The sequence below is a fragment of the Leucopleurus acutus genome, assembly GCF_964270905.1.
Source record: "Leucopleurus acutus genome assembly, chromosome: 4".
Lineage (NCBI taxonomy): Eukaryota > Metazoa > Chordata > Mammalia > Artiodactyla > Delphinidae > Leucopleurus > Leucopleurus acutus.
In genome coordinates, this window is record NC_139146.1 from 154,982,073 (window position 1) to 155,054,161 (window position 72,089).

General features: G+C 40.2%; 1 protein-coding gene across 1 annotated transcript; it reads left to right on the top strand.

Annotated features, from left to right (window-relative positions):
- Positions 1-4,097: 4,097 nt before the first annotated feature.
- Positions 4,098-45,731, top strand: GASK1B (golgi associated kinase 1B). The gene is made up of 4 exons (XM_082837566.1): positions 4,098-5,228; positions 24,850-25,064; positions 41,183-41,409; positions 44,320-45,731. The coding sequence occupies exons 1-4, from the start codon at positions 4,319-4,321 to the stop codon at positions 44,525-44,527; spliced, it is 1,560 nt and encodes a 519-aa protein (XP_082693692.1). The 5' UTR covers positions 4,098-4,318; the 3' UTR covers positions 44,528-45,731.
- The last annotated feature ends 26,358 nt before the right edge of the window (positions 45,732-72,089 follow it).

A 72,089-nucleotide genomic window follows, 5' to 3' on the forward strand; every position in this document is an offset into this window, starting at 1 on the left:
ACACCTTGTTTTGCTCATAGATCTATTTTTTAATGGAGAGAGAATACTTCAGGTATGAGGTAAGATTATCATATCAGTCTCTCTGAGCTAATAATATTCAGAGCAGTAACAAATATTTTGAGTGCTCCATGTGTCCTCACGTGGTGTATGTGAATATTATATCGTGACAACAAATTTTCAAACCGTGACTCACTCAAGGAATTCAGGCTTATTTTTCTAAAACTGAATGGAACTTCGCTCTGGAGCCCCATGATACCTGACGGGAGAAAATACCTTTCTGTTCAGTTTCAGCCGTGACCTTGAGCAACAGATGGGAATGGTTGCACATTCCAAAGTGTGGTGTGAGATCCCTGTGCCTGGGAAGGCGGCTGCTGTCTTGGGGAGCCTGAGTTTGCTGAGGCAGAGGATGTGACTGTGTCTGTTGGACCATTTGTCGGCGATACACACAGGCCCAAGTGAGAAAGCCAGCCTGCTGGTTATTTCAAATGCTTTCCAAGAAAAGGGCCTGAAGAAACAAGGTGATCTCCACAGAATAGTGGGCTGCCAGATTCCAAGGGGCTGAGCAGACATCGACAGCCAGCCAGAGAGGCCACGATCTTCAAAGTGACTGCACTTTCCCCCCTAGAGCGAACGCGCAGGCCCAGCGGCCATGGCTCACGGGCACAGCCGCTCTGCGGCATGTGGGATCCTCCCGGACCGGGGCGCGAACCCGTGTCCCCTGCATCGGCAGGCGGACTCTCAACCACTGCGCCACCAGGGAAGCCCTTGGCCATACTTTTTTGAGGAACAGCAAGCTGCCCGAGAGGGGAAATGCTGTAAACATAAAAGAAATGTGAACATCTCGACTACTACATAGAATCTAACTGTTGATTCGTTTCTGTGCGTGTATGTGTGTGTCTGCGGCTCAAAGGATGGAGAAATTTTAAAAAGTCGGACTACAGAAATTACGCCTGAATTTTTATCCAAAGCAGTTGAAAAGGGCTACTAGTGCCCAGAGTGGGTTTGAATAGGCAGTGGGAAGAATGATTCAAATTGTTTTCGATCTGCTGAGCCCCGTTTATCCAGTGTATTTGTAATATCAATATATTAGCTACACCCATGATTCCATAAGCTGGTTCCTAATTCTACCAGAGACCTTCCCCTTCGGCAGTGGTGACTCCCTGTCAGATGCCAGGGCTGGGAGAAGGGCCCCCAAGAAGTTCAGTGAGGTGTCAGGGGGCGAGAGGAGGAGTCCACCAAGTTTACTAAGCCAGACAACTCTTATCTACTTCCTAAGCATTTCGCCGCTAAAGAAACCTGCTCTGGAAACAGCTAGCAGAGTCTTCTGCTTAGTAGAACCTGGCCTCTGCCAAAGGATTACTTTTACTTTTTAAAGACTTCAGGTCAGTTACTCTTCTGAATACTGAAAATAGCAAGATAGTTTTACAAACTGGCTTGGTTATCGTTTCCTTTCAAAAAGTGAATATTTACTATCTAGAAGATAATTCTGGGCTCATGGAAGTGTGCTTTAAGAGTATTGCTACCATATGATCCAGCAATCCCACTCCTGGGCATATATCCGGAGGAAATCATGGTTTGAAAGGATACATGCACCCCAATGTTCATTGCAGTGCTGTTTACAAGAGCCAGGACATGGAAGCAACCTAAATGTCCATCAACAGTGAATGAATAAAGAAGATGTGGTACATATTTACAATGGAATACTATTCAGCCATAAAAAAGAATGAAATGATGCCATTTGCAGCAACATGGATGGACCTAGAGATTATCACACTAAGTGAAGTAAGTCAGAAAGAGGAAGACAAATATCATATGATATCACTTATGTGTGGCATCTAAAAAAAAATGATACAAATGAACTTATTTGCAAAACGGACTCACGGACTTAGAGAATGAATTTATGGTTACCAGGGAGGAAGGTGGTAGGGAGGGATAGATTGGGAGTTTGGAATTCACATATACACACTACGATATATAAAACAGACAACCAACAAGGACCTACTGTATAGCCCAGGGAACTCTACTCAATATTCTGTAATAACCTAAATGGGAAAAGAATTTGAAAAAGAATAGATACAGGTATATATATAACAATCACTTTGCTGTATACCTGAAACTAACACAACATTGTTAATCGTCTATTCTCCAATATAAAATAAAATTTAAAAAAAGAGTATTGGAGAACAAAGGAAATCAGTTTGATGCTTAAGTTCTCATGCAGTTTAGCCAGAATCTATGGGTGCTTCTGGGAAGAATGGTCTGAGTCTGAGAGCTACAGGAACAGTTCTAGTATAATTTTTGGTATTTGATCACTTGGAAGTTTATCCTTTCCTTCTACACGTATTCCAATGCCTTGATCTTTTCTGCATTGTTAAATATAGTCTTTTTACAAGTACACACCATACTCTAATTCCCACTCCCTGCCCCCACCCCCACATAACAACCTTCTCTTCCTGTGGGGAAAACATTCCCTGGCCCCTGCCTGCCTGCGTGCCTTCTAGACTCTATTTGCTGTGGAAGCAAAAACAATAAGTCTAAGTGAGACCCGGAGGTCATCAACCCCTGCCTTTGTGCCCGGACATGCAAGCCACCTAAAGCAATCACTAACCTGTTTTTAAAAGAAAGCTCCAATCAGGGAGAACCCACAACTTCTTTTTGTGAACCGTTGCACCGGGCAACGGCACACTATAAACGTCTCTTCCCACCGATGTGTGCTCTTATCGGCCTGTTCTTTTTTCTCCCTCATTTGCATTAACCCTTTCTTGCCTTTTTCTGAACTTCTGGGCCTTCTCTTCTCAGAAGCGGTGGGAGGCCAGTGTTACTCTGGACACAGCCAGGATGGAAAGGTAAGTCCCTGGCAACGTTGCTGCTCTAATCCCCGGTGGCTGGGATGGACAGAGAGGTGAATGCCTTCACCTCATGAGGTGTTTATTTCACTGCTGCTAAGCGAACACTCTCTAATGCTTTTTAACACCAAAAAGACTGACACTTCTGAGTCTGTTTCCATACAGGACACTAGAGGGCTCCCAGGAGTTAAAAATAAGTGGAAAAATACGGCATTTGCTTTTTTTTTTCCAGAATTTAAAATTAAAGTTTATTTTTTACAATATTAAAAAAAAAGAAACCCTTACACATCTTAAAAGTGGGTTGTCAGCAGCCAGTGAACAAGTACCCGTTTTGCTTTGCAATCAGGAGTTTTCAAGGGAGCTTTGAAAGCAGAGCTGAAATATTTGAAATGTGGAACACTCTTGACCATGAAATATGTTCTACTTACATGCCTCAGCCTTTAATAGTTCTTTGCATTAGAGTCAGGGATTGCATTCTTCCTGGGGCCAAGCACGGGGCCAGCTGTGTAAGTAAGGTTGCTTTTTACCAGTTCTTCTTTTTAATAATGTGAACAAGTAGAGCTAGAGGGCTTTTGGTTCTCTTCTTTCAGCTGACTTTGGTGAAAAGAAAAGGAATAAGAAACAGTTAGATGTGTGTTTTGTGTTTACGTGTGTGTGTGTTTCTATGTGTGTGTGTGTGTGTGACTGAATAAACGTAATTGCTTCCGAGATACATGGGCATGTATGCCTTTATATTATGAGAACCCTTAAAGTAAGATAATGGAATATATTATGAAGAAAAGACTGTACCATACGATTAAGAGAATATGTTTCTGAATTTGAATGTTAATACTTGGTGCTTCCGTCCAACTAGTTAAAGCAGGACTTTTAAAAATAAATAGAAGATAGCTACAGATTTCTATAACCTGTGGTTACTTTTCTTAAATTATTTCTGAATTTCAAAACGAAAAGCCTGGATTTGTCCAATTTTAATGCTTTTCCTTCAGGATCAAATTAAATGACTCTAGCTACAAGTTATAAAATAGTCTTGGATTTTGGTGGTTGGTTTTCACTAATTGAAACTGAATATCAAATCTATACATCTATCTTGTTTCTACTTCTTTTTAAACCTCACTTAAAAAATCATTTCGTGGTGATAGTGATGAAAGGAAAAGGTTCCGCGTTTTTCTTTCCTCTTGTGGAGGAACTGACCAAGTTTGAGACTGTGACTCAGTTCGCTCTGTTTCCATTCATTCCCAGGAACTAGCCAGACTTCTCCTCGGGGAGGCTGTCGGGGTTTAGAAGGTCTGTTGTGGCCAGTGTCAGAAGCCTGCCCGGCTCCATCACCGGCCCTTAACTTCCTCCTCGACCCACTGGAGACCACGTAGACACCCGAGTGGAGGCGACAGCTGCGTTCAGCAAACCATGCATCATGCCAGAAGGAGCCAACGGCAGACTTTAAACTCTGTGCAGCATGTGGACGAAGCTCAGAAATGAGCTGTCCGGACAAGCCAGGGCAACTCATAAACTGGTTCCTCTCCTCCCTGTGCGTCCCGAGGGTGCGGAAACTCTGGAGCAGCCGGCGACCCAGGACCAGGAGGAACCTCCTGCTGGGTACGGCCTGCGCCATCTACCTGGGCTTCCTGGTGAGCCAGGTGGGGCGCGCCTCTGCCCCGCACGGAGGGCGCGCGCGCAAGGGGCCGCACTGGAGCCGGGCCACCGCCGAGGCCCCCTTCCCTGAGATACCCCTGGACGGCACGCTGGCCCCTCCCGAGTCCCAGGGCAATGGGACCACGCTGCAGCCCAACGTGGTGTACATCACCTTGCGCTCCAAGCGCAGCAAGCCCGCCAGCATCCGTGGCACCGTGAAACCCAAGCGCAGGAAGAAGTATGCGGTGGCTTCTCAGGCCCCGGGACCCGGGACTTTGGTCGGACCGTCCCTTCGGCCTCAGGAAGCTGCCAGGGCAGCTGATGCTGAAGTGCCCGGGCACGTCCGGGGAGGAAACCTGGCCAAGGCTGGGGAGCGACCCTGGGGGTGGATGCAGGGTGTGGGAGCGCAAGGTGGGGACGCAGATGTGCAGCTGCCCCGGGCCGAGGGAAGCAACATCAGGATCTACAGCGAGAGCGCCCCGTCGTGGCTGAGCGGAGAAGACATCGGCCGGATGCGCCTGCTGGCCGACGGCACGGTGGCGGGTCTCCAGCCGGCCTGGCCCAGGAGCAGAGCGCGCCTGCTGGTGTTGCAGGGGACCGGCCGGCCCGCGGGGCCCGCCTGCGGCCCCAGGCCCTGCGGGCTGCTCAAGCAGCCTCTGGACATGAGCGAGGTGTTTGCCTTCCACCTGGACAGGATCCTGGGACTCAACCGGACCCTGCCTTCTGTGAGCAGGAAATCCGAGTTCATCCAAGGTAACCGTTTCCCGGGCTTCTTGTTTGCAGCTGTTGCATTGGGCTTGATTTTCTCTTTTCCCTCAGCCTCTTTTTCTAAATGATTTTCTCCACCCGCCTTTCCCATTTGGACAGCAGCAGCACGTCTTTCCATACGCTTGGCATCCTCGGTTTTCTCAGCTTTGGGAGGACACGAGAGTGCGCGGGCGATGCTGTGCTGCACACGCGAGAGAAGCCCCCCTGTGCAATCTGTGCTCTCCGTTTCCCTCGCCGCGCTTCCCGAAGGCTTATTACACCTGATGAAAGCCAGTGGCAACTGTGTGATCAGGAGAGAGAGCCGGGGTGGAGGCAGAGAGCTTGCTGACAGTCAGGCATATTAGTAACTGGGTTTGTATGGAAGTAAGTAGAATCCTGCGCACTGGAAGTTTTTAAAAATAAAGGCAAAGAGGGTTATTTTTCTTCGGCAGATGGAATCTTTTTAAGAGGCCCAGAGCCAGACCATGTTAGATTCAACCCCTTCATCTTTCACGATGGACGTAACCGCTTTAGTTTACAAAGAAAATGAGGCCAAAAGAGGTGATTTGTTCAGTGTATATACTGACCAGCCACGTGGTTTCTCCAAGTCCATGACTATGGTTTATTGAGCCTGAGTGCCGAGAGATGCCGTCAAGTGACAAACATCGTGGCAGGTTCCGGGGTGTGCAGCCTGCCGATTCAGCTGCAGGCGTCAGGGCTGGGGTGTGACAGTGCTCATGCCACAGAAAGGATTTTCTCTGAATCCTAAGGCTATTCCAGCGTTCCAACACAAAGTAGGGTGGGTCCTTGGCTGTGTTTGAAAGCAGAGTGATTCCAGAAGTTGCCACTCTGAACCCAGGCTGGTCCAAGAGGCTAAAATGGACCCCAAAGAGATTATAAGCTCAAAGGCTATTTCCTTACAAAACATAGCATTTCAGCCCAGTTCCCATGGAGTCTGGACTGGAATGGATTAAAGCCTTGGGAGTGGCCAAAAGCCAGACTGCATTTCAATGGCTTCAGGGGTATAATTTAGTCTTAGAATGGGTACTTCTTGAAGCACCACTGGTTTATTTAGAAAGACTTGGCATTCCCTACTCATCCTGGTTCATGGCTAAGTGCTGCAGATTCACAGGTGTGTTTCAATGCCTCAAATGCACAAAGTCTTCCACCAGTGTGATGCTGATGTGAGGAAGCCTCTCAGACATTCTATCAGATGGTGACACAAGTTCATTTCTAGAGGGTGCTCACTATTTGCTAAGCGCGATGCTGCCTGAGACGTAGAGTCTCTATACGTCTTGACTCCTGTGTTTCTCACAGCAGTACTAGGAGGTAGGTGCGATTCTTATCTCCACTTGGGAGATGAGAAAGCTGAGGCTTATTTAGGCAAAGTAACTGGCCTCATGTTAATGGTTAAGCTGGGTTTTGCGCCCAGGCCCAGTAAACTTCAAAACGTCAGCTCTTAGCCATTGGGCTTAGGTGACGCTACCACTTCTGTCCACCCTGGAGAGAGGGAGTATGCAGGTGGGCATGGAGAAGCAGGCACACACGGAGCCTCTCCTGGACCAAGCAGGGCAGAGGGTCCCCCTGGAAGGCTCTCTTGCCGTTCATTCATGTCATAAAGGCCCTGAGAAGAGGTGATGCGTGCTTGAATATATCCTGAGGCATGGTACTCTGATCTGTCCTTCCGGCTTCCCTGGGAGCTCCTGGACGGAAGTTGAGAGAGGAAAGTAGTGGTTAGGAGCCTGGGCTCTGGAGCTGGACCCCTGGGTTTGAATTTACCAACCTGTGACCCAGAAACGCTCATGTTCTCAGCTCTAAGTGACAACAGTACCCACCTCATGAGTTTGTCGCTAGTTAATACAGGGAACACACGTAGACCTGGTGCTTGACACACAGTAAATCTTCAATAAATACTGCTGTTGGTGTTACTACACGAAGCACATGAGGTTTCATGTTCACTGAGTTACTCATATAGCCTCCAAGCCTCACCTATCATTTCTTTTTTTTAATTGAAGTCTAGTTGATTTACAAGGCTGTGTTGTTTCAGGTGTACAGCAAAGTGATTCAGTTATACATATATATATTCTTTTACAGATTCTTTTCCATTATGGTTTATTACAAGATATTGAATATAGTTCCCTGTGCTACTCAGCAGGTCCTTGTTGTTTATCTATTTTATATATAGTAGTGTGAATCTGTTAATCCCAAATTCCTAATTCCTCCCCTTCCCCTTTGGTAACCAAGTTTGTTCTCTATGTCTGTGAGTCTGTTTCTGTTTTGTAAATAAATTCATTTGTACCATTTTTTTAGATTCCACATATAAGTGACATCATATGATATTTGTCTTTCTCTGTCTGACTTACTTCACTTAGTGTAGTAATCTCTAGGTCCATCCATATTGCTGCAAATGGCATTATTTCCTTCTTTTTTTGGCTGACTAATATTCCATTGTGTATATACCACATCTTCTTTATCCATTCATCTGTCAGTGGGCATTTAGGGTGCTCCCATGTCTGGGCTATTGTAAATAATGCTGCAATTAACACTGGGGTGCATGTATCTTTTCGAATTAGCGTTTTCTCTGGATACATATCATTTCTTCATGTGACAGGGCTAGGACTAAAACCTAGGTCTGCTGGCTTAAACTTTTTGGTGTCAGGATACCTCTTAGGTATTTAATTCTCTTCTCTGAATATCCAGCATCTTTGGGAATGAAGAAGGCAGTTGCATTAAATTTGAAGGAGGCCTTTATAATTCCAGTGTAGACTGGTGTTCCTCTCTCTTTGCAGAAGTAAGTGATGATGGAAAGAAGCCAACAAGGTTGTATTGACATGACTCTCAATATGATGAGTTAAATACCTAAGGCTGTATCTCAAGTAATACCAGAACTTTCTTTATTCTCTCTTCGATACTTTCTACTAGAATGTAGTTACTGAGAGTCATAAAATCAGACCAGTTTCCTCAGGAGGCTAGGACATGATTTATAGTCATGAGCACCCTACACAATATAATTCTACTCATGGAGACATTGTACTGATGCAAAGTACATAAATAGATCAGTTCTGGTCACGGTAGGGGATTAACAGTCTTAGGTTCTCGGTATCTCTCTTCACTCACCTACCTCTAGTCTTTTCCTGACTTGTGTCTTTCTTCCCTTGATTTCCACAGATGTGTGGATCTTCCCTCTAGGGTCCTCCTAGTCTTCTCTTGGTCCAAGCTTAGCTTTATTTGTGCCTCCCTAGGTACCTAAGGGGGTGATAGATCTTATCTTGTTACCCAGCATCTGTTTCTGGCTCATTCTATATCATTGCTGTATAATTATAATTGCTTATTTAATCATCTCTTCTTTCCCACTACGCTCTAGATCTGTGAAGGCAGAGACGTTTCCTGTCGTGTTCATCATTGAATGTCCAGATCCCAGTGGAGAGTCTGGCACATAGTAGTTGCTCAATAAATATTTTTGAATGAATGCAAGAATGCATTTTCGGTCTGTTTCACTGACTCCAAACAGTAAATCTGTACTTGCTTCTGGCTTCAAAAACTCAGGACAAGTGCTACCATTTTAGTCCCAAATCCAGGCTGGGATTTCTCCTTGAGATTCTTATAAATAACTCATTGAAAAGGTAAAGAAAAATATCCTTGGCAGCCTCTGTATTATGCAAATAATAAGGTTTATGGAGCTTATTCTTGTGAAGACCATCAACATATGGTCTGTGGCTTCACTCTGTAATGTAATTTGATAATGAATTTTCTATAGGAGGAAAAACAGAACTCAGCTTAGGTATGCATTTCTCTGATGATCTGGCTTGGTCTGGGAGGAGATCTTTTCATATTTGGGAGAGTGGATAGTCAGCCAGTCCTGTAAATAATCTGCCTTAAGTGTTGTTTCTGTTCTCTGACTTTTGATGAATGTTTGTGAAAATAAATTCATGCTTCGTACCAAGAACATCGCTCGTCTCTTGTGAGTCGAATATAGATGTTTGGCTTATCGCAGTTAATCTTTCAAAGAAACCTATGCAGGAGATACTTTCTTACCTCAATTTTGAGAAGAAAGAAAGATAAGAAGAAGGCAGCTCAAGGTCATACAATGAGTTAATTGTCCAGAAAGAATTCAAGCCCTTGTCTTGTAACTTCCAAGACTTTCCTCTTTATCAATCTGCTTTCCTCACCAAATCCTTTTGGGGGTCCTGAAGGTGTGTCTTCTTTCTCTATCACCACGACCTATTTGTATACCTGATTATCTAACACAACTAGACATTGATGACTTGTGTACTGCTGCACAGATATGGGCTATGGGAACCTCTTATTTCTCAAGGAGACAACAACCGTAACCATAGCAAGAGTAATATTGAATGTTACAATATACTGGCACTCTTTTAAGTACCATGCACCTATTATCTCAATAAATCCTCCTAAACTTTTATAAGGTGGGTACTCTACGAGAGGCCTTTTGTGGATGTGTAAGTAGAGCCCCAGTGTAATTAAATACCTCTGCTGAAAGTCATGTAAATTACCTGGCTGTAAAAAGGAGACACATGATGCAAAGGGAGATGTAAAAGAGTGTCAGAGGCTGTGACTGAATGATATGTCTGCCTCAGCCTCTCAGATGAACTTTCTGTTCATCCAGTCCAAAGACAAAAGGTCCCAATGATAAAGCTCATCTTCAGGTATTTATTTGTTTGTTTGTTTGTTTGTTTGTAAAACTGACACAGGTGATCCTATCGGCCCAGAGCCACTAGCTCAGCTTCCTCTGGGACAGGTTCTTGGTTGTATAACTTGAATTCTAGATGACTCCCCTTGAATCCAAAAATATATATATGAAATTAGCAGGTTTACTGGCCCTGAACTGTATCCTGGACCATTTTCTGACAGGTGTCACTCCAAAGATATCCCAGAAAATGGGAAGGTTGTACTTGGGGAAGGACAAGGTTGTAATTAGGTAGGGAGGGCCAGGAGGGTACCACCCTACAAAATCCAGCCATGACCACTAGACCAGAGTCTCATCCTATGCGTATCTGTGTGGGAAATACAAAAGTGAATTGAAATATAGCATCAAAGGCCTTGTAAAGAAATCCATGTTTGCAATAATGATGCATTTTTCAGTTGTAAACTTATAAAGAACCTAGTATTAGGCCTCACAGCGTGTCTATGCTGCATTTGTTGTCCTTTGACTATTGCATTACTTAACAATTCCACACAGCAGATAGTATTGATACTTAATATATGGGAATCCTGAGGCTCGGTGAGGTGTGAAATTTGCTCAAGGACGCATAGCTAGTGAGCAGTGGAAGTGGAATTTGTACGCAGTTCTGTCGGATACTAAAGTATTCTCACGTTGCTTCTCTTGGCCTACGTTACCTCTCAAATATAACTTGATGTAATCATGGGATAGTGACAACAATGTGCAAATTTTAACATGGTGATTTCTGATTTACCATTATGCCAACCTTTCTATTTAACTTCTTTTTTCAACTCAACCACTTAACATTGTTCATATTTTCACTCAAAGGAAGTATGGCCATACTACCCTGAACACGGCTACAAGGGCTGTTGTTGTTTAAATACAAGCCAATGCTTCCCAGATTTTCTCGTTTTACCGTAAACAATCGTGTATATGCAAATAAGACTGAATGTATTAGTATGTTTTCTGCCAAACCGTCATTACAAAAATCATCAATCATGATAGAGGTCACCAGATACTATGTGATACTGATACATTTAAATACTTTTTTAAACAAAATATTTAAAAATATGTATCTAAGACAAGACAAAGCAGACTATGTCTATGGAGAGAGCAGAAGAACCCCAGCCCCCCGTGATCTTCCACTGAGCACTTTGGCCAAGCTCCCCAGCAGTCTGCACAGAGATGCAAATGAATCCCAAGGGCTACCATTTTGGTAGCACTTAAGCATCGGACTGTTTTTCATGCCCAGCATGGGAGATGCATTACGTGTGCTTTATTTTTAGGATGCCGCTTTACGGCCATAGAGCTGTCAGACTGGATTAGGTAGCCTCGTTCCAGGAACGCTGTGTGTCAGGGCTGCTTGGATGACAAAGTGCAGGCCCCTCACCCACTTCCATTTAAATTCAGTGTAGATTCCAATGTGCTCACTGTTCTCTGACTTGTACTGCCTCGTCTCTTCAGAGCAGGAGAAATACAGTGGGTACTTTCCTCTCTCCTCTCGAGTCCATGCGAGCAGTGCTGTGAGCTGCACGCTGGTGGCATGGCTGCCAGAGCAGGGGAGTGGCAGCTGCACAATTCATGTTGTCCCAGGCTCTCAGGTAAGGACAGAGGCACTTTGCAGGGAGTTACGAGAATAACCCAGATGCCCTCACAACTTGGAAACACACTGACTTCAAAATCCTAGAAGCCCTGGACATGGGTGTAAACTTTCTTAAAATATTGACTCAGGAATATAGGAATCATGTCTTGTTTCTGAAAATTTGGATGGAGAGCACATTGTGTTCTTTATCAGAAAAGCCCTAAGGGTATTATTCTTTAGCGATCAAGTTGAGCTGGTCAACTAAATACATTCATAAGTGAACAAAAGTTTACTGAGCATGGGCTCCAAGCAGTGCTGGGCTTCACTCTTGTCTTGTTTGCTCACTACATACCTTCTTCGGTCAAGTGGGGGAACTGGGGAACCTTCTCTGCTGTGTCTCTGGAAGGTGTACCCAGATCTCACACGAGGCTGGGATAGAAGGGACAGTGGCTAGTAGTTGCCGCGGTGCTCACAGCCTGAGAGATGCATGTTCCTCAGCTCCATGCAATCTATTCCCTTCTACAGCACCATCTTTATCTTGTCTTCTTTTAAGAAATAGTTGTTGAGCACCTGCTCTGTGCCAGCCACGCTTCTAGTCCTTAGGGGCTACATCAGTGGACAAAAGAGTCAAGAATCCCTGTCCCCCTTGGAGCTGGTGCCGTAGGACCGTGTGACAGCTCAGTGGCCTGGAGGGACTCTTCTTATGGCCACTGATTTCAAGACTCGCTCAACACCAGCCTGAGCCCAAGGTCATGACCTTTCCATGGGGACTGAATCTGTTGCCATCTCTGGGTGGGTTTAAGGACAACACAGGTGCTGACCTCAGTTAATGGGCAAATACTGACGTTTCGGTCGAATTTGGTTGTCACTGACAGCATTTAGTTTCTACTTGTGACTCTAAACATGGGGAAGGAGCTGTATAGTTTCTAATTCAAAGAGCTTTGCAGTTCAGATTGTGGACTGGCATATCCGCTTGCTAGGGCTGCTATCACAAAATACCACAGATGGGCGGCTTAAACAGAAGACATTTATTTCTCACAGTTCTGGAGGCTGGAAGTCCAAGGTCAAGGTGTCGGCTGGTTTGGTTTCTTCCCAGGTCTCTCGCCTTGGCTTGACGATGGCCGCCTTCTCACTGTGTCCTCATAGGCTCCTTCCTCTGTGGTCCATCCCCCTCCTGTCTCTCAGTGTGTCCAAACTTCTTCTCATTAGGATACCAGTCAGATTGGATTAGGGCCACCGTAACAGCCTCATTTTAACTTAGTTGCCTCTTCAAAGGCCCTTTCTCCAAATGCAGTCACGTTCTGAGGTGCTGGGTGTGGGGTTTCAACGTATAAATTTGGGGGAATATAGTTTAGCTTCACAATGACTGTCAATCTAGACGCCCTGAATTTGAATCCTGGTTCTACTGTGTGACCTGGGTGAATTCACTTAATCTCTTTCTACCTTATTTCTTCGAGTGTAATGGTATTGATAACAGTACTGACCTCATCGAGTTGTGAGAATGCCGTGAGCCGGTACAGATAAAATATCTCCAACAGTGCCCCCCGCATAGGAACATGCAGTGATTGCTGTGTGTTATTTTCATTCAGTTTCTAAGCTGACTCAGCTCTTGGTGATCTATCGCCTTAGATTTCCTTAGTTTGTTTCTCTAGATTGATGTTCACGTGAGCTAAATACACAGGCACCTCAAATTGTCATGTAAAGAAAGCGCCTGGAGTGGGTGGTGGAGGGTCCCAGTCTCTCCCGTTTGTGGAGGGCGAATCGCTTTACATTCAGCATCTCACCAAACCGTGCAACAGCCCTGCACATCAGCTGTTCTCAGACAGGTTTCCTGTGGGGAAAGTGAGGCTTAGAGACTAGCATATGTCCAGGTCGTATGCAGTGGGACTGGGATGCATACGTGGGTGGCAGGGCCCGCCAGGCTCCCCTCATCACTGTCTGCACCATCATCATTATTCTCTCACATCACCTGGACCCTCGGTGGATGTGGCGGCGTAATCATGCGTCGCCATGGAAACCCACTGCCTCCGCGGCCTTTCCGTCTGATTCCCGAGTGCAGCCACGACGCCTTAACTGTCCCCCTTCTCATGACAGTGATTTGGCGTCAGGAGGAGCAAGGCAGTGGTGTCTCCACCACCCCTGTGCTCATCATTCCCGAGTCTCAGAGGATTATGGAGACGTGGTGGTGGATGGCAGAAGGAGGGTCTGGAAACCCCCCTGCCCCCACCTCTACCTCTCAAGTGTCTCAATCCTTCTTAACCCACTTAGAGTGAAGACAGTGACATCACTGCTTACGAGGAGGTCACACCAACCAAACGTTTGTTCAGGGCCCATTGACCATTGCTTAGAACCTAAGGGCTGAAGGTGAAAACTGGGGGGTTCTGAAAAATTCACTCATTCATTCCTCAACATTGTTGAATGCTTGCTTTGATGGGGACTTATGGCAGGAGCTGGAGAACCAAAGATGATTGGGAACCAGTCCCTGCTCTCACAGGGCTCCCAGCTTGAGGGCAAGAGACAGCTAACCAAACCTGTCCTACAAGAAGGGTAGGATCTGAAAGAGAAATTAAGGACACACTCCCATTTACCACTGCAACAAAAAGAAGAAATACCTAGAATAAACGTACCTAAGGAGACAAAAGACCTGTATGCAGAAAACTATAAGACACTGATGAAAGAAATTAAAGATGATACAAACAGATGGAGACATACACGATGTTCTTGGATTGGAAGCATCAACATTGTGAAAATGACTCTACCACCCAAAGCAATCTACAGATTCAATGCAATCCCTATCCAACTACCAATGGCATTTTTCACAGAACTAGAACAAAAAATTTCACAGTTTGTATGGAAACAAAAAAGACCCCGAATAGCCAAAGCAATCTTGAGAAAGAAAAATGGAGTTGGAGGAATTAGGCTCCAGGACTTCAGACTATATTACAAAGCTACAGTAATCAAGACAGTATGGTACTGGCACAAAAATAGAAATATAGATCAATGGAACAGGATAGAAAGCCCAGACATAAACCCACACACATATGGTCAGCTTATCTTTGACAAAGGAGGCAAGAATATACAATGGAGAAAAGACAGTCTCACCAATAAGTGGTGCTGGGAAAACTGGACAGCTACATATAAAAGAATGAAATTAGAACACTCCCTAACACCATACACGAAAATAAACTCAAAATGGATTAAAGACCTAAATGTAAGGCCAGACACTATAAAACTCTTAGAGGAAAACATAGGCAGAATACTCTTTGACATAAATCACAATAAGATCTTTTCTGACCCACCTCCTAGGATAATGAAAATAAAAACAGAAATAAACAAATGAGACCTAATTAAACTTAAAAGCTTTTGCACAGCAAAGGAAACCATAAACGAGACAAAAGCACAGCCCTCAGAATGGGAGAAAATATTTGCAAATGAAGCAACTAACAAGGGATTAATCTCAAAAATATACAAACAGCTCATGCAGCTCAGTATCAAAAAGAACAAGCAACCCAATCAAAAAATGGGCAGAAGACCTAAATAGACATTTCTCCAAAGAAGACATACAGGTGGCCACGAGTCACATGAAAAGGTGCTTGACATCACTAATTATTTGAGAAATGCAAATCAAAACTACAATGAGGTATCACCTCACACTGGTCAGAATGGCCATCAGAAAAATCTACAAACAGTAAATGCTGGAGAGGGTATGGAGAAAAGGGAACTCTGCTGCACTGCTGGTGGGAATGTAAATTGATACAGCCACTATGGGGAACAGTATGGAGGTTCCTTAAAAAACTAAAAATAGAATTACCATATGACCCAGCAATCCCACTACTGGGCATATACCCTGAGAAAACTATAATTCAAAAAGAGTCATGTACCCCAATGTTCACTGCAGCACTATTTCCAATAGCCAGGACATGGAAGCAACCTAAATGTCCATCAACAGATGAATGGATACAGAAGATGTGGCACATATATACAATGGAATATTACTCAGCCATAAAAAGAAATGAAATTGAGTTATTTGTAGTGAGGTGGATGGACCTATAGTCTGTCATACAGAGTGAAGTTAGTCAGAAAGATAGAAACAAATACCATATGCTAAAACATATATATGGAATCTAAAACAGAAGCAAAAAAAATGGTTCTGAAGAACCTAGGGGCAGGACAGGAATAAAGACACAGATGTAGAGAATGGACTTGAGGACATGGGGAGGGGGAAGGGTAAGCTGGGACGAAGTGAGAGAGTGGCATGGACATATATACACTACCAAATGTAAAATAGATAGCTAGTGGGAAGCAGCCGCATAGCACAGGGAGATCAGCTCGGTGCTTTGTGACCACATAGAGGGGTGGGATAGGGAGGGTGGGAGGGAGATGCAAGAGGGAGGGTATATGGGGATATATGTGTACGTATAGCTGATTCACTTTGTTATACAGCAGAAACTAACTCACCATTGTAAAGCAATTATACTCCAATAAAGATGTTTAAAAAAAAAAACAAAGACGGGTAGGGTAAAGACCTCCAGGAGATATGGTTAGGGAAGCCTGCAGGCACAGAGAGTGATGTGTGTGTATAGGGGGGTGGGTAGGGGGACTGCAGAAGGTTCTAGAAGCAGTAATGTCAGACTAGTTCTTCATAGTCACTGTGGGTGGGTACAGAAGGGTGGAGAGAACCCATGTGTGAGAAGCTTGTGAAGGGAGCGTGTGCGTGGAAACTGCAAACCGTTCTGGAAAAAGGAGAATAGGGGCTGGCGGTGGTGAGTGGAGAGTGGGTGGGATTATGTTATGGAAGGACATGGACTTCATCCCGCAGATAATGGGAAATCATTGAAGGGTCTGAAGAAGAGAGGTGATGTGATGAGCTTTCGACTGTAGGAAGCTCACTCCAGTCAGGAATTCATGGCTTCTTCATCTACCTTAATCAACATTAAATGGCCCAGGACCAGGTCCCCCTGACGTAACCAAGACTTTACTGGCAAAATGTTTGTGGAGTTTGGCAGTGACTCCATCATCACGACCCTCTGAAGTCAAGGTCGGTTCCTGTTTTTCTAAAGGGAATATTGAGACAGGAAGTGTCTGGGAGCTCCCATTTTTATAGCGGAAGTCCAGGGCAGGCCTAGAAAGCAGAAGTTCCCATCCATTAGTCAAAGGTTCAGAACAAAGAAGGACACTTTGTTTTTATTTATTTATTTTTAACATCTTTATTGGAGTATACTTGCTTTACAATGGTGTGTTAGTTTCTGCTTTATAACAAAGTGAATCAGCTATACATATACATATATCTCCATATCGCCTCCCTCTTGCATCTCCCCCCACCCTCCCTATCCCACCCCTCTAGGTGGTCACAAAGCACCGAGCTGACCTCCCTGTGCTATGCGGCTGCTTCCCACTAGCTATCTATTTTACGTTTGGTAGTGTATATATGTCCATGCCACTCTCTCACTTCGTCCCAGCTTACCCTTCCCCCTCCCCGTGTCCTCAAGTCCATTCTCTACGTCTGCGTCTTTATTCCTGTCCTGCCCCTAGGTTCATTAGAACCTTTTCTTTTTAGATTTCATATATATGTGTTAGCATATAGTATTTGTTTTTCTCTTTCTGACTTATTTCACTCTGTATGACAGTCCCTAGGTCCATCCACCTCACTACAAATAACTCAATTTCATTTCTTTTCATGGCTGAGTAATATTCCATTGTATATACGTGCCACATCTTCTTTAACCATTCATCCCTTGATGGACACGTAGGTTGCTTCCATGTCCTGGCTACTGTAAATAGTGCTGCAGTGAACATTGTGGTGCATGGCTCTTTCTGAATTATGGTTTTCTCAGGGTATAAGCCCAGTAGAGGGATTGCTGGGTCGTATGTTTTTAAAGTAGAGCTGATGGTTTGGGTTGTTTCAAGCGTCTGTGGCAGAGGGAAGTCACAAGTGCTTCATGCTTAGCTAACGCTTGAGGAAACGCGGAGACTATTTTAACTCAGCCCAACCTCGAGAAAACCAGTTAGTGAAACAGCTAGGAAAGTAACTAAATACATTTCTATTTTTGTTGGAAGAACGGTTTTCTAAATCACCCAGAAATTGGATTCCTAAGACAAGCCCTTGTATTGAGGATTTGGTTGGCTGCATGGAATCTACACGTGTAATATCTATGGAATTCTGCTTCTCTGCCACCTTCCCCTTTTAAAACCTAATAGAGGTTGATTCTTTCTGATATCTGACAGTGCCGTATTTTCAGTGTCCCTGGATCTCACACTTTTCACGCCTTGGGGAGCCCGTTGCCTCAGTCAGGGTGGCTGGAGGACTGGGCTGGAGTCCTGTGGAGGCCAGAGATGCAGCGTCAAGCGTAGGATCAACACTCGTGACTTGGTTTCCCACCCACGCGCTCAGCTCCTCTTCAGACATGGCTCTTCTCCTTGTTAATGGCCAGAGCTGCTCATTTCGCTGTGCTGGGGCCCGGCAGTTCTTCGATGCTTGGCTTGGCTCTGAGAGCTCAGCCTTCATTTTAGTCCTTCCTTCACTTGGTCCCTTTAAAACACTCTTCAACTGGCGGACACGCAACCTGATCGTCATTACACGCGTGCTTGTCTGCTTCCACTAAACTCCCAGCTGTGGCCCAGGCCTTGCCTGGGACTGGGATTTTGCAGGGGCTCTGTTTCTGGTATGCCTCACTCTGAATTCTTTCTATCCCAAACACAGGAACCAAATGCGTCCAGATATTGGGGGACAATGGTAAATATGTGCTTTGGGAATAAGTGCATTAACGATGTTTAAAAGCATCTTATCCTCCACATTTCCTCCCCGGCCAGACTGTCACAGAATCCTATTTCACCCTCCCTCACATTGACTGACTTGTCCGCATTCGCCATCCCTAAACCAAGAGATCTTACCTGCTTTTTCCACTTTCAATCGCAAGAACCCTACTGTGAGAGGCACAGTAGAAAAATAGAGCAGATAGTACTTAAGGGATCATTAACAAGACACCTGCTACCTGCTCAGCGGAGGTGCGCCCGCATCAACACTTGCTTTTAGATTAGTGAGCCGCAGCGTTCAAGTTTTCCTGCAATGCATTGGAAGTTGCAATGGAACATGACAATTTGTTTCCCATAACAAAGGTGAGCCTCACGGTTTGGCCGGTCTTTGTTTTCTTTAGAGGGTTTTGGAGTTATTTTTAATGAAGGTCTCTGAGCTGAACTGTCACTTTCTTTTTTGTCTTGTTCACGAGAAGCTTGGAACTTGGCCCATGTGATAAAATAGGCTTGTGATTTCAGAGCTCAGGATGTTTCTACTTGGTTTTGCCCAGTGATAGATGCAGACATTCACTGATAACTCCCCCTGTAGTTCAGCAAAACTGGTCCCTGGTTCAAGGTGAAGGGCACCTGATAAACCAGGGCAGAGGAGGTTGTGTAGAGCATTCATTCTTAGTGGATTTTCACGTTCATCTTCTCACAAGAATGTCTTCTTTGTGCTTTTGAATAAAGAACGACTTGGGAGAACATCAAAATTCAGGGGAGATATTCAGATTTTGGAAAAAAGAAGTTTTACTGGCAAGTCTCAGTTTTTTAAAAGACAGTTATATAACCGTTAATTCACATGAACACCCACATTTCTTTTAAAAGCCCACTTCCTCCCCATTCTGACAGGTAGAATTTTCTCTCTTCACCGTTAAGATTTCTCTAGAGAGCCCAGTACTGCCTCATGCTGACAAATCCAAATGCGAAGAGATGAATGCCCTTCATCTCTGAAACACTTCAGGTAAGTTGCTTTAACCTGTTTTCTGCTTTCAGAGGGTATTTTTCTGTCATCCCTTCAGATCTATCAAGGTTCATTTAATTCTGTTATCAGCCGTATTTTATACAAAGTGGAATACACCTCACAGAAGTTGCTCACAGCTCTGAGCTCTGGAACCAGCCTGGGCAACGTGCACTAATACTCTGCAAGACCTGCTGGCTGGAAGGAAGGGCGTCCAGCCTGGCTCAGCCTGAGAACTGCCTCTTACCCTGCTCTCTGGAAGCCCCTTTCCCTGCGGTGACTGACGCCAGGCATGGCAGGACAGAACGTGTTTCTGTGGCAGTCAGAATATTTTGCTGAGGGGAGATGCATGTGGAGGAAAACAGAGGATGTTAACTGAAAACCAATTATTCCTATCCGTTGAAAGCTCCCTGTGGCAGTTTGAGAACCATTTAATAGAAAATGTATCATTCAAAAAAAATTTTAAGACTTAAAGGAGAGACATGGCAAAGGACACACAATAAACCCATACACTCGATTAGGGATTGATTCACTGCAGTCTGTGGGTTTTGTGTGGTCCCTGAGCTACCAACGGCTTCCACAATTTTAAATGGTTGAAAAAATATCCAAATAACAATAATACTACTATGACACTTGAAAATTACAAAAAATGTAAATTCCAGGGTGTGTAATACAGTTTTATTGGAACATAGTCACCACCATTTGTTTATATTTTGTTTTGACTGCTTTCCTATCACAGTGGGGTTGAGTACTTGCTAGTTGACATTGTATGGCCCTCAAAGCCTGAAATACTCACCGTCTGCCCTTGACCAAGTTTGCTGACCACGGGGCTACATTATTGTATCACAGTTAAAGTGACACTGTTTAAGAATACTTAAGTGTAAGAGAAATGTTTGCAATGTAACATTTAGTGAAACAATTATGATAAACTCTATACATAAGGTGATTCCAAATAGTTTATTTTCCCTTGTGTCATTTTTGCCTCTTTTCCCTGCTGGAAATGTAAACTCTATGAAAGCCAAAAATCCCACAGAACAACAAACAACTGAAAACCTGGCATGTATGTCTGTATGCTTCAGGCCTAGAATAGTGCTTGAGACATAGTAGATGTTCAATAAACAAATAAGGGCTAGAAGGCTGATGAATTATGTGATTGTATAATGCACGCATATAAAAATAGTCATAGCAAAACCTTTCCAGGATATGCATATATGTTAGACACCAGGCTGAGAGCTTTAAACGTATGATCGTGTTTAACAAAGTTTGTTTTGGAAAGTACAGTATTGCCCACACTTTACAGAGGATGAAAGTGAGGTTTGAAAAGGTTACATAACTTGTCCAATGTTACAAAGCTAAGAAGTAGTAGGATCAGAATTCAAAAGGTCTGTTGGGTTCTAGAGTCTGAACTCTAACCGTAAGCTCTACTCCTTAAATTTCTAAAACCAATTTACTTTTTCATGTGTGAAAGAAAGGGATGGGAAAATACCAGATGTAAATATACAAATAACAGAACCGGTTACTAGGATAGGAGATTGTAGATGATTGCTGTTTTCTAGGCTAGACAGGTTTTTATGTTTGTTTATTTGTTTTTTGTATTGAAGTAGAGCGGATTACAATATTTTATTAGTTTCAGGTACAACATAGTGATTCAATATTTCTGTAGTTTTACATTCCATTTAAAGTTAGTAAAAATCACAGATATATTTTCCTGTACTGTATATCTTTGTTGTTTATTTGTTTTATACACAGTAGTTTGTGACTCTTAATCCTATAGCCTGTATCTCACCCCTCCCCACTTCCCTCTCCCCACTGGTAACCACTAGTTTTTTTTACTTGTATCTGTGAATCTGTTTCTGTTCTGTTATATACATTGGTTTGTTTCATATTTTTAGATTCCACATATAAGTGATGTAACATAGAATATTTGTCTTTCTCTGTCTGCCTTATTTCACTAAGCATCATACTCTCTAGGTCCATCCGTGTTGTTGCAAATGGCAAAATTTCCTTCTTTTTTATGGCTGAGTAATATTCCATTGTGTACATATACCACATCTTCTTTAACCACTCATCTGTTGATGAACACATAGGTTGCTTCCATATCTTGGCTATTGTAAATAGTGCTACAATGAACATTGGGGTGCATGTATCTTTTAGAATTAGTGTTTTTGTTTTCTTTGGAATATACCCAGAAGTGGAGTTGCTGGGTCATATAGTAGCTCTGTTTTTAGCTTTTTAAGGAAACTCCATACTGTTCTCCATAGTGGCTGCACCGATTTACAGTCCCACCAACTGTGGAGGAGGGCTCCCTTTTCTCTACATCCTCACCAACATTTGCTATTTGTAGTCTTTTTGATGTTGGCCATTCTGACAGGTGTGAGTTGATATCTCACTGTGGTTTGATTTGCATTTCTCTGAAAATTAGCAAGGTTGAGCATCATTTCATGACCTGTTGGCTGTGTGTAAGTCCTCTTTTGAAAAATGTCTATTCAGGTCTTCTGCCCATTTTTTAAGTGATCTTTGTGTTTCTTTTGATATTGAGTTGTATGAGCTATTTATATATGTTGGATATTTACCCCTTGTCAAACATATAATTGGCAAGTATTTTCTTCCATGTAGTAGGTTGTCTTTCCATTACTTTATGGTTTCCTTTGCTGTGTAAAATCTTTCAAGTTTAATTAGGTCCCATTTGTTTATTTTTGCTTTTATTTCTTTTGCCTTAGAAGACAGATTTAAAAAACATTGCTACAATTTATGTCAAAGAGTGTTCTGCCTGTGTTCTCTTCTACGAGTTTTATGGTTTCAGGTCTTACATTTAGGTCTTTAATGCATTTTCAGTTTATTTTTGTACATGATGTAAGGAAATGTCTAATCTCATTCTTTTACATGTAGCTGTCTAGCTTTCCCAGCACCAGTTATTGAAGAGACTGTCTTTTCTCCATTGTATTTTCTTGCCTCCTTTGCTGTAGATTAATTGACCAAAGGTGTGTGGGTTTACTTCTGGGCTCTCTATTCTGTTCCCATTGATATATGTGTCTGTTTTTGTGCCAGTACCATGCTGTTTTGATCATTGTAGCTTTGCAGTATTGTCTGAAGTCAGGGGGCATGATTCCTTCAGTTCCCTTCTTTTTTTCTCAGGATTGCTTTGGCAATTTGGGGTCTTTTGTGGTTTCATATAAATTTTAGAATTATTTGTTCTAGTTCGGTGAAAAGTGTCATGGGTATTTTGATAGAGATTGCATTAACTCTGTAGATGACTTTGGGTAGTATGGCCATTTTAACAATATTAATCCTTCCAATCCAAGAGCATGGGATAGCTTTCCATTTCTTTGTATAATTTCCAAAGTCCTTCATCAATGTCTTATAGTTTTCAGCAAATAGGTCTTTTACCTCCTTTGTTAAGTTTATTCCTAGATATTTTATTCTTTTTTATATGATTGTAAATGTGATTGTTTCCTTAATTTCTCTTTCTGAGAGTTCATTTTCAGTGTATAGAAAAGCAACAGATATCTGTATATTAATCTTATATCCTGCAACTTTACTGAATTCATTTATTAGTTCCAATAGTTTTTTTGGTGGAGACTTTAGTGTTTCCTATATATAGTATCATGTCTTCTTTTAGCTATACATTTTAATGTTATATTTCCTAAAATGAGTAGATTTACTCTTAATTACTTTTAAAATATGAGACAAATGTTTCTAAAGGGAAGGAAAAACAGCATAGAAGTTAACTGTTTCAATTGTTTATGTGCATAATTTCCTCATTTCTCTGAGGGCCTTGTGTACTGAGGAAACTGGCGCTTTGTCTGTCTTGTGTATTGATTTGTGTTGTTGAATTTCAGTGTTTTTCAACTCCCTTTGAATACTTCCCAGCCCTGAGAATGCGAAGTGCTAGCTGTGTATCAGTTTGTTCCAAAGACACTGAGTGATAGAGCCTCTTGGTGTTGATATTTAGAAGTCTGAAGTGCCCATATCTTTGAAAGCTGTGTTGTGTCTCTTACATGTATTTGGTTACACTGGTTTATGTGTGTCTCCCACTACATGATGGCCTGTTTTTACCTAGAATTTATTATTATTATTTTTTAAATTGGCATAGTATTTGGAGCATATACATTTAACATTATATTTATCTAATACCTAAGAAGATAATTGGGTCCCAGCAGCCCCAAATCATTTAGTACAGTAAAAGGAAATAAAAAGGAGAGAGATAACGATTAAGTTCTTTATATATGGTTCATGTTTCTTTGTCTATTTTTCTTTCAATTGTACATCAGTGACCGTGGCCTATTTTCCACAATCTAAACGACTCGCTACTGGCCCTGGCCTAAATTTCAAGGCTAAAAGGAGAAAGATTTTTCTTTTGAACAAAACTGGAATGTAGGTGATTAGAATGAGTAAGTGAATGCTATTAATATTATTAAGGTCATTGTAACACCACATTCAGGAGTGGTTAGAGGAGTGACTGTCCTTGCGTTAAAGACCAGAGATTAGAGCTCTACATGAAGGCAAATAAGCAAGGTGGGAAAATAAAAGTCTTTAACAAAAAACAGTTATAGATTGAGAACCTCTCAGGTCATTTGAAAGAGCTTTAAAAATGCCTGTGATGTGTCTTGACATTCCAGCCATAGTTTCAGAGGATTCGAATGCCCAGGCCTGTTAAGCATGAGTTAAATGGGAGTTTTCAGACCTTTGTGACTTAGTCATTTTTTTTTTTTCCCCAAGAGATCATTCTGATTTTTCAGTTACGAGCAAAGCTGCTCTTCATCATCTTTCAGTGACTTTATTTGACAGACATGGGAGCTTGAGAGGGAAGCTTTGGCTTTAAGCTTACAGTGTCATTGAATGTACAGTTCACCAAGGAAATTTCTACACTATCAAGAATGAGACAAAAACATTCGAGTGACAGATTTTTTTTGAAAAAATATTCTATGCCCAGGAAGTTGAAGAAATGACATTTGCTTAAATACACTTTGTGAGGTTTTATGTGAATAAATGACCCATTACCAGAAGTGCTGTTGTTTCTATCAGAAAAACAAACAAACAAACAAAACCCTCTTGCTTCCTTTTTCTTTCTTTGGAGATTATAGTGACTGGTGCGAAACATACAATTTCACTTTTAAATTTGCAACTTCTAAAAATTCTTTTTCTTCCTGACATCATAATATGGCCTCAGAAAATCAGACAGTTGTTATTACAAATAGAGAGCCACTCCACTCAGACACTGAATAGGTAATTATAAATGTCTGGATTCTTTCCTTTTTCATGGTGGCTGCTTTTAGATGTGGAATAAAACCACATTAACCAGAGGACGTAGTTATTGGTGGTTAGTAGCCTGTTCCTGCCACATCTATAAAGTATCTTGTTTAAAAAAACCTTTTCTTTCCTTGTCTAACAATAACTTTCCATCTTATAAGACTGCTATCAGGAAGCATCACTGAGGTATAAAAATAGTAAATATTCAGAAGGGAAAGTGATCATAAATGTCATCTAATCAAACCCTCACATGTGACAGATGAGAGTGTGAAGCTGTGAAAGACTGAATGACATCCAAGAGGACACGCTGAGTCAGTAACATTCTAAAAGTGTTTTTTTTGTGTGTTTTTGGATTCTATAGATGGCCGCCCATGTCCTTTCATTCTCTGGGACTCATCCTTATCTCCAACGAGTAATGAGACCCACTCTTCTGTTAAGCTCACCTGGGGAACTTATCAGCAGTTGCTGAAACAGAAGTGCTGGCAGAATGGCCGCGTACCCAAACCTGAATGGGGCTGTACTGAAATACATCACCACGAATGGTCCAAGATGGCTCTCTTTGATTTCTTGTTACAGGTAAGTTCAATCAAGTAAGTGGTTATCTGAGACTGACGCAGAGTTACAGAAGTCTGCCACTAAGGAATTTCCTGTACCTTGGGGTTTTATGAAGCCAGAGTTTAAGTTCTATAAAGCTGTATTTGGCAAGCCCGGTATTCTATAAGGTTGTATTTGGCAAGCCTGGTACCACATCACGAGATGTTATATCCTTTTGGGAAATATTCAGAAATGTCCCTTGGCCCTCATATTAATTTCTGGATAAGTAATTCTTCAGTATTTTACTCATGGAATAGTCATACCCATCATAGATACAATTTACTGAGATAACCCATCAACAGCTCTTCAAGGTAGAGAGTCGTACCCGACTTGAGAGGTAAGTGAACCAAAGTTTTTTGAGGTTAAGTAACTCACCCAAGTTCTCACAACTACTAAAATCTGGGGCTTGGAATCCTGGGATCTGTTGACAGTAAAAGTGTCTGTTTTCTATTATTCCACACTCTTTCAATGGTCACTTGGCCACATACCTTACAGCCACCATTTCCTCTGGTTTTTTTCCAGTAATTCTTTGCAAATATGTCATTAAGATTAGACATTGGAGAATAATAAATATTGGCTATCTACATAACTGAGTGACTTGATGTTTTATAGGTTTTTTTAATAACTCTTACCTCCTTGTGATGAAGATCTCATGACTCTCCCTACCCCCTCATTCCAATTACTGTCTTCCCCTTCTTCCACCTTAGAAACACTGGTTTTCTGTTTTTGTATCGTTAATTCATATATTTGTGGCAATTTAGGACTGCCTTTCTACAAAAACATAGGAAGAAAACCAATAGTGCAGGTTGGGGTTTAGGAACTTCGAGAAGAAGAGATGATCTCTGGTGTCCGCGCCTCAGAGCGTGGTTCTCAGTGAGAGTTCTCAGTGAGAACTGAGCTGAGAGCAGGCCACTTGGTTTGGCAAGGAGTCGCCAAATACTGATGAAAAGGGCAGCTGTGAGACTCAGGCTGGGCTCCCTATATGTATAGCTTCATTATTCCATTTAATTAGCACACTATCTCTCTGAGATAAGTGCCCTCTCTCCATTGTACAGGTAGGGAAACTAAGGCATAAAGAAGTTCCTGTCAAGAACTGAGAAGGGTCTGAGGTCTTACCCTGCTTGCAAGTTAACAAGTTAGCCAGCCATAGATGCTATAGCAGAAGACAAGAGCCTCCCGGGTCAGCGACAAATGACTTCATCACTCACGTTCCTCTGCCCTCAGGTCCCACTGGGGCGATGTGGAGTCGCCCCACTGAATGCTACACCCAGTGGGGTTTTGTACCTACTGAGGAAACCTCCAGTCTTATAAGAGGCTGCTGACACAACTGCCCAACATTTGCCCCAGAAGGAGACATTATCTTTATTATCCTGGTCAGGAAACAAATCTGTCTTCCACCCCAGAGGGAGACACTCTTTGTATCTTCCAAGGCTGTTTGCTATACTGACATCCTTGAAGAGATAGTGCAGAAGAAAACTTGATATAAGATGTGCAGAAATGCCATGGAGAACTGTTTCTCAAGAGTTACCTCTCTTGTTTGGTGTTACTTAGCTAGTAAGTTCCCAAATAGAGATTTTAGCAGGTTTGGCTAACTGTATTTTTCATATTTTTAACTATTATTACATAACTACCAAGTTTTTCTTAGTTTAATGGAAGATGTTGGTATGATAACATGTAGTAGCAATACAGTGGAGAATGGAAGAAGATTGCTAGGGTGAAGTAGGTAAGGGTATTCACTATGGGGAGTGGTCAGCATAGATGTTGAAGGTCCTGAGGATGATGACCATGGTAGGGGGTGGGGGATGGAGAGGAGATTCATGAACCTTGTGGTGAAGTCTACGAGAAGGGATAGACCTTGAGGTTTGCAGCTGATGAACGGAAGAGCTAACCTATAATGATTAGATGGCAAACCCTGTTAGAAGTTGTCTCTGGTGACATTTGTTTTAATTTTGGAACCTTCAACTAAATCTCAACCTACCATCTGTCTTTATCATTCTCCTTTCTGTTAAGGGAAGCTCCAACTATCATTCAACCAATGAAGATATATTTGTGCGACATCTGCTGTGCATTAAACCATAGAAAACCACTGCAGGGGCAGTGAAGCAGTATGAGATGGTTATCCCAATGCTGCACGCCAAGTTTCATTTTTAAAACATTACTTAGGTAGGAAACTATACTGTATAAAACAAAAAGATAGATCCATGTAAGGATGGCTGGCCGAAAATAATATAAGTTCTTACTGTTATGCAGTCAAAAGAAGAAGAACCTTTTGCCATAAAATAGTGAAGGAGAAAGTTTGAGTGAGATCGTAGGCTGGGAATGATAAAGAGGTTGGGGAAACCATGAGAAAAAGAACATGGATTGGCAATGTTCCTATGATACTTAGTGCATCCTAAATACAGGCATACCTCAGAGAGATTTTGGGTTTGGTGTCAGACGACTACAACAAAGCCAATGTCACAATAAAGTGAATCACACAAATTTTTAGGTCTCCTAGTGCATATAAAAATTATGTTTATAGTATATTATAGTATATTATAATCTCTTAAGGATGCAATAGAGGGAGGAGTCTTTCTCATCCCCCATAATTCATGAGGATGAGACCTTTGCAAGACTTTAACCTGGAACCGTCCAAGGTAAGACACCAAGATTGGAGTTCCCAGTTTCGGCTCTGGTTAAAGCACTGAATCTAAAAGTCAGAAGTTAGTCTGACTGTTAAGAGTTCATTTGGTCACTGTTTACAAAAGTAGATCAAACTATATATACGAGGGTGGCATCTGTGAGAATGGATGTACATTTTTGACTCATCCAGCATTTATTTGTCCCAAAGTCACAGACAAAGGCTCATTTTCTCTAGATGTTGCAGTGTTTCACAATTCTACCAGTAATGTGTGAGAGTGTCTGCTTCCTTCTCTCTTACCAACTTTGGGAAGTGGAAAACTAATAAATGTTTTTGCTGATTTTATGGAGGATAATGGGGTCTTGTATATATTCAGGTCCTTCATTACAAGTGAGGTTGAGGATAACATATTTTCATACATTGATGATTTGTGTTTTTTTTCCTGTGAATTGCTTGTTCAAATCATTTATGTTTTTATTGCATTCCATAACTTTTTTCTTATTGACTTATAAAAACATTTTTATGTGATGAAAGTTAGCTATTATCCAACCCTAAATGTCTCAAATAATTTTTCTTACTTTGTTGTTTTTCTTTTGACTTTTTAAAAAATTTATTTATTTTTGGCCACATTGGGTCTTCATTGCTGCGCACGGGCTTTCTCTCTAGTTGGGGCGAGCGGGGGCTACTCTACGTTGCAGTGCGTGGGGTTCTCATTGCAGTGGCTTCTCTTGTTGCAGAGCATGGGCTCTAGGTGCACAGGATTCAGTAGTTGTGGCATGCGGGCTCAGTAGTTGTGGCTCGTGGGCTCTAGAGCGCAGGCTTAGTAGTTATGGCACATGGGCTTAGTTGCTCCGCAGCATGTGGGATCTTCGCGGACCAGGGCTCAAACCCGTGTCCCCTGCATTGGCAGGTGGATTCTTAACTACTGCACCACCAGGGAAGTCCTCTTTTGACTTTTCTAATAGATTTTACTCCAGAGAAATTTTACATTTTTTGTAAGATCTTATTTTATTTATTTTTTGCTTCTTATATTTAGCATCATACAATGTTTATAGAGAGATGTTTATTGAAAATGTTTACTGAGCAAATAAATGAATAAATGAACAAGCTTAGGCCATTTTTCATGAGTACCATAATAAATGGTTATTTTTTTATACAATAATGCTTCTCATCAATTACACTGAAATTTTTATTTTAAAGTCAAATATATGCCTTATTTAAATGGTGTTTGGGAATATGTTGGATTATATTGGGTGGATTTTGTGAGCAGTCTTAGAAAAGTTATGCCTGAAGCAAACTGAAATCACTTGCTCTGATGCTACGGCAAGGGCAAGGGAATACAGAGCACAGTTGTTAATTTTCTGTACACAACATTCTTTCTGTTTCACCCAATTAAAAAATCTACATTCCCAAAGGCTATGGCATTTTACTGGGTCTGTTAAATATGATAGAGGCACAAGTAACCTTTTATTCTTGAAGCGTGGGTATCTGAACTGAGTGGATAAAAATTCTCCCCCATTAGGATGACAAAGGGTAGTATTCTAGAGAGCATTTGAGTTTCCAAGATTTGGTCAAATTCCTTTCAAAAGATTAAATAAAATAACAGAAGAAGATTTAGGAGGTATAAAACTTGCTTTTTGACCTCAGATATAGTCTGTTTAACAGTTAGAAACTAAGATTCTGGAACCAGTCTGCTAAGTTTGAATTCCAATTGCCAATAACTAATTTCTGAACATTGAGAAGCTACTTAACCTCTCTTTGCCTTGGCTTCCTCATCTGAACTTAATGCGACAGATACCACATTAGTGCTTTTGGACTCTTTAACATTATAAGAAAGGCTATGTTTGGCTTCATAGGTGTTGTATTTAAATAATTTGCTTCACAAGCATTTGTTCTATTTTTCCTATGAGCATATGTTAGTACTTTTCATTTTACTTTATAAACAAAACTAGGAATTATAAGCATACGGGATACTGCTTACAGGGTTCGATTAAATTCAACCAACTTGGACTGAGGGATTTCTGTGTTCTAGTAGATAATTCCCACCCAATCTGTGGGCCTCAGGTATCATTTCAGATCTTGTGTCTTGGCTCTCGAATCTGACACGATGTCATCTCCAGGCCTGGGAACTGTTGTTATCTCATTTCTCAGTGTGATTCTTTCCCAGAAAAGATGGCCCCTTGGTTGACTCACACACCCAGCTCCATCTAGGAAGTTGGTAAAGTCTTCTCCTGCAGAAATTGACCCGTTAGATCATCCCTCCTACTAAGAAGTTAGGCTGACTCAAAACCTCGTGGAGATTAGGAAACCAGCACTATTTCAAAAGGCAAATAGTTTCACGTTTTATGGCCCTTACATGGAATGTACTTCTGCTGCTAAAAGTTCTCTGCAAGAACATGACAGGATGGAGAAAGTAAATACAAAGGCCCTGACCTTTGTCAGTCTGTCTTTTGGGCTTTGACATCTTTTCTCCGGTGGAGACCTTTTAGAGACCACATTCTCTCACTCCACAGAATTTAAGCTATTTATTTGATTTTTCAAGGATGCAACTTTGAAGATAAAGAGCTGCCACACCAACCCTAGTCCGTGACAGAGGTGTAGCTTACTGGCAACCTGGCCTCTACAGCAGGAAGGTATTTCTCTGGATCCTGGCCCACTTCCTGTTAAGGGTTCTCTGTGTCTCAAAGCATCTCCTTCCTGTGAAGAAGCACAGAGTTGCTCAGACGTCTGCTTCCAACTTCAAAGCCTTTAGAATTTTATGTATCCTTTCCACCTACTGTCTAGCATTTATTCTCAGAGCTTTCTGGCATGGATTACGCTAAAGCCTCTTTTGTGTAAAATGTGGGCGGGTTGACATAGGTCTTTGCTCTTGTATCTGTCGGAATCAAAGGAGAAATGTCTGGTCAAATACCTTATATTCATAAACCTCATATTGCCAAGTGACAACCACCTGAGCGTTTCTGGGTCAATTATAATGTAATTGTTAATCAAAGCACAGTCTGTTTTCCTTAATTACAGGTCATCTTTGCTTATTTCAACCCTTGCCATGGAATTTTTAGGCTGTGCTGAAATTGATTAGTGCCTGGTCAGTACACATCAGTCCTAAATCTTGTTGTATCCATAGCTGGACTGGAGAGATCAGGGATAAGAGGAAGCCTGTGTGATTCCATAAATAATCTTTTGAGACTCAAAGATTGTTTAATGCACTGTTTGAGCTAGCTTTTGGGATTGGCTTCGCCACTGATCCTATGCCATGGAAACACAGACGATTTGAAACCATCCTTGACTCTGCTGTTTTCCGGGAAAACAGGAGGTCTAAGCGTTGAATCTAGATAAATCTGCCAGGAGGTAAATAAGGAAACCGTGGAAAAAGCAACCCAACAGTATTGCCCTAGCAACAATGAGAGGACAAGCAACTATTTATCTGGCTCAATATATATGTGTTTTGTATGTAATTATTTTTTAAAGATTCATGGTTTGTTTTGCCCAAGGAAGTAGACTCAGAGAGATTTAAGGGAGAGCTGGTCCATAAGGATTCTATTAGTGACAGGCTCTTCCCAACCATATTCAAAATGTTTATGGACACAGATAACTAAGAGATAAACGGGACTTTTCACATTTGTTACTGATTATGGTCACATTGAATGGGACTGTTTGGGGTGATGGCTTTTCTGTGGCCCTTTCAGGGGAGTCTGTGAGGTCACAAAACTCAGAGTTTTTGCTTTTCTCTCTTTTTTACAATATTTACAAAATTTGCAATCATGGGTGAATCTGTTGGTGTCTTGGGATGAATCGAAGCTGGCCCCAGACTCTACCAAGAGTTGTTCTCCTTTCGTGGCCAATGGACTCATGTGAAAAGACCCATGGAATGAATGCCTGATGCACTTAAGAAAGTCCTTGATGAAGCAATAAAAACTGTCAATGTTCTTAAGTCTCTACCTGTAAGTGTACATCTTTTTAATATTTTGGGTGAGCAAGTGGAAAGTGTATGTAGAGCACTTCTATTGCTTCCCACAGTGCAGTGGTTGTCTTGAGGAAAACCACTTATACAATTGTTTGAATCAGGAGCTCAACTCATTGCTGTTTTTTCCTTTAACACCATTTTAACTTGCAAGAACAATTCCATTTCTCTTATTATATTTTTAGAGATACAGCAATTTCTTGTAAAAATATGTTATGTTAACATGTAATGGGTGTATCAGTGTTATTTTTAAATGAGTTGATATGGAACTACTCAAGTTTTTTCAGTTTTAATTTCTATATGATAAATAACCCACATAAAGGAGGATTTTGGGGGGCTTCAATACTTTTAAGCGTGCCAAAGGTTCTGAAATAAAAAAGTTTGAGAACTATGGCTCTAGGGTAATTTTTCTGAAATAAACTCACTTTTGCCTGTATAGTCTCTGGTAACTTCAGCGTTATGACATTTCTGTAATTCTAAGATTCTTTGATTTTGATTTTAACACTCTGAGCTTTTTACAAGATACTGGATCAGGAAAACATGGAGGTCTGGCCTGATTAGAGAGAGGTCTCTTAGTAGTTAGCTATCTGCATTAGACAGATTTCAGTAGGAACTGGCATTCATTCCTTCATTTTTTCCAACAGACATTTATTGAGTATTTGCATTGTGCAAATCGTGTTGTTGGTTGATGTGGAGGATACACAGTGAATCATACTTAGAGGCATTCGATTGGAATCTCTGTGAAAGCAGGAATCTTCTCTTCTCCATGTTGGGAGGCAGTGTGGAAAAGGCGGAAGTTGGTAGAAATCCACATCATTCTCTAGCTGTGTCTCCTTGGGCAGGTTACTTAGCCTCTCTGAGCCTTTTCTTTATTTGTAATGTGATACCTAACCTTTTGGTTTATTTTGATAATTAGTAACTGCATGATATAAAATGCTTTTGCAGTATCCTGGGATTTCATATCTAAGCTACATAAACGGCTTTACTTTATAGCTATTTGCCAACCCAGGGAGCATAGAAACAAATACATTTTCAAACAGGAAATTCTATACATGTGTGTAAAAATAATCTTTGTTTTTAAAGTCTAATTTAGTAAAGCAGAATTTGTTTATTTATTTTCTCTTTTTTTTCCCTTCTAGTTTTATTGAGGTATAATTGGCAAATATAATGCATATACTTAAAGTGTACAATGGGGTGATTTGATTCACATATATGTTGTGAAATCTTTACTGCAATCAAGCTAATTAACACCTCCGTCACCTCACAAAGTTACCGTGTGTGTGTGTGTGTGTGTGTGTGTGTGTGTGTGTGGTGAGAATGTGTAAGATCTACTCTGTTAGCAAATTTCAAGTGTACAATACAGTATTATTAAATATAGTCTGATCCTCAGAACTTATTCATCTTCTAACTGAAAGTTTGTTCTCTTTGACCAGCATCTTCCATCTTCCCGACTCCCCAGCTCCTGGCAATCTCCATTCTACTCTCAAGCAGCATTTATTTTTTAAAACCAGAAAATAATCAGTCTATCTTTCTTATAAAGAGAGCTGATTTCCATAAAAAATAAGTTTCAATAACTTTGGGGTATGTTACATTAGGTTGTGTTAATCATTGTTAAAGAAAAACTATTCCATGGTTCTTGTTAAAGATGGTAAATCAGCCTTTGTTCACGATCATCGAAATAGGTGTAGGGATCACTGCAGTGGGAGTTTACAGTGGGGAGAGAGATGGGGCTGAACCCAGAATACAGCAGTGCAGGTGGGAACGTATAGCCGGGGGGGCGGGACAGAGTAGGGGTCATGGGGTGAAAAATGGCTAAGAGCAAACATCCGGGGGAAGGGGAGTTCCACGTAAAGTGACCTAACCAGATTCTTGCTAAAGACAGGTGCTCAGACATCACCTTTGGGATGGTGGAAGCTGAGGACCCAGGTTAGGTATTGAGCGTGATCAGGTAGCTGTAAGGGTGAGGGCTCCTGGTTAAACTGACTTTGCAGGGTTCTTGCTAAAACTTGGTTTTTTAAGGAAGGGCGTGAAAAGCCTCGAAGAAAGTTCAGGAGCCTGACTTTGGTCAAGCACAGAATCTTTGTCAGCATAATCAGCATTGTGTTTTGCTATAGTCATTTAGTTTATCTTTACTCATTTTTGTCACTGTCCTGATAATAAAATACTACATAATAGAGGAAAATAAAACAGATAGAAATTCCATAAGAATGCTAAAAATGAATACACGTCAAGTCACGCAAGGGGAAAGCTTTGAATGAACTGCTCCCTGAGATGTAAATGTACATCATTTAAAAATGATTGGCAACCCTGTTTAATGTTAAATCATTAAAAATGCTGTTTCATTTCATTGAAAGTATTTTTAAGAAAGTGTACTTATATTAAGGTTATTTTATTGCTGTTTTAAATATTTGCTTCATATAAATCCATTCTATAAATCAGAATTCCATAAAATATTTACTGTTTTTCTTAGTCAAGTGCTCTTTGTAAATCTTTACAGGAAGGTGGGTGTGCCTTTGACAGGCTATTTTCACGCAGCTCTGCTTGTGCAAATTACAGAATGTGAATTTTCTTTCTCTAAAAATAGATTGTCACTTGCCTGGTGACAAGTGACTCTTTCCAGAGTCTTTCTGTGGCAGAATGATGTTTGACTTCTGGTATTTATTCAGAGGTACATGAATTCAAATACTGCATCTGTAGAAATAGATCCAAATGTATTATAGCGTTAAAAATAGTTTTACTTATATATAAAAAAACACTGTTAGTCTTTACTTATGATTCAGTAATGGGACAGAAACTGGAGCGTCTGCATGGAATTGGTATATACTGATAGTTATTTTTAAGTGTGGAATTCTGGAGGATAGGCGGTATAGAGCCATGACTGCTGTTTACAGAGGCCGAGGCACAGGGGAACCGATGCCCATAGTTAGATCTACGTACCGCAAACGATTTTTACTTTTCTCATCGTTCACCAGCTACTCTGCTGGTCACATTTGAATGCATACTCATCTAACAGGCTAGCTGCTGCCATGGTGGCACAGAAGAAAAATGAAACCTATTATTTCATGAGATGAGAGTTCCCTAGCTATGCAGGTGCAGACTGGTGAGAAGGGTGCTTTTGCTTTCGCTGTGTTGAGCTCCCAAGGTATGGGCCTAGGTCTGTGATCACAAGTACCATAGGGGCCGGGGTGCTTGTCTGAGGTCGCCCTTCTCTGTGATCTGGTAGAGATCCACACACCCACTAGACCACAGGGATCCAGATCTGGTTCCACTGACAACATGGCAACAGTGCGTTGATTGACATCAAGACAAATCCAAGTACGAGGATTTTCCAACGTGAGTGATTAGCTGGCAAGTAAGTCAGTCCATATGCTTGTGTTTCTCTTCCTAGGGTGGGGCTGACAATTCTCACTGTTTTTTTGCCGTTTTGAGATAAAATATGTACTGAAAGTTTTCTCTCCGTGCATTTTCTAAAAACAAAGGAGGTGTCAAGTGAGACCACTGGAATTCAAAGGAATCTTCCAGAAAACTGCAAATGACAATGCTATTGTTATTTCTGTCACATGTGCGTGTTGTTTTTCAAATGCCTCTTGCATGCAGAGTGTTCCATGGACTCCCCGTGGGCTGTGAGACTCCGTGGTCCACAGTTAGTGAAACTGAACCACGTAAAGACGCCAACCAGAAGCAAACGAGGACAGGCAGTCCTGTTCTTTGCTCCCTGCCCATCTTTCCCACTCCAACCACTGGATGCTGTTCTAAAAAGACCCACGTCTTACTCTGCCGGAATCATTGTGTTTATTTGAGTCTTCCCAAAGAAGACAATGTTTTGGAGGAGCTTTGTAAATAGCCAAATGCAAAGTGGACGCTCTCGGGAGAATTCTGTCCATGGTACACGTATGTCAAGTGCCTGCTCTGTACCAAGCGTCGGACGAGTTACTACAGTGAATTGTTCAATTCCACTCATTACATGTTTTATTGTGTAATTTAAACCTTCTTTATAAAATGCAGTTCTCTTTGTAAAGGGGCAGTTTTAATGTTTTAAATTTTATTTACATTTTTACATTTTCTTTATTTTTTATTTGAAGTATAGTTGATTTGCAATGACTCAGGTGTACAGCAAAGTGATTCAGTTTTTTTTTAAACATCTTTATTGGAGTGTAATTGCTTTACAATGGTGTGTTAGTTTCTGCTTTATAACAAAGTGAATCAGTTATACACATACATCTGTTCCCATATCTCTTCCCTCTTGCGTCTCCCTCCCTCCCACCCTCCCTATCCCACCCCACTAGGTGGTCACAAAGCACAGAGCTGATCTCCCTGTGCTATGCGGCTGCTTCCCACTAGCTATCTGTTTTACGTTTGGTAGTGTATATATGTCCATGCCACTCTCTCACTTTGTCACAGCTTACCCTTCCCCCTCCCCGTGTTCTCAAGTCCATTCTCTAGTAGGGCTGTGTCTTTATTCCTGTCTTACCCCTAGGTTCTTCAGTTTTACATATATATGTTCTTTTTTCAGGTTCTTTTCCCATTGAGGTTATTACAAAATATTGAGTATAGATCCTGGTGCTCTACAATAGGTTCTTGTTGTTTATCTATTTTATGCATAATAGCGTTTATATTTTAATCCCAAATTCCCAACGTATCCTTCCCTTCCTTTCCCCTTTGGTAACCGTAAGATTGTCCTCTGAGTCTGTGAGTCTGTTTCTGTTTTGTAAATAAGTTCATTTGTATCGTTTTTTTTAGATTCCACATATAAGTGGCATCATATGATATTTGTTTTTCTCTGTCTTACTTCGCTTAATACGATAATCTCTATTTTATCATCTTTTAACAAAGCAACAGGCCACATGGAATATGGGGCCCGGGGAGAGAAAAGGCAAAACCACTAGGTTTTTCATGGCAGACCATTTGAGAAGCATTGGTCTAACGTACCCTCAGGTTCTCTGAAGATGCCTTTGGATTTGCTACCTTCATGCCTTTGCATGTTTTTTAGCTCATACTTACTGCCTGTCTTTTAAAACCCAATTATAATATCCTCTCCTTCATGAATTTTCCCTGAACTCTTGCACTGAAGTTCTTTGTGTTTCTGCTGAAACCTGTGACCAGTACTTATTGCAAGTTGGGTCAGTTAACATTCTGCACAAATGTACTCATCTCTCTGCAGCACCGTGTTGGAGGATGCCCCTGAGAAACACAGGGTGATGGACATCTGGGTTGGAAGCCTGACTTTTGTCATGTGTCAGCTGAGGGACCTTGAGTCAGTCCTCATTCATCAAATGGGACTCTTGTTAGCACTTAGCTCTTAGGGTTGCTATGAGGATCGAATAATCCACGTAAAGAATTAAATGGACAATTCCTGGCACATACCAAACACTCAGTAAATGACTGCTGTTATGTTTTTCATTATTAATATTAGCAGCATGTTTAGAATATTTTTATTGCCTTTGTTCAGGCAATAAAATTAATCATTTAATTGCTTTACTTTGAGGAAAAAGAGATAAGAAGAAACTCCCACAGATCCACTCTTTGAAGACACAGGTAGAAAGGGTGGGGTGCAGAAGTATGGGGAGTGACTGGATTTCTGCAGGTTTTACTGGGCCTTAGAGAGCTAGTCAGGGCAGCTGAGACATCCTGGTTTGGGCTCTGTGCACATAACTTGAGTCACTCTTGTGATACTTTTTCTTACAGACAAAACTCACACTACCAAAAGGAAAATGGGATTAAAAAAAGAAACTTGAGAAGAAGGCAAGATATCTAAAAATATCCCCAACAACAAAATATTTGGCAGGAACACCTGAATTTTCTGAGTATAATTTTAGTTAGGTAAACATTGAAAAGATATATTTTCCTAAAAGAGGAAAGAGTCATTTTATAGAAACTCATCATTGGCAGGAATCTTCAGGTTCAGAAGATCAATTTTGCAAAAGATTTTCCTTGTTTTAAAGAGTAAGAAGATGTGAATTTGAACAAGTTGCAATAACGGTGATCAACACCTAACTGCTTAACTGACAAGATTTACCCCCAAATAGGTTTCTTTGTAGGATTATTATCTAAGAACATAGACATGTAGGTGGTAACTATGGTGCCTGATCATGTGACACTTAAATGTGTGGACTAAACAAGTACATATATTAAAACCATATTTATGGATATATAGATGTCTAGGATGTGCTTTATTGGGCCTTAAAAAGTGGGTACACTCTGCTCAGTGTAAGTGGAAGTATATTCAATATATAACTAAATTAAATGCCAAGCAAAATGGTGTTGAATTTAAGGGAGTGGATTATGGATTTGTGGTCAAATTATTTGGGGTATATTGAATGTCAATTTGAAAGGGAGACTATAAACAGAATTCTGGGAAGAGCTAGGAACAAGATTTAAGAGCTGCTTAAGCCCTTGCTAGACAAGGTTATCAATACAAAGACATAATTTACTATAGTTGGATGCTAAGAAAAACAAAGTAAAAACTCAGAGTATTTAAAGCCTTGCAACCTGATTCTCTCTCTGTAGGTGAACACACACACACCACACACACTCAACGTGTGTTAACATACCCACCAGGTACATGCACAGGTCTGATAAAAAGGAACGATAAACATCTTTGGAAGAGAAGTCAAGCTGAACGCACACACCCAGTTTAAATAACAAGGTCTGTGAGACTTGAAGGGCACAACAGTCTGACAGGGAAGTGGTGAAATCATCACAGACTGTTGAGTGATTCAAAATGAGATCAGACAAAACACTTTAAAAGTGCACTGTTCGAAACAGTCCAATGTTAGAAGATAGTAAAAAGAGGCCCTAAGTCGGTCTGTCCCATTTCTAACTTTCAATGCTTTCTTTTAGCTTAAAAATAGAAAAGTATAATATTTACAGAAGTACTAAAAGTTAGGCCTGAACGTTAAAGTGCTTGTTATTTAGCAATAGCATATATGATACTCGTGTCCTTGTTGTAGAAACAACAGAAATATTGCTATATGTCTTGGTCCTTTCCCGCTACTAGAAATCAAAAATGAAGAAAGAGCTTAGGGTTCAGAGCACCATTTAAGGACTGGCTGGTAGACCTGTCGTTAAAATTTAAGTTCTAAACACACATATCCAACACAACACACCTTGAGTTTGTAGCCAAAATGAAAGAGGATTAAGTTTTTCCCCCTGTATATAATGTCATTATAATTGGATAAAAACATGTGAAGATGATGGGAAAAGGACTCTTTGAGAATTATTAGCTAATGTATATAAAAAAGAGACATTGGAAAGTGACTGGCAATATAATTTTATAGACAAGCCCTCAAAAATAGTCAGCCCACTCTCAAAAATCCTCTCGAGTCCAATAAGCACACTCTTAAAACCCCACCCCCAAAGGGGGGACATCGGGTGAGAAGCATTCTCTAGAAGAGTTAATGTTACCTTCTCCCTGACCCCCTGATGGTAACTCAAAAACTGGTGAGCATATACAATCTCTCTGTATCATTTGGTTTCTCTTATAGTCAAAGGCAGTCAGGGTGCTACCAAAAATACATCAAATTGAGAAGAAAGGGCTCAGTACGTTTTTCTAATAGTTTCCAGCTTATGCTTTTTTTCATTTAACCTGCAGTCCTATGGTTGGGCATTCTTGCCCACCTTTGGGAAACTTTGAACCAGCCCCGGGAACTCACCATGCCCTGGAGTCAGCCGATGTGACGTTTTTGGATAAACCACCGGTTAGGTTCATGACCCTGTGGATCGGCTGCCTGGAGCCAGTTCTGCCAGAGCCCTCCCTGATCTGTAGACTGTTTCTCGACCAGCTCTGTACCCTCCGAACTGTCCAAGTGCTTGTGGTTCATGGGCCACCCCATCCCACGTAACTGCTTTTATATAAACCTCATAGAAAATTGGCCTATGCTAACTTCTCTTATAATTCCTGCTTCCCAAAGTGTGCTATTTGACACCAAGTCTACTTATCTGCAGAAAACAGAGAGGAGGGTCCTTTGTCCAGTTCTCAAAGTTTGCTGTGGTAGTGAGACAAGATTAAACCACTTCATTTTCCTCCGGAAGTAGTGCTGGTGGAGGGGTGCTGGCCATGGGTGACATTTGCCTTGGTGCCTGGCCCACTGCTAGGGGGTAGAAGATGTTACATAAACATCCGTTGCATGAATGAATGAAGAGTTGTTTCAAATTAGGCTCAATTTTGGTACTACTCTTTCTGCATCCGTTCCTTAGCAAGTGGCCACAGCCCCACAGGATCTGCAAAAACCCAGTAAGAAGAGGAAGGATGGGAGTTTAGTGACAAAAGAATAAAAACGACACTCTGTGTTGAGCCATCTTTTGAATTTTGAGCGTATGCACAATCTTCGACTAGCCTTAAACTATTCAACGTGACGTATTGGGGGGAAATCGTGGCATTTTGGAGACAAACACAACTGTGTCTGAATCTTAAATTTGTTACTTACCAATATTTAAGTAGCAGAGCGGATTATTTAACCCCTCTGAGGCTCAGTTTTCCTTCACTGAAATGGAGAAATTACCTTTTGCCTTGGAAGCTTTTTTCTGAGGTAAATCACTTCATATAGTGTGTGCGTTGTCTCAACTATAGTAATGACAGTTTTCTTTTTTTTTCTGAGTATCTTCTAGATGCCTGGGTCAGGGCTGGTGTGTATCCAGACGCTTTCATTAATCTTCCCACTAAATGCGCAAGGTGAATAGTTTCATTCCCATTATGCAGATAGTTAAACTGAGAGTCAGTAACGTAAAGGGATCTATACAAGGTCACAGAGCTGAAAAGTGTGAGAGAAGAGACTTGAGTTTAAATTTATCTAACTCCTGAGCCTAGGCTTTTCTTTAACCTGATTAATAAATATTATTTCTTCCCTTGCCCCAAAGAAATGGAAGTAACCCAATTCTCCCTTTCCTAGTTAATCTGTTTGCCCTCTTCTAGAGGGTAGGAGCCCTATTACCCACAGTAAACACCAATAGGCCCAACTGTTCTGCTCACTCTGGTTACTTATTTAAAATCTAACTCTGGGCTCCACACATAGTGTTCTTGGCTATCATTACTGGATCGCGCATCTTTTCAATAGATTTCTTCTCTGTTATTTCGCGTTAGACACTGCAATACTGAAATCCAGAGAGGTTAGGGGATGCAGTCAACTTATAGAGCCTCTGAGATCACTCAGGCTTTCTGGATGCGTCGAAGTACAATTGTTTCTATCTTCTGTCCCGAGTAGCATCAGAGCAGAGATTCTTCTGGCCACGCATCGGTGTATGATGTCAGTGGGAACTCTGAATATTAAGGGTGGAGATGCTTAGCTTGGATGACCTGCCTTTGGAGCTGTTAGCAGATCTGGCAACGCTTAGACCCATCGCTGAGTCAGAAGGATATGAACCTTGGACTTTAAGTGTTGCCTTTAATTAAATGGGCCTGGCCCCAATTAGATCCTGGCAAGTCAGCTGTTTAGAAAGCTCTCATTCTTTGGAAACCTTCCGACTTTCCCAAGTTTTGTTTTTACTCAGCATCTCAGAATTGTTTTTGTTTTCCCTTTTAAGATTTATAATCGCTTGGATATAAACTGCTGTGGGTTCCGACCTCGGAAGGAAGATGCCTGTGTACAGAGTGGACGGAGGGCGAAGTGCGACAACCAGGATGCCGTGGCTCTAGCCCACATTGTCCAGCGAAAGCAGGACCCAAGGCACTTGGTCTTTATAGACAACAAGGGTTTCTTTGACAGAAGCGAAGATAACTTGAACTTCAAACTGTTAGAAGGCATCCAAGAGTAAGTTTCTTGATGTAGTAACATCTGCAGGACATTACATTTCTCTTGAATAAGTAGTAAGGTCTGGAGAAGGCTCACATCCTGTGTCTGATCAATTTAGCCCTTAAAGAGAACCTGGGAATGGAAGCCCAGAGAAGGGAACCAAACCCAAGGGGAACGGAATAAGGGTGCCGCCAGGTTTTACCGTCACTGACCCGTGCAACCTACAAAGGTCCTACTGAGTTTCACCTCCATCATGTGGCTTGACCCTCACTGTGAAAATCCATGTGGGTGAGGTTGGAGTCATGTGGAGGTCTGTGGAATAGGAAGCAGCACAGCAGGGGTGAGCAGGTGGCAGGGGCTCCATTACCAGGGCACAGGACCGGGGAACTAACAGCCGAGCTGATATTGACAAGGCAGGATGTCCAAAGGCAGAATAAACTCAGTGACTTTGATCAGCGCATGGGAAGTCAGAGCCCGTCGGCCGAGTAGGACATGGTAGCCAAAGACAATGGCTGTTTAATTCAAGTAGGAGGGTTTCTGAGCATTTGAAGATCCTTCCATAGACATAGATTATGGGGAAAAGTATCTTGAGCTTACACTCAAGAAGTATTTGGAAATACAGGAAACTGAGACACTCCATAGTGGCAGGAACCTCACTGCAGAGTCTGAGCTATTCGCCCCCAACCATGGAGGTTGAGGCTACATTTCAGTGCTTCCCCCCAAAAAGCACACTGCATGGTCTTTGTACCTTAGTGAGAAATCAGGGTCACTAAGAAACTGGGGTGTGTGTCTGAACTTGAAGATAGAAGGGTGCTTCAGTGAAACAGTCAACCGGCCTTTTGTGAGGCTGAGTGACTGCTGGGGACACATGAGCGAGCCTAAAATTGAGGGTAGAAGCCAGGTCTTCCAAGTCCAAGTCCAGTAATTTTTCTGCAGTGACTCTTGGTGTTTCTGCTGTTCCTATTTCTCTTGTTAATAAAACTCTGAAGCATATTTCAACAATTCTTCCTAGCTCCATGAATTAGGTAATGTGGATTTTATGGTCTTTTGACACTAGAGACAATGAGAGTTTCAGGAGCCCCACTTTCATGAGTTTTTGTTGTGTCTTTCCCTGTTAATATTCATTCTTCACATCTGTTTGTGGACTGAAGGTAGAATATGTGGATTCTCTTAGATTCTCTCTTCTAAGTGTCTAAGTTCAGGAAATTTTATGTGTAGGAAAATTTACATACTAGAGACATCACTTACTGAGTTGGTATTACGGGGTCTTCTTTAAATCCCTGCATTTCCTCTTAGAATTAAGTGTATGCCTGGAGAATCCATCTATCCTATACATTCATAAAAATATGAATAACGTTTTATTTATGCTTTCAAAGAGGATTTAACCTTAAATGCATTATGAGGAGTAATGAGTTTAAAGTTAAATCTTCTTTGAATATGTAATTTACCCATTCAACAGCAAAAATGAAGACTTTGCTAAGCCAGATTTATGCATAGAATATTTCTATTAATCAGTGTAATGCAAAGTCAGGTAATTTTTTTGATTTTCCTTTATGCAAAGGATTAGTCGCTAAAGAGAGCCATGGTTTTAGCAGTTTCATCTCGTACATTCTGCCACAGCTAAATTAGTTCAAGGGCCATAGAATTTATAAATCATGGATTATTAGTACTTCATAGAGCAAAAATTCTTACTTAATTAGTACTATGGTCACTAAATTATATAGGACATGTCTTCGGGGAGCGCCGAGCATCTGATTAGCATCCTTTAAGCACGTCTAGCTCTGTGGCCTTTGGTCTCTCTGCAGCATCAGAAATGCTGGAGCACGTGGATTGCTGTATTCATGCTCCCTCAGTGCTCTCCCCAGCTTGCTCCACTGACTTTTGGAGAAGGTACTTAGAGGCCTGAAACTCCTGGCAGACTGTACTCTTGAAACAAGTATATGTTCTGTTTTAGTTTTTATATGTTCTGTTTTAGCTTTTAAGGAACAACTAAGTTTACTATTACACCCCAATATTTGTACTGTGCTTTCATCAGCATTTTAATGAAAGCTTGGAGAGAGGCCAAATTGGAGATTCAGCAAAACATTGCAGGTAATTTTGAACCAGAAATTTTACTAAGTCCTTCAGATAATGTATATGCTAGACCCCTGGCTTTACTCTTCCTAAATGAAGAGCGGAAATCGCAATGCACTCTCTTTAGGTAATTCAGCAAGGATCCTTCTAAACTGACCTCAGGTTTTCCAGAGAGATGCTTCATTGTGGAATGCCCTGGGTCTCAAACTTGAGTTTTGCTAAATTTATTTGAAAACAATTTAGGATTCCGGTTTAATAGAATGTTCCCAGATTCTTAGAAATCCTGAAGTATTATCTGAACCAAAGGCAGGTCTTTATTTAATTGGGCGTTTTGGAATGATTTCTTTCTTTTTACTATGGATTATTTCTCATCAAGTTCAGTTATGCGTCTTCTCCTCTAGAAGAGTACTCTACTGAAATTGTCAGCATTTTTCTTCTCATATTTCCTTGCATAAAACCTCATGTTGACACTTATGAGGTTACGATTCTACTTGACTGATTAAAGTGGTTTCTATGGGGGCAATGGAGCTTAAGATTGAGGAAAGTATTTTTCCAGGTTATCAGAATCCATTCTCATTCCATGCCTCTCTTTGTGTACATATTATAACCTTAAGTTAGACATGGGTATTTATGTCAAGTTCTCAATGGTGTAGAAGATGCAGTTCCCTTGAAACCTATTCTTCTAGTATGTAATTATTAAGAGATGTCAGCTTGACAGTGACAAAAAACGTTTTGATTCTCAAGGTATTATCTGATAGTGTGATTTCTGCCAGATTAATGAAGGGCAGAGCCATGGGGTAAGGCATAATATTTCCAAGCAATTACAAAGAATGAAATATCATTTTCTCTTTTTAGGTTTCCTGAATCTGCAGTTTCTGTTTTGAAGAGCCAGCACTTACGGCAGAAACTCCTTCAGTCTCTGTTTCTTGATAAAGTTTACTGGGAGAGTCAGGGAGGTAGACAAGGAATTGAGAAGCTTATCGATGTAGTTGAACAGAGAGCCAAAGTCCTGCTCACCTACATCACTGCACATGGAGCCAAAGTGTTACCTATGAATGAGTAGCAAAAGGTCTTGTGGCTAGAGTTCTACATATATTTATGCATTTTTGTTTTGGGGTCAAGTACACAAACCTCAAGTTCTTTTAGGGATGACGCAGTAGCGATGAATACACAAAATAAATGAATTTAATCAAGTATATATGATGAGCCTGAACACTATAAGCAGACTCTAAAAGCTTTTACAATTATACTGCTACAAAAGGTGTACATTTTCCTTCAACACCATGACCTGTGAGTCGCAACATCTGAGCACAGAATGGTTGCCATTATTATCCCAGCTAGCCGTGTTAAAATATCTGTCATGTCGGTTAGTGTGAATCAGACGTAGTGACTCCTTTAATAATTTGCTGCTCTGATGGGAACGGTTCTGGATGTCCTTCTGTTGCTAATTGTTAGAACATAGAGCAGTCTCAACACTATGCACAGGCAACTCTATGTTGGAAATTGGAGGCGTATGATCTGCAGAAAACTCAGAGCTTACAGTAATTCTTAGGCGAAATGGTGGTTTATTTGTAAAACCCCCAGTGTATATTCTATTGTACCTATAAATGATCAGCCAGCTCTGTGATCCTGAGCTCAAGAATCGCATTTTCCATTCCTTTTTAGAAAGGTATTTGTTGCCAGTATAGAAACCATCCATATCCGAAGATTTATACGTTAAGTAGTTTTGCTCTCTCAGTTTCGCTCCAACTTACATCTAGTGGCTTAGACATTCAGCAGTTATAAGGTATTTACACATGTGAAACTATACTTACAGAGTATCTTTTTGTTAAGTGGATGCTCTTTTTACACTTTTTGTCATCTTTACCAAGGATATACTAGAATTTCTGTATATTTCATTAATAACAGTGGGTTTCTTCTAATTTGTTCTGTGTAATTATATTTAAGCTGAATTAATTGATATTGTCCAGATATTGACCATAGGGCCAGATACTGAATGTGTTTAAATATATTTTTTGGCTTATTCTAATATGAAAAATATGAACAACATCAATTAAAACCCAACGCTGATCAATTCTCCTCAGTGAAAGCACATGACTAGAACTGAAACAGCCAAAATTGTTTAGGCTCAAATAATTCTCTCCAAACTCTACCAACTTTTTAATGAGGTAGAAGGACGTGAACACATAGTATTCCTGTGTTGAGTCTTCATGTCCTTGAAGGTGTCCACATAATGGTGTTTGATAGATGGTCACATAGAGATTTCAAATCCTGAACAAATCATTATTACCCTCCCCCCATCCCTTATTAAGAAGCTACTCTACTGACTTCTTCTTTCAGTTTAAAAATACAATTTAAGAACGTTTATAATGCATTCTATCCTCTGTTTTCTCAGTTCTGCATGTTATTCCTAAAGTGCACCCCATTTTCTGTGTTCTGATCGAGGGTCACTCAATATCACTGTAAATTAGAACTATTGAAGACATTTTGATAAAGGCTAGCATATCTATAGATTATAATTTACACCAATGAATGGGGCAGAATGTCAAAATAGCATGTTGAACACAAGAGAAGACAGACCAAGGGAAAAGGAATCATTCAATCATCTAATTATAACTTTTCTAGGGTCGCATTCAAGCCCTATTCTCAGCACCTTCCCTTGCTGGCGGACCCTTGGAGAGCTGGTCTTCAGACGTTCTTCTCTTCAGTGTCCCCTCTGTAGCCCTGAGTGCCTCCCCTGGTCCTACACATTCAGTGTACGCTTGGACCCTCATGAGTCTCCACTTCCGCCTGCTGGGTCTGGGCTTTTTAAGATCGCTTTATGTCTCAATAATCAGCACATTAATGAAAAATTGGCCTAACAGAAGCCTGGAGATCCAGACTCTACTTTAAAATAACTCTTTGTCAAGTTGCCTTATACCTGGTCTTATCCATGTGGCATATTTGCATTTTAAAATGCTTTTTATGGAATATACCATCTTATCCAAATTTGTGAAATCGATGCTGGGAATTCCATGGTCCTCAGAAGCGGCTTTAATTTTGCATCTCAAGCTACACCATTTTGGGGTAGCTTTGTCCTCCCACTTTGACCCTCCCACAGTGGGTCTGATTGTAAGGTCCAGGAACACACGTTTATTTTAGTCACCTTTGCTTTTCAACAATGTATTTTGTTTTGGAATCAGTGAATAATTCATGCTGTATTATTTTTGAATAATGGATGACTGAGGGCCAGGCTTTTCATTCTAATAAGTAATACTCTGCCCTTACTGGAACTAAGGGAACACTCTGTGCCTTTCAGGTATACTCACCATGCTGTGGTTTGGTTCACGTCGCACATTATGGGGTTTATTTGTAACCTGACAAATTTGAAATAGAGCAGTTTACCTGGGCAGACATACAAAAGCTTATTCTTCTGTGATTATTTTTTTAGCTGATATTATGAAAATAAATATCTAAAAAATGTATAATAAAAATATTAGAAATGAAAGATGTGTGCTTTTTATTCTGTAGGTGGTTTTTTTGTTGTTTTGTTTTTGTTTTTTTGTAGATGGGCTGCTTTTCAGAAGTGAAGTCTAGGAGAATGTTTGCTGCCTTCATTCATGATAAAAGAAACAACTGAACAGTCAAACATTATACTGGATTGTGTTTGTGTACGCATGTATTTGATATCATTAACAGTGATTTCCTGACTTCTCTTGGTGTACGTTTAGCATTGTTTTAGGTGGTATGAAAATTAGGTAACAGGTATCATAAACTAGAAGCAAACACTAATTTAGGGTTTTCTTTGCTTTGGGTGAGTCTTACCATTACGTTTAAAGTTTTCTTTATAGTCTTCATATTTATTAAGCTTATTAGGCACCTGGGGAGCTTATTAAAATATAAAGTGTTTTAGACTTATGCTCAAAATATTTATAATCCCTGAACTTGTGTAATAGCCTGTTTATACCATTGTACTTTTAAATACACATGAAATTACAGCTAATGACTAAAATAACCTAGTTGTAGATTCATCTACACACTGTCTTATGAAATTCTAATGTTTATCTTAGCACAGAACAACTAATGCCCATTTAGGGCACTAGTCTGAAAATATGATATGGAAACTGTACATGGGTCAAATAAAGATGATGAAGACCTTTCTCTAAAAACTAAATAGTGTCATCAAGAATTAAGAACTTTCATGAATGAAAGATGATTCGACTTGTCAGAGAAGTTTCCGGACACTTGGAAATAGCCAGAAGTGTTCTTTCAGTGCAAGGCTGGGCTTGATTTTTTATTGAATGGACTATTTAACAGTGCTCTAAAGCAGAGGTTAACTTGTCAATTTTTATCCCAGGGAGATGCAAATCATTTCTGTCTGGTGGAAGAGACAACCCTAATGGTTTTACAGTTTATTACCTTGTTGGACATTAACCAGTTTTTATATCTAGTCCAACAATCTTATCCTAACATAGCCTGTAAATATTTAGCTTTGAAATACTCTTTGAAATGGTCTTACCATCTTACTGGTTCCCTTGTTAGTTAATTATTTGAATAAAATCTCTGACATATGTTCATTTTACATTTGCATAGGAGTTGCAGTTCTACCTTTTTGAAAATTTTGCTTTAATAAATTTTTGACTGCAGAACCAAATAGTTGTAGTTTCTTGAGAGTCATGATTTTAAAATTTTGAAACTTTAACAACTTTCAAAACAGAGTCACATAATTTTACGAACTGAACGCTACCATTTGATCAACAGCTTAAGTTTATTTTCATTTAATCCTTTAATTTATTAAAAATTATTACTTGATCATCTACTTGAAAGGTCTGACCCAGTCGGGTTACTGGCAGACTTTGTTTTGTAGCCTAAAAATTCACATGGTATGTGAATGAAGTCACAGAAATCCTTTCTTACATCAGCGTTTCATATGGTTAAATTAGTTCAACATTTTTTTTCACCTTAGAAAGGTATCCTTTTACACTCATGTTTCCAAAGTGCATTTAATTTGTTGATAAAAATATGCACAATTTTGCACACATTCAGAAATCTCTATGCATCTTCTTTCTAAAAAAAGTAATGTGTATTTCTTAGCAGCACTTGTCAAGATTTCTAAGGCTTTTGAGACAAAGAGCTAAAAACAAAACAAACAGAAAAACCCTCCCTTGTCAGGGGCTTTTATCACATGCTGCAGAATAGCTAGCTGAGCTATATTTCAAAAGGCAAACTGGGCTGCAGGGAGTGGACCAGTAACTAAATGAGACCGAAACAGCTGTGATTTTGCAAAACGTGCCAACATTTTCTTTAGCTCTAGGACACGAGACATTATCTGGCTCATAAAGTACTCTATGTTATTGGCTCAACTTCTGTTTAGGAGAACAAGAGATCTTGTTCTGTATCCTCATTTCAGATCCTCAGGAGTATTACGAATTGAGGTCAACATTATTATTTTACCTTTTAGTACTTAAAAAATTAAACTGTGAGTCAGATATCTGCTCTAACTTGGTGAGAATACATTACAATGAAACTTGCAAGATTCAGGTCTTTCATAAGAGAATTTTTGAAATAATTTATAGCATCTCCTAGGAGAGAGTCAATCTTCCTCTTTCTTCATCAGGTAACAAGTGACAGTTAAAATATAAGACTTTCCCAAGACTTCTGGTGGCAATTGTGGCAGTACCATTTGTGTCATTTCCTTAGTCTTACTTTATTGTTAGTTGCAAGTAGAGATGAACTATGTTTAAAGAGGAGTGACATGGCAGCATCCAGAGCAGGGACTTCCTGATTAAGGACATAGATTCCTAATTAAATCTTGACTCTGTCCCAGGCTACCTACCAGCTGCTAGTAGTAACATGCCTTCAAGTTGTGACAACCAAAAATGTCTCCGGATATTGTCAACTATCCCCTGAAAGGCAAAATCATCCCCTGGTTCAAAACCACTGCTTTAGTCCATTGATAAAAGGCCCCCCCCCCCATAGAAGGTAAACCTTTAATTTTCTTTTGTCTTCTTACGTTCAGTTCATGAAGATGTTCTCTGTCAAATTCCTCATATTAGAATGGATTGCCATGTTGTATGACATCAATCAGAGCCCCAAGAGGTTTGATGGTTTGGGGGAAGGGATCTTGAAATAAGCCACAGGAGAGTCAGGAGGAAGAGATATCTTGGGCTCTGAAATACAAACTTTAGGTGAGGAATAAATCTAGGAGCACACGACAAATTAAACGTCCGCGCAAACATTTTGGAACGAGTGGTGGTAAAATTGCTTTACCTTCCTCTGCCCCCGAGGCCAGCATCTGTATCCTTTGAGAAGAAGACAGGTCTGTAAAGAAGGCATGCTCTCATCAGGACTCTAACAGCCCAGGGGACCACCCCCACCCCCCGACAGAAAGTCAAATATTGCGGAGGGTGTTTCCGTACAGCAGGAGGGAAGAGTAATGAAGTGCATTAGAGGGAATTGTTGGACCAGCATGCAGTTAGCAGCCAATGGGCAGAGCAGAATCACATGGGAAATCCAAGAAGAGGATGGAATATCAATAAAATAGACTACGTAACGTCACAGGAGCAAAGCGCCGTCGAATCTCCGTGGCTTGAAACCACAAATGTCAATTTCTCCTTCAAATGCCCATCCCGGCTTGGCAGGAAGGCTTTGTGCTTCCTAAACCCTGGGACCCGAGCAGATGAGCAGGCTGGAGGTATCCATCGCTGTGCCTGAATGAAGGGACGTTCTGAAGGGCCGGTATATCCAGTTACAAGTCATTGGACAAAAGCAGTCTGGAAAGGGATAACTTGAACTGCTTGGTGAATGAGTGGAGGGCCAAAGGTACAAGTGGTGGCTCAGATTATATCTGAGGCAAATACAGCCTATGTCTACTATTGTCCATTCAATAACCCTCTTCTGCTGGGGACCCCTCCCATCCCCATTTCACTTCCCCTCTGCCTGGGCCCCCAGGCCATAGTCGAGAGGTTAAGGGATGCATGTGTGACTTCCACTGGGCAAACACAGTCTCTTTATTCAGCTCTCTTTGCTATCATCATTGATTGGTTCAGAATTGAACACCTGACCGACTGGGTCAATCAGAAAACGTGCCTCAGCATTTTAGACCTGAAAAGGAGGAAGACCAGGACTAAAGTGATAATGGGCAATATTCTGGAGATCTTACTCAGACTTTACATGAGCTGGAGAAAGCTGATTACAGAGAAAGGAGGAAAGATGGAAGGGAACCCGCAGAGGAGCTGACAGCTGACAGGAGGGGCGGCTGGTGCCTGTGGTCCTGTTGCTGCCGTTGCCTTAGTTGCCATGGAGATGCCTTCCAGTTCTTGGTTTCCTTGAAATGGCTCAGTGTCCTTTATTAATTCACCTTTTTGCTTCAACTTAACTTGGGTTGGTTGTTTTTCTGATACTTGCAACCAACAGAAAACCTCTGATTGGTTTCTAAGGTAGTTAGGTCTTCTTCTAATACAAAGTTTAGAAAGCACGTCGTGAATTCTTCCTATGACAGATGAAGATGTCCGTGCTCTCAAGTGTTCTTCCCCCACTTCTTTCCTTCCCAAACCAACTTCTGAAATAGGTATCATCGTGCTCACATTGTTGATCTTCTTACTATTTACCTTCCGCCTTCCACCTGTCACAGGTGCTTTATTGCTTTGTGTGCATGGATTCCCTGTCCTCCATCAGTTACAGCTTCCTCATTCCTGACGTCTTTGTTTTTCCTCCTTCATCTCTTTGCTGACAGGTTTCTTCATCAAATGATGTTTACAGACTTACTCATGAGTTCTATATTCACAGAGACCTGCTCATTTGTGCATAACACTCTGTTTTATTGATGTGTTTAAACAACAGCCTGGTGATAGGAAATTTGGATTTCATATAATTTTTGTCGCTGGAAGTCTGTAGACATTGCAACCCTATCATTTGGCATTGAACATTACAGATAAGATTTCAGAGGCCAGCCTGCAGTTTTTTTTTTTTTTTTCAGTCTAACTTGTAGGTGATTTGCTTTTCCAGTTTTGATGCACACTGAATTCTTTCTTTATTCTTTAATTTTAATAAATTCTCAGGACATGTCTTAAAGTTGGTCATTCTATATCAAATTTTCCTGGAACACAACAAGAAATCAACATATTTATATTTTTCCTCATTTCAGAAATACTTTTACAATATATATTTGAATATTCTTTTAGTTCTATTTGTTCTGTTTTCAGGTAAGGAGATATTTATGATGTGTGTATGGAATCTGCCTCCGAATCAATTGTATTTTCCTTATTTGCTTACTTTTCTATATTTTTTTCCTTCACAAAAGGTACTATTTTCTCAAGGGTTTTCTTTACGTCTCTGACTTTATTTCAGGGGCATCTGTTCGTCTCTGACTTTATTTCAGGGGCATCTTTTCTACTTCTTACTGCTTCTCAGTGTTAATTCCACTAACGAATTTATCTTCAAATTTCCTTTTTAGAAAGCTCAGCTTTCATCTTTTGCTGCTTTTATTAACTCTTTATTGATTTTTAATTTTTTCATCCTTTTTAGTCAAACTAGTTTTTCAAAGGGTTTTAAAAATATCCTTCAAGACTGTAGGAAATAGTTTCTGAAACTATTCAAATTAAATTCAAATGAAATAAAGTTAAAAGTTTATTTCCTCAGTCACACTAGCAATATTTCAAATGCTCTGTAGTCACAGGTGTTTAATGGATACTCTATTATCATATCAGCTCAGATGGAGTGCATTTCCATCATTGTAGAAGGTCTGTTGGCCAGTGTTGCTGTAGAGCACAGGCTGCCTCTGTGTATTTTCATGTGCCGTCCTCAGCAGCAGCTGCTGTTCCCCGATTTCTCCCCCTCTACCTCATCTGTCAGGCAGCTCATCTAGGTTAGGGTTTTGGTCTCTGTCTTAGTCAGGTTGGGCTGCTGTAACAAAACACCACAGACTAGGTGGCTTCGACAACAGGAATTTACCTTTTACAGTACTGGAGATGGGAAGTTCAAGACCAAGGTGCCAGCAGGGCCAGTGTCTGGGGAGGGCTCTCTCCTTGGGTTCCAGACAACCACCTCTTTACTGTGTCTTCACATGGCCTTTTTGGGGTGTGCAGGTGGAGAGAAAGGAAGCAAGCTCTCAGATGTGTCTTCTTATAAGGGCACTAATCCCACCATGAGAGCTCCACCCTCACGACCTTGTCTAAACCTCTCAAAGACCCCATCTCCAAATACCATCACATTGAGGTTAGGGCTTCAATATATGAATTTTGGGGTGAGACAATTCGGTCTATAGAACTAGCCCTTCAAAGTTCACATCCTTCTTGCATATAAAATACATAAATTCCATGCAAACAGCCCCAAAAGTCTTAAACTGTTTCAGCATCATCTCTAAAGTTCAAAGTCTCATTTAAATACCATCTAAGTCACATCTGCAGGAGACTTGAGGTATGATTCATCCTGAAACAAGATTCCTCTCCAGCTCTGAACCTGGGAAACCACACAAGTTGTGGGCTTCCAATATACTGTGATGGGGCAAGTCAAGGATAAACGTTCCCATTCAGAAAGGGAAAAATAAGAAAGAAAGGAGGGGAGACAGTTTCCAAGTAAGTCCAAAACCTAGAAAGGCAACTCTCATTGGCTCTAAAGTCTTGAGAATAATCCTCTCTGGCTTGGTGTCCCACCTTTCAGGGTCATAACAGTGGCAGCGTCATCCCCACAGCTCTGCCCCTGTGGCTCTCTGAAAGCTCCTGCCCACATGACGTCTGGGATGGCAGCGGGTTTGGGGTATCCTGACCAAGTGAGAACTGAAGGAACTAGTTCTGTCCCTTGGGACTGTGGTGAGAGTATCAGCCCTGATGATCTCTGAATCACCCTCAGCATCATCCTTCTGTTTACTTGAGGAGTAGTGCACATTCATAACTGAAGAGATTTATGGTCCTGTCTTGTAGAATCATGCAGGCTGAGAAATCCCATGACCTGCAGTTAGTGAGTTTGACAGCATTTCTTCATTCTGTCCTGCTTTCTCTGTCTCTTTCATTTCAAAACAGCAGTGTCTTTGCTGGCATAATCCCATCTTCTCCTTCTTAGGTTTCTTAGAACACTATTGTTTATTTTCAAAGAAATCAACGCATTGCTTTCTGCTTTCGGTGATGGTCATCTTATAGCTTTATACTAGAGACATCATTCTTTCTCATTTGCCATCTTCTTTATTCATTTTAGTGGTTTCCAAAGAATAATTGTATGCCTTTCTCCCATTTCTCGTTCTTCAGAAGGAGAACCATGTGAGAAAAGATTCTGTTGGGGTAGACTGGCGAGTGTGTCAGGGAGGATGTGGAGAAGTGATCTAAAAGCTCTGGAAGTTACTTAGGCACAAGGGAATCAAGGAGTGAGGCAGGATGTGTCTAATTTTGAAGTGTTTTTCATACATAATTGTGGGTCATTATATATTTTAAGGTTCAAAGTGTGTTGACTAACCATTCTGAGAAAACTCATGACTATGGGAGATAACTTGAAAAGATATTCCAGAAACAGTATGTAAAACAGGCTGCTGTGGGCTTAGATGTGTTTTCTGCACCTGTAGTCATCACACCAGTAGTAGTCTTTAAAGGGAACTATGTCAACCAGAGAAGGTTCCCTGTGTTTGTATCACTGAGAAAGATTCAGAGCAACTGACGGTCACACACACACACACACACACACACACACACACCCCACACCACACACGTGGGGCAATAAATCCAGATAAAGAGCTAGATTGTTTTCTTTCTTTTGTTTCTTAATGAACAGGTTGATTTCTTTTCACAGTTGATTATAAACTGAGTGATTTACTATTATCAGAATTGAGACTTTGAACTCAGGTTGGGATGCCCCAAACCATGAGATTAAACCCACATCTCAGGACTTTCTGGACTAATTAGCTCTGAGCTGGTGGTGACTACAGAATTTATTTTAACTTGATTTCTTTAAAGTTTTATTGTTTTATTCATGTAATAAATATTTCTTGAGTGCCAACTGTGTGTCAGGCACTGCCTTAGATCTTGGGATCCAACAGAAGAAAATAAGGGAACACATTTTTCTTCAGCAGCTTCCATTTTCAAATCTTTGATCATGAAACTGTAAAATTTAATATATGTCTATATGTGGTATAATGGAAATCAGAGGCATTAGCTAATTTTTTTCATACATAAGAAAAACTAATTTTATATAGAGTTTTTTAAGCCTTTCCTTTCTGTTCTTCAAATGTTCCTACTAAAAAAAGAAATATTATTTTTTCAGATATATTTATGAATCAGGATCTCTTACATAATTTCTCAAATATCCTTCATGATAGCTCCAGCTAATGTATTTTATTATCAGGAATTGTGTTTTGTGCACTTAACGTTCTGTTCTTCTTCAATTTTATCTTTGGTAGAAAAACACTCCTCCTATAAATCCTGACAAGGACTCCAGGAAGAAAGTGCTTGGATATTTGCCAATCTTGGTAGTGTGCTTTCAGATCAAGGAAATGTTCTAAAATCAGTATTTAAATAGCATACTTGGCAAAGTGTTCTGCCCTGAAAGGAATGGATAACTTTTTTTTTTTTGAAGAGGAAGAGTAATGGGAACCAGACAGTGAAGTTCAAGAAGCCAGTCCCATAAGGCTACATCCCTTTGTTGCAGCATAATCCCCTTCAACTCCCTTCAACATCTCAGATCTCTTTCTCCACTATCAGCCGTCTTCTTCTCTTTCTATTTTGTTTTTAGTGAATTGCAGAATTGCAACCTTCTATTTTATTTTGTCTAAAAGCCTCTTCAGTGCAATATTTGTCTATCAGAATACTTTTCTGCCATATACCGCCATTTCATCTTTGTAAAATCTCCATTGGTTCTTCCCCTTTCTCACTAACATTGATTTATCCTCCTTCTCTGAGATGGAGAGACACAGCCTTTGATATTCTGTCCTATTCTCCTGTTTCCCTCAAAGCTCTATCCTTTTTCCCCCTACGTTGTTGCTCTTAAGAAATTTATAACTTTGTTTCTACTGCCTGGGTTGATGACAGCTAAATCAGCTTTGCCTTATGAATACTTCCACAAACTGTTTGCTTGTCTTATCTTTCAGCTCTTTAAAAGTTTCTTGAATAAGTACCGGACACCATTTAAATCAACTGAAAAGAGCATGAGATAAAGCAAAAGACAAATAATGGGAGAATGATACAGTTGGAGATCTGGTCATCATGTAGGCTCATTTGGTACAAATTTTTCATTTATATTTTGTGAGTTCTAGAGGGTTGTGGCATGAAACAGTATGGTAGATCTCCTAATTTAATCACAATAGCTACCCACCATGGCCATCATTAAAAAGTCTACAAACAGTAAATGCTCGAAAGGGTGTGGAGAAAAGGGAACCCTCCTACACTGTTGGTGGGAATGTAAATCAGTGCAGCCACTATGGAGAACAGTATGGAGGTTCCTTAAAAAACTAAAAATAGAGCTACCATATGATCTAGGAATCCCATACCTGGGCATATACCCAGACAAAACTATAATTCAAAAAGATACATGCACCCTAATGTTCACAGCAGTACTATTTACAATAGCCAAGATGTGGAAGCAACATAAGTGTCCATTGACAGATGAATGGATAAAGAAGATGTGGTACATATATACAATGGAATATTACTCATCCATAAAATAGAATGAAATAATGCCATTTGTGACAACATGGATGGACCTAGAGATTATCATACTAAGTGAAGTAAGTCAGACAAAGATAAATATCATATCACTTATATGTGGAATCTAAAAAATGATACAAATAAACTTATTTACAAAACAGAAACAAACTCACAGACATAGAAAACAAACTCATGATTACCAAAGGGAAAATGGAGGTGGGGGGATAAATTAGGAGTTTGGGATTAACATAGACACACTACTATATATAAAACAGATAACTAACAAGAACCTACTGTATAGCACAGGGAACTCTACTCAATATTCTGTAATAACCTATATGGAAAAGAACCTGGAAAAGAATGGATATATGTATATGTATAACTGAATCACTTTGCTGTACACCTGAAACTAACACAACATTGTAAATCAACTATACTCCAATATAAAATAAAAAAAAGATAGCTACCCATATCAGGTTCACACCATGAGGCTGGCATGGTGCGATACACTTCAAAAATAGTAAATACTTTAGTCCTCTAGACTCTGTCACATGAGATAAAGAAAGAATGGAGAAGTTAATAATTTGTCTAAGAACAACCAGGAAGTGACAAGCTAGTATTCATATCCAAATCCACCCAACTTCACAGCTTGTGCTTATGACAGACAATCGGGCCACACAGCCTTCCCAAGTTCATCCAAGGCCTCTCTCCACTCTGTCGCAGTGACTCACTTCCTTGAGAGAATTCGTATCTCTTATACACACCGAGATAAATTGCAGAAACCATGGCCAGGTGTTTAAGTGGAAACATTGACTAAGAGCCATCTAATCGAGAAGAGCGTCAGCCGCTCAAGTTTGCAATAGCCCCCACACGTCTGGTTCTACTCATGTGTGTGAAATGGTCATTGTCAGTGTTCCCCAAGATGGCTACCTACTCTTTAAAAGTGTTATCATCTGGGGCCATGAGTTCGGGCTTCCTGATTCCTAGGAGACAAAGAGAATTTCAACTCAGAGTTGCAATCTCAATCTATTTGCCGTGATGCTGAGTTACACAGAACTCGGGCACGTGTAAAATAAATACCTCTTTCTGTTCCAAGCCTTGATGAACATTTTTCTTGATGCATTTGGATTCCTCGGGTAAGAAAATCACAATGTAAAGCCATTCTTTACATTCGATGTTGTGAGCTTGAACAAAGGGCTGTGAGACCGCTATGGCGTGAAAGCTGCTGAAGTTCACAGAACAAAGGAGGATTAAGCCCCCTTAAAATCACAGCCTTCCACTTCATTTTACTTTGTGTTGTTATGTCGAAAATTGAATTTGCTAGTTTGCAAGTACATATAATAGCCAGTTAGGGCTTTGTTCAACTGATTAGTTAGTGTGTTTTGAAGCAAGAGATTGAAAAAACAATGAACAGATTTGAACTCATATAAAATCAGCTCTGTGCTGGGAAAGAATTTTTACTTTCACTGAGAGTCATATAAAAAAGTTTATTTTCATGACCCAAAAGTGATCCTTTGTAAAATTTTTGTTACCATTGCTATGATTGAAACATTTTTTTTTTTGCATTCCTGTTGCCAGTTGTATGAGTGACAACACTCTTAAAAATGGTGTTAAGTCCCCAATATATACTCAGCAATCCAGTATCTATCTGGTTGGCTTATATGAAGTCATTGAGGATTGTGGAAGATTGAGAGGTAAAAATAGACATCTTTCCCTTTAGATTGTGGAAGATGGAGAGGTAAACATAGACGTCTCTCCCTTTATCATCGTGAACAGTGTTTTAAGAACCTGGACTCTCCAGGCAGCCATGTATGTCATTGTGACCATGAAACAACATCAAAGCTCATGGCCAGTGAGATATCTGAGCACGCGATGCACAGAGTATTATGAAAGTCATGGCTCAGTCCAGTGTTTCAGGGGGAGATGAGGTGCTTTTTTAGAATACCACATTCTTTCTTATGAAGCTGATAGACTATCAAATCTGTTCCATCACCATATGTAAAAATGAGAAGCCATTCCCAAAGGACTGGTTAGTACAGGATCCATCTTACAAGAAGCTACTGTTGAAAAGTAAAACTCCCTAAATTCCTTCTATCAAGACTGCTGCATTGCACAGGGAGATCAGCTCGGTGCTTTGTGACCACCTAGAGGGGTGGGATAGGGAGGGTGGGAGGGAGACGTAAGGGGGAGGAGATATGGGGATATATGCATACGTATAGCTGATTCACTTTGTTATACAGCAGAAACTAACACAACATTGTAAAGCAATTAGATTCCAATAAAGATGTTAAAAAAAAAAGACATGCATTTGTACAGCATTGATTTATTTTTCCCTATGTCTTTCCCTATGACATTCCAAAAAGAGCTAGAAGCACCTGGTTTCACTTGCTCCCAGTTGAAGCTAGGAGTAGCAAAATGCTACACCTGTATTTCAAGATATAAAAATGCAAATGATGAACTCTTGGAAGCTGAATTTTGATCCACAGAAAACAAGAGACTAAGAAATAAGGTGATTCTTCTGAAAGTTTGGTATTGGATATAGGACCTCATGAAACAGAAAAAAATCAGTGAGTTATTCAGGACCAAGACAGTCGAAGTGTAAGGGGATGGATGAATGTGTGAGAGAGAAATGTCTTCAATGTCACAGCTACACAAAATCTTCACCAATGTTAATATTAGCTTTGGAGATTAAAACCAAATTATAAAATATATTTACCTTGTATCACATACAGATTCAATGCATTATATGATATATGGTTATACATACATATAATGTATATTTTCTGTCTACATATATTATATACATAGATATGTATATATTTAATACACATATATGCATAAAATATATACATTATAAAAATATATATGTGCATACACATAAATATTTATATAATGTATACACACATGCATTTATAATGTATAGTATGCATACATGTATTTACATTACATAATGCAGTAACCATTTAGTAACTGTGTGTAACTTGTTTCATAGTATATGTTCAGTCACATACACCTAAAGCTTGAAGTCCTTTGAAGGTCAAGATCTGCAGAAGTTCTTCAGTCAGTGTTAGTGAGCTATCACTCCTGGTAATTTCTGTTACATATTAACTAATTCTTTTAATAAATGTTTCCTGAATACCTGCCATATCCCAGGCCCAATAAGAAGTAGTGAACTAAACAGACATGGTTCTTGATTTTCTGAAGCTTATATTTAGGGCAGAATATATACAATAACATTGACAATTGCAGTGGAAGTTGTGAGAGGGGAGCTATGTTACAGATTAGGGCAGAAACGAGGGCCTCTATAGGAGGGGTGTGGGTGGGATCAGAGGATTGAGGGGCACTTACCCTGTGAACTGGAGAAAGAGTATCTCAGGCAGAAGCATCAGCACGTGGAGTGCAGCATTTCCACTCGGAGCTGGAGAAGTGCGCAGCGTCCTCCAGAAAACAAAGGAAAGCTAATTTGTCTAGAATGTAGTGAATGAGGGGGAGGTACAGAAGGTGATTGGTGAGACCACCACACCGGACCTAAGGCCTGCTAGGAGTTTGGATTTCATCACACATGCATTGAGGTCGCCCTGGGGTCCGTGTGGAATACAAGCAGGAGACAGGCAGTTTGGAGGGAGGGGGATAGAACAGAAGGCCACCAAGTAGCTCCAGTGAGAGACGACGGACATGATGGGGTGAGTGGAGATGGCAATTCAAGTGTATTTAGAGGGTGAAATCCACCTAATTGACTGTAAAGTTTTCAGGCATGACCACAGGGTTTCTAAGTTGAGCCATCAGGCTCATTATGGTGCCCTTAACTCAAATGGGAAAGATCAAGTGAGAAACAACTTTGATGAATGAAGACAAAAAGAATATTCTGTTTGACAGAAGTCACTGTGCATTCAGGTGGAGACGTCAAACGCAGATGAGAGGTGTGAGATGGGCAAGGTCTTTCAACACTGGTGCCGTTGACATTTTGGGCCAAGGTAATGTCCTGGAGACTGTATAATGTCTAGCAGCGTCTTTGGCCTCTGCCCACCAGTTGCCAGTGACACTCTTTCTTGCTGTGACAATCAGCCTGTCTCCAGACATCGCCAAATGTCCTCGGGGGTAAAACCTCCACCGATTGAGAACAACAGGCTTAGAAATTTAATTCAGGAATTGTTGAAGTGTAGATGAAATTCAAAATCAAAGAAAGCAGAAGAAATCACTTACGGGCTTTCAGTTCCTGCAAATTGAAAAAAAATGTTTTCTAATTATCAAAAAAAATGCAGAAACTCTCCCACTATGTTTGAAATGCTTGATAAGATCTAACTATCAAAATGTGTCACTGAGAACATAAAAAAAAGAAAATGCCCAGGCAACATGTCATATTATAATAATATAATTCATTATATTATTAGGATATAATAGGACTATTATATGATAAGGAAAATAAGAAGGGATGGAACTTAATAAACATGGAGCCGCTGATGCTGTGGCCTTGACCCTGGAGGTGGAGGGGTTAGTTACCACATGAAGAGAACATGGAACTTTAATTTTAACAAACATGTAGGTGCTGTACAAGGAAAAGATTCAGAACTCTGCGTGAAAAACATTCTTTCATAAAGTCTGGGCCGTAGAAACCTGAAGTTTTAGTGAAAGGTGGACATGAACTATCTACCCATCATCCAGCATTTGACAAGGAAGCTCTTATGTCTGGTGTCAGGAAAAAGTCTCCCTTTAGCAGTCTGAAGCTTGAACCTATGTCCCCTTCTGGTTTGGAGGCTAACTTTGCAGCACTGGAGAAGGCCAGAATTGCCAACCTGAGAAATTAATATAAAAGGTGGTCCTTGGGGTACTCTTAGGATGTACAGAAGAAGTAATGCAAAACTTCCTTGGAGGGTCATTCTCAGAACAAGTCAGCACATGAGACCCTGGGCAAAACCAAGCCGCTCTCAAAGAAGTGCAAAATTTTAAATTAAAATATGAAGAACTTATTTACCATGAAAGAAAAGTTTACAAGAATAACAAATAGGAGAATCATTGCTTTAATCAGTTGAAACAATAAATAACCTGAAGCCAACTATATAGCCAAACTATATAATAACCTGAAGCCAACTTTAATCAGCTGAAACAATAAATAACCCAAAGCCAATTAATAATGTGGAAAATGATTTAAAATATTAAATATATACCTATATGTATGTAAGAAGAACAAGAGGCCAGGGAAAAAAAAAGGACAGGATGCAATTCTTGAAATGACAGTTATAATAAGTGACTGCAAACGCAGTGGAAATCAGACAGTAGGCTCTTGCTCTACAGAAACTGAAGAAACTGGAAGATAGAGCTGAGGAAATATCACAGGTTACAGCTGAAAGATGACTTCTTTATGGAAGATAGCACAGAAAGGACCCACACGTATCTGTGAGGCATTCCAAAAAGACAGGACAGAGAGAAGAGAGAAGTGGCAATAACTGAAGAAGCAATGCTCACAAATTTCCAAAATCGATTCAAGACACAAATTCTCAAAGTGGAGAAAAACCGAAACATAAATCTCAAGGGAGATGAATGATACATTCAGCATAGGCACAGTGTAGGGAAACTGCAGAACACTGAAATGAAACAAAGTATCTTAAAAAGAGAGCTCATCTAGTAAAGGGAAGAGGGACAGATGGCAAGAGGTAGTAAGACCCGTCCTGGGTGAGCGCCAACAGTGAGAGAAGGCGGATCAAGGGCATCAGAACAGCCAAGGCACGGGAGCAACCCAGTGACCAGTAACAGAAAATGGGCTTCAGAAGGTGTGAGATATACAAGCACAATGGAATACTACTCAGCCATAAAGAAGAGTGAAATAACGCCATTTGCAGCAACATGGATGGACCTAGAGGTTATTGTACTAAGTGAAGTAATTCAGACAGAGAAAGACAAATTCCATATGATATCACTTATATGTGGAATCTAAAATATGGCACAAATTAATGTATATAGCAGAACAGACACAGACTCACAGACACAGAAAACAAATTTATGGCTACCAAAGGGGAGAGGGAGGGGGAGGTACAAATTAGGAGTTTGGAATTAACAGATTCAAACTGCAGTCCATAAAATAGATAAGCGACAAAGATTTACTGTAGAGCACAGGGAATTATACCCAATATCTTGTAATAACCTTTAATGAAATATAATCTGGAAAAAACTGAATCACTAGGATGTACCCCTGAAACTAGCACAATATTGTAAATCAACTATACTTCAATAAAAAAGAATATTTTGGAGATTAATATCTGAATAAGTTTGTTCCTGTGTGGTTTTGCTATTTACCACCTGCAAGTGGAAAGAGAGGAAAAACAGCCCACCTAAATATAACATTTTTCTTCTGGGCGCATAGAGCACCTAACACCAGGACTAAAGCTCTTCTGCTTCCGTATATATAATTTGATCTTGGGGCCTTCTCTCTATTTCAAATCAAATCAAATCAAAGATCCTCAGCTTCCACCCAAAATCTTTCACTTGGTGTTAAGACATGTAACTTGTCTGACTTTTTAAGTTCCCTTTTATTTTATTGATAAGGCATCAACTCTGTTGCATGAAAACATTTTTTTTCAGATTTTATCAAATTATAACAATCGAACATAGCCTTTACATTTATTTTTTATTTGAAATGTTCTTTGTATCCCAAAATATTTGGTAAATATTGCATGAGTAGTTGAAATGGGTATATTCTCTGAATCCTAGAAAATTTCATATGTGTCTCTTAATGTTACCTTTTAAAGTTAAAAAAAAAACTCCCAAAGACTTTCAGAATTTTGTTTTGTTTCCCACCATCAGCTAATAGTGTTTTGTTAGAAATTTCCTCTTCATATTTTTATTGATTTTTCCTTTAGTCTCACAAAGACTTTATTTTGTGTACTTTTTATTATGCCCTGGTGTTTGTAACATAAATATCATTGTTCTATTTTACTATATACTTATTTTTAACATTTCTATATTATATGACTTTAGATGAATCTCTCTAAGTAGCAAATAACTATGGTTTTATAATTCAGTTTGAGAGCCTTTGTTTTCAAGTAAGTCAATGTAGGTCATTTAATTTTATTGTCAAGATCACTGCTCTTGAGGGGTGGAGTCAAGATGGGGGAATAGGATGACACAGAATTTGTGTCTCTGCACAACTAGGGCACCAACCAGGCACTGGTGGGTGACCACGGACTCCTAAGGGGACGGGAGGAACCCCTAGCAACTGGATAGGACGTGGGGCGTGGGGCATGGTGGGAAGTGGGGGAGAGGAGAAGTGGAGGCGCAATGGGACTGGCGTCCCTGAGGGGCGGCTGGGGGAGGAGAGAAGTTCTTACATCCAGAGGGACCCACCCACTGTTAGGGGTCCAGTGGGGACAGGGGAGATGGGGGAGACGGTGGGGGAGGGTTTCAAAGAAATGGAAGGGAACAGGGCCAGCACTTTCCCTGTCCACTTGGGCACTGGTGAGCCTGTTGGGCTCCCAGCCTAATCCTCTGCTCTTGGAGCCTCCCTCCTGCTGCGCGGAGCCCAAGCTCTGCCCCTACACCCTACCAAGGGCCCCACCTCTACACTCAGAGACCTGCTCGGAGACACCCTTCAATGTGCTGGGCCCAAACCCCACCCACACTTAATAAAGGCCATATATAACAAATCCACAGCCAACATCATTCTCAATGCTGAAAAACTGAAACCATTTCCACTAAGATCAGGAACAAGACAAGGATGTCCACTCTCACCACTATTATTCAACATAGTTTTGGAAGCTTTAGCCACAGCAATCAGAAGAAAAAGAAATAAAAGGAATGCAAATTGGAAAAGAGAAGTAAGGCTGTCACTGTTTGCAGACGACATGATACTATAAATAGAGAATCCTAAAGATGCTACCAGAAACTACTAGAGCTAATCAATAAATTTGGTAAAGTAGCAGGATACAAAATTAATGCACAGAAATCTCTTGCATTCCAATACACTAATGATGAAAAATCTGAAAGAGAAATTAAGGAAACACTCCCATTAACCATTGCAACAAAAAGAATAAAATACCTAGGAATAAACCTACCTAAGGAGACAAAAGACCTGTATGCAGAAAACTATAAGACATTGATGAAAGAAATTAAAGATGATACAAACAGATGGAGAGACATACCATGTTCTTGGATTGGAAGAATCAACATTGTGAAAGTGACTCTACTACCCAAAGCAATCTACAGATTCAATGCAATCTCTATCAAACTTCCAATGGCATTTTTCACAGAGCTAGAACAAAAAATTTCACAATTTGTATGGAATCGCAAAAGACCCCAAATAGCCAAAGTAATCTTGAGAAAGAAAAATGGAGCTGGAGGAATCAGGCTCCCTGACTTCAGACTATACTACAAAGCTACATTAATCAAGACAGTATGGTACTGGCACAAAAACAGAAAGATAGATCAATGGAACAGGATAACAACTCAAATATAAACAATATTGATTTGCAATTTTCCTAATGACCCTTCCTAGCTGGAATTTGACTGAAGATTTCATGAACCTCAGAGCCTCACATACCAATCTCCCAGTGTATTCTATGAAAGAATATCCTTATTTGGCAAAGAGAAGAGTCAAACTTGAAAAAATAATTTTCTTTTTTATTTCTGGCCTTAAAAACAGAAACTCCTGGGGTTTTAATGAGAAAGCTCCTTTAACGTTAGTGGGGCTATTTTAGAGAAGTTCCCAGCAGAAAGCCTCAGGCTGTGCTCTGCTCTCTAACTAGTGCCTGTAAATATCTCACATGATGGTAGGTTTCTGGTCCTCAGAAAAATAAAGACCAAACTGTACAGTAAGTTTTAGATTTTTGTGTTTCGTATTAGGGGTTCTTGTTCTGTGTTTAGTGGATGATCAAACATCCCTGAGACACCACTTTGGTTTATGTTCTATATGCCATACCTTCCTTGACTTTTCTTGTTCTGCCACCTCTGATGACTTTCAATCAACCCAAAGACATGTATTTATTGCTGCCCTTCTTGCCTGCATCTTCTCTGTTACCCACCTAATAACTCAATGGCAGTAGAATTGACAAAAACCACAAAAAACATAACCGGAAAAGAATTGGGCTGGAGAAGATGGATGGAGGTGGGGACTAAAGGAAAATAAGTAAATCCTGCACAGGGACCCTTGGAATAGACTATGTCCTCTTGATGTATATGGGATCTGCTTTCCATATTATAAGAAGTGAGGAAATGTCAGTGCAGTATGGTGCGGAGAGCTGAGGACAGGAACAGGCCTTGTTTATGGCCCTGTTCTGGATGGACACCGCAGAGATTACAGCAATGGATAAAGTCAAGTCTCTACCACTGAGAAGTCTAGGATCTAGTGCGAGGTGGCCTCTCTAAAAACTAGGGCTAAAATATCAAGTGACTCCCTAATAAACATAATTAGGGACTAGGTATTACATACGAGCCAAACTATTAGTTACATTTGGGTCAAAATTTTACTTATGAAATGCCTCCTTGTTAAATGTTTTATTTTCTTTAAGTTTTTAGGTATATCTCCAGTCATTTCTCAGCCAAACTGGAGAAAATGAGGTTCCCCTTCAGTCCAGGGAGGAGGAGGTAGGGGTATGAAGAAGTAAAGCAATCACCCCTCCCGCCTCAGCTGCTGGGCATGTGCTCACAGCGGCCTCCATCCCCACACCCTGGAGCAGAGGTGAAGGGACAAGGCCACCTGTGCAATCTAGAACTTCTCCTTGCCTGGGGGAACAATGGTGACAGCCACCTCCTAGAACTCTTAAATCTGGGTCAGGATATTTGCCTGTCTGAGCTTACTAGCAGGAAATACAAGTTGTGCTTCTGTCGTGGCTCGTCCACACGTTCACTTGTCTCCGTGTGGGCTTTGAGCTCTCCCCCATCTCCAAACACAGAGGCTTGGTCTGCAACCTGGAACTTCACAGCCAAGCTGACATGAGTAATATCAGATCAGCATTAGTAAAGTGCTAAAGTCACAGTTAAATCCCATGCAACAGTTGGTCGGGAAGCATTTATTTACCACTTTTATAGACCATTGGATTTCCAAATGCTTCTGCAGAATTACTTTTCATTAGAACAAATTAATCACTTGGTAATTTTAGCTTTGATCCTCCATAACTTTGACACGTGTTTACGTTTTTTCTTTTGCTAAGGATTAACCCACTGCCTAAATCCAAGTCCTTTGAAAACATACCTAGACAAACTTGCTAAAAAGCAGCATTTGTGTGGCATTTCCTTCGATGTGTGCGGCCAGAGGAAACACAAGTCACCTTTCCTTTCAGGGGTATCTTTTGTAACAGCAAGGTCTCTCATTTAATTCCAGCCATTTGATATTGGATGAATTTCTATTGTTGCTTGTTACTCAAGGTAAATAATCTGTTTGGCAGATTAGAGTTTTGATCTACTCATATTAAAAAAAATATTTTATCTCAACGAATAGTGGGAAAACTTCTGCAACATTTCACGAAGCTGGAATTAAGTGGGGTGATTTTGCCCTAATTAGAGATCAGTTTGCTAGAATTTTACAATTCCAGGTGAGGAACTCATGGTAAAACGAACCCTAATAGACACTGTGGGCTGCCTTTCCTTCTCCACTGAGGTCAATGTAACCCAGCAACAGAATCATTGGTTCCTGCCATTCTTGTATGTCTCTCATTTTCTGTAATTTTCTTCATCTTTCATGACTGGATTTTTTCAGATAGCTCTGAACTTGGCGTGCTTTTTTTATTCTTTTTGGATAGCAGGGTGGACAGGCATCTGCTTCTGCAGTTGCTAACGTCAAATTTATTTGCCAAGAACAGAAGACAGGTTTCTCAACATTTTGCAAATAAATCCTTAAAAAAGAAAAGGATTTCATGGGAATGAGAATATTTTGCAGTTAAATACCATATGATATCACTTATATGTGGAATCTTAAAAAATGATACAAATGAACTTATTTACAAAACAGGCTTAGACTCATAGACATAGAAAACAATCTTATGGTTACCAAAGGGGAAAGGGGGGAGGAGGGATAAATTGAGAATTTGGGATTAACAGATACAGACAACTATGTATAAAATAGATAAACAACAAGGACCTGCAGTATAGCACAGGGAACTATATTCAGTACCTTGTAATAACTATAATGGGAAAGAATCTTAAGAAGAATATATATTTGTGTGTGTAAACATATAAAATTGGATCACTTGGCCGTACATCTAAAACTAACACAACTTTGTAAACCAACTATACTTCAATAAAAAAAGAAAGTATCCCTTAAAAAAATTAATGGAAAACTTGTTCAGTATTTTTGGAGATGAAAAATATTCATAAATCATACATTTGCTTCTTGGATGGGCATAAATCTCTGACTGTCTCACCTTCTCTACTCAGAGGTATCTGCATTAGATCTCGTAAAAATTTCAGAGTGATGGCCAAAACAATAACAGTTCAAGAATGCTTTTTCATTTAGTTTGCTATCACCAATCTCTGCAGGAAGTGAAGAGCACTTTATTTTTTTTAAAATTTTTTTAATTTTAATTTAATTTTATTTTTAACATCTTTATTGTAGTATAATTGCTTTACAATGGTGTGTTAGTTTCTGCTTTATAACAAAGTGAATCAGTTATACATATACATATATGCCCATATCCCCTCCCTCTTGCTTCTCCCTCCCACCCTCCCTATCCCACCCCTCTAGGTGGTCACAAAGCACCAAGCTGACCTCCCTGTGCTATGCGGCTGCTTCCCACTAGCTATCTATTTTACATTTGGTAGTGTGTATATGTCCTTGCGACTCTCTCACTTCATCCCAGCTTACCCTTCCCCCTCCCCGTGTCCTCAAGTCCATTCTCTACGTCTGCGTCTTTATTCCTGTCCTGCCCCTAGGTTCTTCATGACCTTTTTTTTTTTTTCTCTTAGATCCCATATATATGTGTTAGCGTACGGTATTTGTTCTTCTCTTTCTGACTTACTTCGCTCTGTATGACTAACGCACCTCTTGAGTACACATGCCTTCAGGGTTACTCACACTTTGTACTCATGTGGTCCTGTTGGGAGTTTCAGGAAGATAGATAAGGAGGTGCCTCCTGTTTGTAGGTGAAAAAAAAAAGACGTCATGTGCAGCCAATGCTTAAAACTCCGCTTACGTTTTCAAGAGGTGTCTATGGCCAAGCCTTCTTCTCACAGATTGTGGAAGATTGAAGAGGCTTGGGGCAAAGTCCCAGCAGGTTGTTCGATTTCTTTTATGTCTTATTTGTCGCTTCATGACATTGTGGATGCTTATTTTTACCTCGTTTCACCTCTAGAGAATGTTGCCAGGGGACACACTGAATGCTTGCTAGCATCCTCGGTGTCTTCTCTGTTTACCCATCTCCAGAGAAGCTTATGCAAACAACATGCTGATGTTTCATGATTTTAAATTCCAGGGGAGCAAATAAGCCCCTTTCTTAGAATGATACCAGGAGAAAAAAAATAGAAAATAAACCCAAATTAAATTTCACCAGTCATGGCCAAATTCTCATCTTTTGTAACTTTATTAGGAAATTTTATGAAAAGCCTCTTAGCCACTTTTATGTATAACTTTTTCCCCTTTTTAACAAAATATTGCTTCAAAATTCATAAAGGATAAGAAATCAAATGACTAGCTTTGACATGTTAAAGATGTATGGCTTTTACGTACTTTTAAAATGAACTATTCATAAATCCACTAACTGTAAGTTATAAATTGACTTTCCAAACAAGTTTCTCTTAAGTGGACATAGTTGCTGTACTAAATGTATTTCTACAAGCTGCCATAAATTATTTCTGAATTACTTATTGCTAAAAAATAAACGAACAGGTTTCCCCCCTTTCTCTCCACCTAAAACCACGTATTATTTAGTTAGACTTCAAAATATTGAACTTGACATGAATAATCTTGACACTGAAAAAGCTAACCCCAACTTAAATATTTATTTTCTCAATTCCTTAATGCAATATTCAATCAATAGCAGTTAATTTTAGTAAAATCACATTTGGACAATATATTGCAAGGAAATGGTTAATGTAAATCCAGAATTTTGATATGATAACATCAATATGTATTTTATACAAATGAATCAGCTCTATTTTTCTTGAGTTCTGAAGAACATAAGTTTCTAATTCTAGAGATGTTTTAAAGCTGAACTCAGTGGTAAAGGGCTGCTGAATCAATGCCATGCTGTGAGTTCTCTGCATGTGCCCTGTGGGGTGTAGACTTTGGTACAGTCTCATCTTGGGGTGAGAAGTGTGTGTTGCACGGGCTTGGGGGTAAGGAAGATTCTGGTTTCTAGAGACTGAAAATTTCCATAGAAAAAATATTAAGAATAACTTAGGGCTTCCCTGGCGGCGCAGTGGTTGAGAGTCTGCCTGCCGATGCAGGGGATGCAGGTTCGTGCCCCGGTCCAGGAGGATCCCATATGCCGCGGAGCAGCTGGGCCCGTGAGCCATGGCCGCTGAGCCTGCGCGTCCGGAGCCTGTGCTCCACAACGGGAGAGGCCACAACAGTGAGAGGCCCGTGTATGGCAAAAAAAAAAGAATAACTTAAAGTTTTCCGTTGTAACATATTTGCCCTAATGACTTTTATAAAATCATATTCCATTTTAAATATAATATAATTGCATTTAAACTTTGGGGAAGTGGAAAAAGAAAAAATCAGTCATAGCTGCACTGCTCTGATGTTAACCACTGTTAACATCTTGCTGCAGTTTACCCATTGTTTGTCATTTTCCATATTTTATGCTCCAAATTCCTTATTTGACACAGCTTTTTCAGGCAGATAATACTGAATTATCTATGGAGAACTTACTACAAGTACTTTACATACATTATCCCGTTACGTCTATACAACATTCCTGTGAGGCAGGGACTATTTATTACCTCTGTTTCACAGACAAAAGAAAATTGAGGAAGGCTTATGAAGGTTAATTAATTTGTCCAGGTCATACGGCTAGTAAATTGCTATGTCTGGCCTCAACTCAAGGAAGCGCCTAACTTTAGAGCTCTTGATTTAAATGTTATGCTATATTGTGTCTCTACAAAGTTGCTTTTGGTGGAATTTATGTAGATTGAAAATAAAATTATCTGACTATTGCCAGAAAAAATTTTTACCATGTTTCTCTGTTAAAGATACAAGTAATGGGCTCCAAGCTAATTTTGTAGATTGATTATATTGTTCAAATTTATTGGCCTAATTTTTCTTATCAAAATTATGGTTGGCAATAACTTTAAGGGATATTTGGCTCAGTAACTAACTGAATTACCTTTAATTTTGACTGAATTTTCCTTCCTCCCCTGTAGGTTCTCAATCCTTCCCTTTTCTGTTTTTTTTTTTTTTTTTTTTCCTGGACTGTGGTTACCTTACTTAATAAGTGAATATGTTTAGTGCTGCAAAGACACTTGCACACTGAAATTCGTATTTACTCTTTGGCTTTAAAAAGGGATCAAGGCAAAATTAATCACGCTTCCTTTTAAAATTTATTTCTGCAAGTGCAAAGCCACAATGGTGCTTGAGATTTCGGATTGTATAGAAAATGAAACTTGGAGAAAGGATGAGTGAATTGCAGGCAGGAAGGCATAACTTACAAAAAATCAGTCTGAATTTTTATTGCCCAGTTTCAAGGGCGTAAATCACTGTTGATGAAGAATGTGATTGTTTTTTGTGTAACTGTCTTTTTTATATCCAGAGCTAGACATTAGCAGCTGCCCAAGCAAACCCTTCAGTGCTCTTTTGAGCAAATTGAAATGCTGAGAATCAGGAGAGTTTGGGGAAGAAAGACGATTTAGAGATGGTTTAAGCAGCTGCACAGAATCTGAATGAGGTTTTGGCTTTTCCTACCAGATTATTTATTAGATAAAGAGTGATAATAGCAAAGGTTTGTCATATTCACATATCATAATGTACTCTAGGTCCTCAGAGTGAAACGCAGAGGGGAGAATTCCTCTCCTGGAGACAAAATCAGGAGCCCTCTCCTCCACACTGTCTGTAATCAGGGATGGAGAGCAAAGGAGAGTAAAAATTGGGACAACACTACCCCACATGTATTCTTGTGAGTTATACAGGCATCGTGGGGTAGTAGTGAATTGAAACCAGCACCATTTACAATAGGCAAGACATGGAAGCAACCTAAATGTCCATCGACAGATGAATGGATAAAGAAGATGTAGTATATTTATACAATGGAATATTACTCAGCCATAAAAAAGAATGAAATAATGCCATTTGCAGCAACATGGATGGACCTGGAGATGATCATACTAAGTGAAGTAACTCAGGCAGAGCAAGACAAATACCATATATGGTATTCCAGTTATATGTGGAATCTAAAATATGATACAAGTGGATTTATTTACAAAACAGAAATAGACTCACAAACATAGAAAACAAACTTATGGTTACCAAAGGGGAAAGGAGGAGGGAAGAATAAATTGCGAGTCTGGGATTGACATATGCACACTACTCTATATAAAATAGGTAATCAACAAGAGCCTAAGGTATAGCACAGGGAACTCTACTCAATATTTTGTAATAACCTATAAGGGAAAAGAATCTGAAAAAGAATGGATACGTGTATATGTATAACTGAATCACTTTGTTGTACACCTGAAATTAACACAACATTGTAAATTAACTATATTTCAATAAAAATTTCTTTTAAAAAAAGGAAGAAGAAAGAATAGGTACAATGGATACCTGGAGATGTCTGTCTCTGTCACTAATTAGAGTGTTAACTTAAGAGACAACTAACCTCTCTGGGTCTTAGTTTTCTCCTTTGAGCACTGTGAAAAGATTGGACTGGTTGACCCCTTCTCTTATCACATTCTTTGCAATTTCAGTAGCCTCATGATTCTTAATTGGTGTTGAGCACGTAGGAAGTCATTACATAGCTTCTGATTAAGTGGCTCTCGAATCAGATGTAGGTGAACCTGGGGGTGACCACATAATACAGGACAAAAAGGAATACAAGCTTCACATGATTGATGAATAATACGTAAGTGGTACTGAGGAAGGAAGGATTATACATGATACATTTC

What these genes read in the sequence shown, in the direction of transcription:
- GASK1B (XM_082837566.1), top strand. Translation starts at nt 4,319, where the DNA reads ATGAGCTGTCCGGACAAGCCAGGGCAACTCATAAACTGGTTCCTCTCC. An exon ending in GAAATCCGAGTTCATCCAAG is followed by an intron (nt 5,229 to 24,849) that starts GTAACCGTTTCC and finishes TGGATTCTATAG; the next exon opens with ATGGCCGCCCATGTCCTTTC. An exon ending in CTGTTAGAAGGCATCCAAGA is followed by an intron (nt 41,410 to 44,319) that starts GTAAGTTTCTTG and finishes TTCTCTTTTTAG; the next exon opens with GTTTCCTGAATCTGCAGTTT.